The following is a 60,948-nucleotide window of genomic DNA, read 5'->3' on the forward strand; positions in this document are numbered from 1 at the left end:
GGATCATGTCATAAATCATGGTTTTACAATGGAAGAGGCTGGTCGAAGAGTACAGCCTAATGTAAACAGGTCCACAGTGTCATCAATTGTGCAAACCTTTCGTAGGGAAAACAGGTAAATATGTATTTTTTTTGTTTTACAGTATGTAAAGTATTTTACAGTATAAACAACAATATTGTAAAGGTAAATGCAAGTCTATTTGTTTATTCTATAGAACTGCACGACAACCTCGCGCTGGTGGAACAGCAGCAGTATTTAACCAACTGCAAGAACAAGAAATTTGCAACATGGTCATAGCCAACAATTCCATCAGGCTAAGAGAGATCCAAAGTGCAATCATAAATGACAATAATATCTTTGCAAATATAAATTCTGTCAGCATTTCCACCATAGACAGAGTTTTAAAAAGACATCAGATGACTATGAAACAGCTCTATAAGGTGCCATTTGAGAGGAACAGTGAAAGAGTCAAGGCGTTGCGGTACCAGTATGTCCAGGTAAACCATTGGTGTGCACTTAGTGAGTTTTCCTGTATTTCTAAGATGCCTGTATTACTTTACTGTAAGTTTCAGAAACCCATAAGAAAATGCATTTACTGTTACATTTTTTTTTCTGTTTCTTCATAGAGAATCATGGAGTTAGAAGTACATGAAATGACCCACATTCTTGTTATTGTGAACTTAGGCTGGGTTTAATCTGTCCAAAGGCCAGAGACGTGGTCGCAATCTCATTGGACACCGAGCCACAATTGACACACCAGGCCAACGTGGGGCCAATATTACAATGTGTGCTGCCATTTCAGAGAATGGTGTGAGCACACATATTCCACGCATTGGGCCCTATAATACCCAACTTCTCCTGGCCTTCCTAAATGCACTTTACAGACACCTGATTCCAGAACAAGAAAGAGGTTTAGTTAGACCACATTTGCCTAATTATGTTGTTGTGTGGGATAATGTCATCTTCCACCGAACCAACAGTGTTAGGGACTGGTTTGCTGCACATGAAAGGATAACAGTGGAATTCCTTCCACCGTACTCTCCATTCCTAAATCCAATAGAAGAGTTTTTTTCAGCATGGAGGTGGAAAGTGTATGATCATAGACCACAAAATCAGATGTCTTTGTTGGATGCCATGAATGCTGCATGTGAGGACATCACAGCTGACCATTGCAGGGGATGGGTGCGGCATTCAAGGAGATTTTTTCCACGGTGTGTGGCAATGGAAAACATCAGATGTGATGTTGATGAAAATCTTTGGCCTGACCAACGTGAGCGACAAGATGTCCACCAAGATTAATTTTTATTTTTTTCCCATGAATGTTATTTGTTTGTTTTTTTGTATTTGTGTAATACACAAATATGAAATGTAAAGTGAAATCTTGTTACTCTTGTCAGTTACTTTACATGTACAGTAATACACTTGTATTGTGTATATACACATGAAGTACAAAAATAAACACTGTACAAATACAAATGTTCATAGACTTTTTTCTTCTACATACTATTGACTTTTCTCAACAAATATGAGATTTTAGTTTAAACCCTTAATTTTCATGGTTGACTGTTGTGGTGAAAAAACAACTAAACATTTTGACCAGTGTGGCTCACACAATGACAAAAATACTTTAGATTTTGGTGGCCTTGGCCAAATTATTGACACAATGACTAGGTTTTGAAGCATGAATTAAATGTTTTGGGTGAGTAACTACTTTTTGCAGACATGCTATAACGTTTTGAAGTTCCTGCAAACAGTTGTGACATTTGCACTCACAGTTTAGAGAATGTTAAGACTGTTTCGAAAAACGTGCCAAAGCAATTGAGAAAAACTGTAACAAGTGGAGAACAAATAAATGATAACACTAAGGAAAACAAAGTAATATTGTGCATTAAAGGGTTAGTTCACCCAAAAATGCTAATTCTGCCATTAATAATTAATGACAGAATTTTCATTTTTGGGTGAACAATCCTTTTAAGTGCCACATCTGTCCCACCCAGCACCAGACATCAAATTTAGCACAAAAATCGACGTTGACAATTGGTCTTTGTTTGGTCCTTCTAAATTTGGCCCAAAAATCACGTTTAATATTGGGTTTTGTTTGGGCCACCTGATTTGATCCTAATTTAGTCCAAAAATAGATGTTGAAAACTGGGCTTTATTTGTTCTGTCTAATTCACCCCAAATTTAGCCTAAGCAGGTTTATTTCGGACCACATATACCCCTATATGGCCATTAGCCTAACGTAAATGTAGCACGTATAGAAATAGTTTCAAGTTCTGTGTCACCGCACATCCCATAATTTTTTTTGTTATTAAGCATCTACGTTCGCAAACCATAGTGTATATTTGGCGTGGCAGAAATCCAGCAAAAAGTGCCCCCTAGTGGCTTATATCTATGATGATAAAACAGTAGCAAAATTCGAGAGCTTGTTGATTGGAATGTGAGAATTTATATTATTATGAAATTTGCACTCACAGCTCTGACGTGGAAAGCTGAATCTTTCGATTTGCACACACACAACTAAACTACAACAACAAGTATGAACTCAAGTTCAACATTTACCTCAGTTTTTACCTGTGTCATCAAAGGGTGCGCAAACAGAACGCCAAGTTACAAACATATCAAACAGAAAAGTATTAAATGTTTTAAACACATTACAGCTATAAAAACTGAGACTCAACATTAAATGCGCACAGCTCTGACTTCTCCCATTAGAATTTTAAAACGGAATAAGCATTATGAATATGATTTGGACCAAATGTTTAACCTTACACCATGTCTACACTGGACGCAATAGTCAATAACAATTATGATCAGATTAAACAAAATCTACAAACTTCCCAACTCGACTTTCCAATTACATATGAGGAATTGACAAAAAAAAAAAAAACCTCAAACCTAAAAAGGTCAAAATTCTTGTGGTCCTGACAGCATTCAAGGTGAAATGCTGAAACACAGCACACCTGAGCTTCAGACAGATGTGCTCAAATTATTCAACCTTGTAGTCAGTTCCGGCTGTTTTCCTGACATTTGGATCCAAGAACTTATTACCCCAATTAACAAGAGTGGACATAAATTGGACCCTAATCATTTCAGAGGCATTTGTGTGAGCAGTAATCTGGGGAAGTTATTTAGCAGCATTTTAAACAATAGAACAGTAAACATACTTAAACACATTGTCCTGAGCCATAGTCAAATTGTCTTTCTTCCAAATTACAGAACTACTGAACACATTTACACCCTACACACCCTAATCAATATGCTTTGTTGATTTCAAAAAAGCATTTGATTCTATTTGGCATGACAGATTATAATACAAACTTTTACAAAGGGGTGTAGGGGGTAACGTTTATGACATTAAAGGCACAATATGTAAGAACTTTGTAATAAAAGATCCAAAAACCACTCGCACAGTGTTAGATATTTCATGTAGTTGAGTACTTTGGTTATCTCAGAAGTTCTCAAGGATTTGTAAATCCAGAGAAATTCCAGTTTTAAAAAATGACTCGTCCCTGGTCATTGTGCCTATCAATGACGCAATATCCGCGCTATCCTCGTTTCCGCTTAGAATACTATGGCAACACATGTGGACAAATGCGAAAGTAGTTATACCGCATGCAGCACGCCACTGTTGTGCATTATCATGGATCACGATTAAGTATGGAAAATAATAATAATAAAAATACAGACATACACCAACTGAGGCAAGAAGGCATTGGTACAAACACAGAAATACAACTAGAATAAATATCGGCGTGGCATTTTTGAAATGGAGAGAGCTTTGCAACAACCTAGGACAGAGGCTCTCGCCTGTCTTTTAATAGACAGCTAAGCATATATATATAATTTATTGTGCAAGTAATAGTCATGTACAGGTGATTTAGGGTGTACTCACACTAGGCAGTTTGAACCGTGCCCGAGTGCGTTTGACCACCAAAGTTGTTTGAAACGGCTTTGGCCGCTACAATGAATGAGTTAGACTTGGCTTTCCATATAAAAGAGGAACAGAAAACCGAAAACTCGAATCGTTCCTTTGCAAGAAGGACGTTTTTGCTGTTTTGCTGACTGGATACGGCAAGAGTTTAATCTATCAGTTCACGAGTTCACGCTTACATATAATTAGCCGGAGAATAGTAGTGCATGTTTGGCGTGCTGTCCGGTGAAGGGCTCCGAGCTCAGGAGTGGCCCGAACCCAGAGTACGTTACCCCCCAATAGGAGTAGCGAGAACTCGGAGTGATGAGATGGGGTGGTGGAGGTTTACTGATAAACCATCGAGTGAATTGAGGTGAGTCAGCTGTATTTAAACCTATGGCGCTGATTGACTTGTGATGTTTACGCTAAGCATCTGACGCGCTTCTCCCAAACTTTGTTAATGAAACATCATTTAGCTCTGCTGGTAGCTAAGCGTGTATTGTTGTGATTGGTCGTGGCGTTATCCAATTGCGTGCAGTTAGAGTTTCAAATGCATGCTTGGTGCCGCCCCTCGAGTTAGGCAGTTTTCATTGCTCGATCCCAGACCCTTAATCTTAATAGATTAGGGTCTGGATTTTTCCAGGCTACCTGAGTCCAACACTGTTCAACATTTACATTCATGAACTAGAGGTGCAGCTGGAACAGTCTACAGCCCCTGGACTGAAAGCCTGATCATCACTGCATCTGGGAGTTTCAGTATAGCAATGAATGCTCTCAAAGATAAAGCTCTATATGCCATTAAGAGAAAGCTCCAAAATATTGAATTACCAATTCCAATTTGGTCTAAAATACTTGATAGTGTAATTCAGCCGATAGCGCTATATGGAAGTGAGGCATGGGGTCCACTTAGTGATCAGAGCTACACTAGATGGGACAGACATTCAACAGAAGCCCAACACAGAATTCTGCTAAATTATTCTAAAATTACAAAGGAGAACACCCAATAACACATGTAGGGCAGAATTAGGCCAATTTCCATTGATCATTAATATACAGAAAAGTCCTACAGAATCGCTACAAACCCGAAAACTGAACACCGAAAAAAGTCCCTTAAGTCAGCAAGTTTTGAGACTTACTAACCTGACTAACTCTACTAACACTAACCAGTCTCAGACCAGCACTGCTTCTCACTCAAACATCAAAATAAATCAAATTAGCAAACAATCTAAAAATATATATCCGGAACTTTGGGATGAAAAAAAAAATCTAAACAAATTAAATTACAACTATATCGAACTATAAAATCAAATTATGAAATGGAAGAAAATCAGGGAGCTCAGTCTAGCCATTGAAACCAGCAGACTCAAAAAGAGCTGGTTACCCATAGAGGAAAGAGTGTGTGCTCACTGCAAGACAGGAGAGATGGAGACAGACTTGCACTTCCTCCTTCACTGCCACAAATTTAAATCAATAAGAGACTGATATTTAAACAAATTTACAAACATCATAAAGAACTTTACAGCAACGACTGAAGCAGAACAAATAAAAAGAATACTAGGAGAGGGACAGACAGCAGCATTGGCTGCAATATATATATATATATATATATATATATTTTTTTTTTTTGCATTTTTCTATCTTTTTTTTTTTTCAAAATTGTCAAAAGTATTCATTCATTTAACATTTACATTTATTATGTATTACACATATATTGTCTTTAGTTTGTTGTACTAATATTTTTCAGATTCTTCTATCTTCTGTGGTATTAAATTATATCAAGGATGGATCATCTTTTGTACCCTTACTGGTAGTCGCCGCATCGCTTTGCTGCGTATTTGCAAATATATTCATGTTTTTGTAGTCAATAATCTTGTGAGAAGCTGTCTTTGACACCATCCGTCACCCACCGAGCGATGCCTCACTATTGGTCTGTCACTGTCAGTGCCAGAATCTAAAGCAGCGTCTCGCTATGGTAAGAGTGCTTTCAGGTGAGAGTTGGGTGAGTGAGAGAGTCACACCACCTGACGCACTGGTCATTCCCATAGATATGGTGTGATGGGACAGCACTCATCACCCAACTCTATACATCGCCATCCAAGACAGCAATCCCACGAGAAGTTGACTACAGAGGCCAATCCATCACCCACTGAGCTCTGTGATAAGAGGAGCTGCGATGCAAAGACTACCAAGTCTGAGTTGTTGGCCAGTAGGCAGTTTATTATTTGTTATTACTTACATTTATTTTTATTTTCTATATTCAAACAAATTCTAATGTTTTGTTTTTTTGTTGTTGGTTTTCTTTTGTGTGTTTTTTTTTTTTTTTTTGAGTTTAAAATTATTTATTGTATAATATTATAAAGTTATTTTCATGTTATTATTATATATTCTATTATTATTACTTGTTATTTCACATTACATTATTGTTATTATTTAATGGATCATCTTAACTAAGTATTTTATAGTGTTTCCATCTGCACCGTAACAGCTAAAGTCCGTCTACATCAGATGCTACATGGTATCAACCTCTTGAATGGATGTTTAATTTTCTGGTCATTTTTTTTTCAGACATTACTGGCGTCAGGAGTCATTGGAGGAGAGGAAATTACGTCATAACCATACTCGCAAATTCTTTATTCACATGTCTATTGTCTAAAACTCTTTTTATATAAGGCTTTCTGTAACAAATTATTTTGCTTTTTAATTTTATTTAAGTCCTTTAAATGTTGTGAAAAATGTTAAAGGTGCATCTACTGTAAAATATTATGCATCTCTATTTTGCATCTTGTGATTATTATTAGTCTGAGTAGTAGTAGTAATAATAATAATAATAATAATGATGATAAGAATAATAATAAGAATAATTTATTATATTATTGTAATATTAATCTTAATTATATGATTTTTGTAATGTTCTTTTGATCCACATGTTAAAACTGATTAGAACACCTGGAAATTTTGGTGTGGTACAAAGAAGATCTGACCAAACTAATTTATACTATTACACTTGGTAAATTGCTGGACTAAACTAAAACTAAACAATCAAATTGGCATTTCAACCACTGACAAATACTTCTGTGTCATTTACATTCTTCCGGCAGAATCCCCTTAACATGACGAGGAATATCTAAATAACATCCACACAAGCCATCTGAGTCTCACAAAGAAAACTCCCACCAACAAACAATGATGACTAAACTAGAAACAAAAACAGAATTAGTGCAGCTCTGCTGAGCCTCAGGCCTGTACATACTTAATGGCAGTATCAGAGGGGATTTGTAGGGTTCACCTGTTGTTCAGGTCTTGAAGCTAGTATAGTGGACTATGCCAACACTTACATGGACCCCTACCTCCTTCAGTGCATTCGCTGTCATACAACAAACTCCATAAAAAATTAACATTTATATTAAGACATACCACACACGAACACAAAACATACTCAAAACCTGTAAAATGTATCAAATCCAGCCAGGATACAGACAGCATAGACAAAAATAAACTAGCTCTCAATACTGAAGAACTGACAAATCTCATCACTACAATTATTAAAGATGGTGTTATTTTGGCTATTAATGAAATTAATTACATATATAACAAAGCAGCATGTAAAACTGTTTTGAAAAAGGCAAAAAATATAGTAAAAAAAAAAACTGCAAAACATGAAAAATTTTTGACTGAGACTAGGGCTGGGCGATTTGGCCTAAAATCAAAATCTCGATTAATTGAACATTTTAACCCGATTACGATTAATGAACGATTATTTTATTCATTAATAAAATTATATTTAATTATATTTAAATAATATTTATTTATTTTGCCCTCATAGTTCACTGTCAAATTTTGTATAGTAAATATGCTCACATATTACAAGTGAGAGATTTTTGAATGAAGGGTGCACACACTATCTACTATCTATGATTATTTATTGAACATCAGTGTTGAACAACTGAAATTAAAGCACACATTGCTTAAAACGAAAAGTCAAATTTTTCTTAAATTAGTGAAAATAAATAACTTGCACTTTTGGAAACAAAATACATTTATAAAATAATAATAAATATTAAAAGTAGAAAATAAGCAGTATCTCTTCTAAATAAAATTACTCTTGTATATCCTGTAAATACTTTTTACTGTATAAATACTGCTTAAGCTCTCCATCGACATGTCGGAGGAATAACGTAACGTAACGGAGCGGGGTCACCTGACTCCACACGCAGTAATGTTTTTAAAGGGAAAGTAATTGAAATAATTGACCTGGAAAAATTTGATCGATTATAGGTTCTGAATGTCGATTTCGATTACTTTTCGATTAATCGCCCAGCCCTAACTGAGACTGCAAAACATTAAGAACTGAAATCTGAAATAGAAAGAACCAAACAATGCTGACATAAGAATTGAATAATGCAAGATACTGTATGTATTGCTTTTTTGCATATTGCTAGTTTGTTTTTAATTGTCAAATGTATTTATCATTTACATTTATTATGCAATAAACATATACACACATTGTTTTTATTATTATTTTGTGTTCATTTATATTGTATTTATTGCATAATATCATAGTTATTTTCATGTCATTCTTATATATTCTATTATTATTATTATTTGTTATTTTATATTACATTGTTGTTAGGTAACACTTTACAATAAGGTTCATTAGTTAAACATTAGTTAATGTATTAACTAACATGAACTAACCATGAGCAATACATTTGTTACTGTATTTACTAATCTTTATTAACATTAGTTAACGCAAATAGTTGTTCATTGTTTGTTCATGTTAGTTCACACTGCATTAACTAATGTTAACAAAATTTTAATAATGTATTAGTAAATGTTGAAATTATCATTAACAAAGATTAATAAATGCTGTATAAGTCCAGTTCATTATTAGCTCATGTTAACTAATGTGGTTAACTAATGTTAACTAATGAACCTTATTGTAAAGTGTTACCGTTGTTATTTATTTGGATCAACTTAACTATTGCAAATTGTAAAAAGTACCGTTTCCTGCACGTTGTTATTCTTTTAATGAACCGGAAGATCATTGAAGACAGGAACAAAGCTAGATATTCAACACAAGAACATTTTATTTTGAGAAATGCAGAACATGAACGTTGGTGTGCTGCTGTGGGCTATGAATGCAACATTTTTTTTTAAAAAACATACTTTTTGGCCAGGCAACATGTTTGATTACGTCGCTTATCACAGGCTGATATTTACACATCACTTTTTATGAATCACGCATCACATTGTATGATTTATCATTCACATTTCAATTTCAGGTTCGGACTGTGGAAATGTTATTCAGTGTCAAGTATGAATAGCTTATAAAGAACAAAACAGGCCGTTTTAACAAGCACCAGATGAGTTTAAAACAAAATCCTTTACGTAAAACAAGGCCATACCTGCACACTTGGTAACTGTGAATATGTTTATCAATGCCTGCCCAATACATTTTTTTGAGAATTCAGAACAACACTTTGAAACTAAAATTAAACAGCATAATACTGATTTGCACCTTAGTCTCATTAAGAAAGTAAAAGTCAATATTTTCTCACAAACATGTACCAGTCACAGAACAGAATCAACTGGTCAGTTTAGGTCGACTGTGACAAAGTTTAGCACCCACTTGAACTAAAGGACTGTATTTTTGACTTGATTGTCATCTCCGTATCAAATCCAAATACTCCTCTCAAGAACATTTCATGCAGAAGGCAGTTCAACTGCTGAACTTTCATAACATTTTGTTCTTTTAGAAAAATGTTTGAAATATTAAAAAAATAATAATAAAACTGAAAAATGCCTGAAAATCGAGCCAACAGTCTCTGCGAGATCCCAACTGGTGGGCGTACGTGGATATTCAGCGAAGCTGGGAGATCATGGTAATGTGGTGTGTTGATCAGCGAGCGTCTGGTTGTGTTGGGAAACTCATATGCAGGTAATTGAATGCCTTGTGAGAAAAAAAAGCATTTTGGTTTATGTTAAAATAGCAGAAATACTGTGATTTCTCTAATGGAAAATGAGGTTGAAAACCCATTAAAGATTTATGTTATTTAAAAAATGTACTTTGTTTTATGCATATTTTGGACTGTGGGGGCACCATTATTTCTGTGACGTAAAACAGTTGCACTTGGTGAGCTACTTGCACTATCTGTTGCTTTTTTTTACTGCAACACAACTGATACAATGACCACAGCTCCTGAAAGCGCCTATAAGGCTTAAACCACAAGCCATACAATCGATTTTCCCTACAAGGAGTCTAAACTCCCCGGATATCAGCTTCAGTGGTTATGGCGTCATAACAAGCATCGCATGTTTACATCCTGAGAGGCTTAGCATCTAGCATTTCTTGTCTCTGCTGTTTGTAAGCTCTTTCAGTAGCTGTGGTCTACTAAAAGCCTCAAAGGCATCAGGGCTAAAGTAGAGAGAACAAAGACGCAGGTCTTTAGGAAGTTTTATTCAATGTTTTCTCCTCTTCTTAGTGCTAGGAAAAGCAGTGAAGACATACATCACTTCTCTTATTGCACAATGTGGCATCATATCAGTATTTTAGTTTCCGAATTTCCGGTAAAATAAAATTCCAGGACTTTTCAAGCACTATTTTTTTTATTTTTAAGGACTTTGATCAAAGGTCTCACTTATGGTTTGATGTTTCCTACTGTGTAACAAAAAAAAAGTCAGCGAAACCGCTCTGAAGTCCCTTTCTGAATCAATTTATGAAATGATTAACGATTCATGCTCTTAGGTTCCAATCTAAAGCAAAAGATTTGCAAACCCGCTCCGAAGTTCCAATCTCAAACTAATAATTCATAATCCATGCTTCCAAGTTCCGATCTGAACCATCATTTCTGATCAGGACTCGAATAATTTAATTTGCAGAATGATTCAAGAACCTGCTCTAAAGCTCGGATCTAAATCAAATGATTTGCGATACGCGCTCCAAAGTCCCAATCTGAATCAAGAACCTGCTCTGAAGCGCAGATCTAAATCACATGATTCGCAATATGCACTTTGAAGTCCCAACCTGAATTAAATGTTTTACGATACGCAAAGTTCCGATCTAAATCAAATGATTCGCGATCCACCTTCCAAAGTTCCGATCTGAATAATGATTCGCGAACCATCCTTTCAGATCAGGACTTGGAGCGTGGTTTGCGAATCGTGAATCATTTTATTTGCGGAATGACTCAAAAACCGACTCAGAAGTTCCGATCTAAATCAAATGATTTGCGAACCCACTCCGAAGTCCTGATCTAAATCAAGTGATTCGCGATACACAGAGTTCCAATCTAGGTCAAAATAGTTTGCGAACCCACTCTGAAGTCCTGATCTAAATCAAATGATTCGCAATATGCACTCTGAAGTCCCAATCTGAATCGAATGATTTACGATACGCAAAGTTCCAATCTAAATCAAATAATTCTCAATCCACCCTCTGAAATCCCTATCTGAATAATGATTTGAGAACCATCCTTTCAGATCAGGACTTGGAGCGTGGTTTGTGAATCGTGAATCATTTTATTTGCGGAATGACTCAAAAACCGACTCAGAAGTTCCGATCTAAATCAAATGATTTGCGAACCCACTCCGAAGTCCTGATCTAAATCAAATGATTCGCAATCCACCCTCCGAAATCCTGATCTGAATAATGATTCGAGAACCATCCTTTCAGATCAGGACTCAGAGCATGGTTTGCAAATTGTGAATCATTTTATTTTTGCGGAATGATTCAAGAACCGACTCTGAAGTTCCGATCTGAATCAAATGATTCGTGAACCCACTCCGAAGTCCTGATCTAAATCAAATGATTCGCAAATGATTCGCTGATCTAAATCAAATGATTCGCAATTTGAAGGCCCTATCTGAATCAATTGATTCACGATACACAATCCAATCAGAGCACTTCTAAACAGTGAATCATGTTGCAATGAAATAGTTTTTAAATGGTTTTTAAAATCATTACAAATGATGTTAAAATTCGAAAATGAATGGCTTGAAAATGAAAGTTACAAGTTTGAATCAATCAGGGCGGTTCCAACTTAAATGACTGGACTGATTCATCTGTACCTCTTCTTGTGTCTTCAGCCATGTTTATACGACACTGTCAGTACTACTACTGGTTTAGCTCCAAAATCTTTTTTTTTTTTATTCCATGAATATTGCATGAAAAGATATGTGCTTATTGAAAAAAAGAACACTTATTTCATAGATACATTATCTTTCAATAATTCAAGCACTTTTCAAGTACCTTGTCAGGATTATTGCTATTTTTTTAAGTTTTCCAGTCCTTAAATTTCAAAAAGTAAAATTCAAGCACTTTAAGCACCTTGTACGAACCCTGGAGTTGTTTTGTGGTAAAAATAGCAACAGGTAGCGGCAGTAGCTCACGAGTGCAACCATTTCACAACATTAAAATAATGTTACCCCCCATAGTCTAAAATATGTATAAAACGATGTGAATTTTTCATGGGTTTTCTACTACATATTTCAGTAAAATACATAATTTATGTTATATTAACACATACAAGTCCTATTACCTGGACTTCCATTTAACCATTTGCTTACCTTTGCTATACTTCCTGTTTTTCATCATTGCAATTCCCCTCTTGTTTGAGTGTGTCGCCCTCATTAGATGTTTCCTCCACGTGAGCCAACATGTCGGCCATCAAGGCTTCCTCCAACCGCTTCCGCACACTGTACACCAGCTCCTCTTGCTTTCTGTGAACATCAAATTCAAGTCTTACATAAATATCCCACACACATGATACTGTGCATCAATCAAAGGGCTAAAATACCTGATGTCCTCGTCTGTGACGATGAAGGCCTTGCAGAGAGGCTGAGCCGTGTTGAGCCACACGCCGGGGTTCTTCTCCACAGCGGCGGACAGCTGGCCCGTGATGGGAGCCGCACTGGTGTGAAGAGCGCTGGCGATAGCTGACAACAAGGTCTTATCTGTGCAGCCAGGGCCCACTCCTTTAGTGATGTGAAATATTATAAACTTAATTAATTTTATCTGTATTTGACATATTTTAGATATCATATTACGATGCTACAAGAAATTAATATGACAAATTAAGCAAGGACACAATAAATTGACAAAAGTAAGAGAAAAGACATTTAAAATGTTACAAAAGATTCCTTTTTCAAATAAATACCATTCGCAGCAAATCAGAATATTAGAATGATTTCTGAAGGATCACATGACTGGAGTAATGACACTAAAAATTCAGCTTTGAAATCAGGAATGAATTACATTTTAAAATATATTAAAATAGAAAACCATTTTTTAAACAGTAAAAATATTTCAGAATTTTACTGTTTTTGCTGTACTTTGTATCAAATAAAACCATGCTTGGTGAGCAAAAGAGACTGCCTTAAAAAAACATTAAAAATCTTACAGTTCAAAAACTTTTGACTGATAGTTTAGATTACCACATTGACTTCTACTTTGAAATTGTCAACAGTTGTTCTTATATACCCTGACCTTCAGTCTGTTTACCTGTTTCACATTAGCGTGCTAATTCCTATGTATAAATATCCCTCTGTTTGGGCCTGGTCTGCTGTTGTTTATGTACTCTGGCTTACTTCTGATTAGTTTTTGTTTGCTTATCTCGTTTTCGTCAGATTTCACAAAGTAATGGAATATTGACTCTCATTTATTCTTGATTAAAATCAACACTTAGATTACGTTCCTCATCTCGCCCAGACGTACCTTGTAAGCCTTTGGGGAGATCCATTGTTTTCACTAACTCCTCTGCTATGTCAAAGGCATTGAGGCCACTCAACTTCTTCTCCCAGAAGAGCTGTAGATAGATTAAATATATTAAAAATATATTAGCATTGTGTCACTATGACAAACTATTATCGATGAGTAAAACCTAGATTAGATGAGTATTACCTGTCTGGGCTGGTCAATAGCCTTCTGTGGGTCTGTTTTAACCTTATTGCTGGGGTGGTTGGTAACTTTTGTGACAGGCTGTTTGAAGATGGAGGCTGTCTGTCGTACTGGGAGGGATGTGTTCAGGTCAGGTTTACCCTATTAAAGACATAACATCCTTTATTTCCCTGACAAAAAACTGAGACAAAGAAAAAATAACTTTTTTTCATCAATCAGTCATATTGGCGGCACTGAACGTAAACAGTGCAACTGAATCGAACAAAACTCGCATATTTTGCTGATTATTACTGCTGAAAATGGTCAATTATTGTCATGTTTTGGGCTGTACTAATCGGTCAGACTGAGAAAAACATTTGGAGTACTAAAGACTGACAAAAGTTATAACAAATCAAGCAGAAAAGTGCAAAAAACTGAGCAACAAAGGTATTTGTGGTTGGCCAAACTGAACCAGGATTTCCAGGGCAAACATCTTGACAACATTCGTGTTTTCTCTTATCATTTCCAGTCAGGTAGGTGAATTATTAGGCTAATATCTTAATTAATACTGCTCATACGTATCTTTAACCACCTATTAACTTTAGTTTGTCAAAATATTGCACCCTTTCCTGCTTACTAAGTCCTTCTCTATACGATTTAGTCGCTTCCACACGTTTTTCCATGGTTTAGACAGCATAAATTAGCAGAACAACGTCTTCAGTACATTTACGATGCAGTCCATGCTGTTGTTTACATCCGAGTATCGCCAATATGGACACGCATCCAGGTAACTGACTAAATTGTGACATAAGTGCAAACCCTCTATTGTTGCAAGCCAACCAGCTTGACCAGTAAAACTGGCTTGAAATAGCCTTAAAGAAATAGTTTTTGCTGCTCATGTACTCACCCTAAGGCTATCCAAGATGTAGAGCGACATGTTTAGCATTGGATGTGAGTGGGTGCTATCAGAATGAGAGTCCAAACAGCTGATAAAAACATCACAATAATCCACAACACGAATCCAGTCCATTATTGAACATCTTGTGAAGTGAAAAGCTGCATGTTTGTGAGAAACAAATCCATAATTAAGGCATTTTAATTAGAAACCGTTGCTTTTGGACAAAATTTCTGTATTCCACAATAACGTGTCCTCCAGTGAAAAACTGTCCTCTGTTGTCCACTCACATCAAAATTGACCAACATATTTGTTTAGAACTCCTTTTTAGACTGTTTTTGCTTGTAAACAGTCCATATTTCTCTCTCGATTCAGACAGAAAAACTGACACAGCTTTTGCTTCACAAGATGTTAACTGATGGACTGGAGTCGTTTAGATTATTGGTGTATTATTGTGATGTTTTTATCTATTTGAGAGCTATTTGGACTCTCAGTCACAGCACCCATTCACTGTAGATAGATCCACTGGTGAGAAAGTTTTCTAATGCTAAATTTCTCCAAACCTGTTCCAGAAACAAACTCATGTACAGCTTGGATGTCCTGTAGGGTGTGAAAACTTTTGCCAACTTAAATTTTTGAGTGAACTATTCCTTTAATTGGTTTTAAATGTCATCCAGAGATCATTTCTTTGTCAGTTCATATTTTCATATTCAGAAAATGGACTCAAGTCTCTCACCTTAGTCTGGCTATTGTTGTCGTATCGGGGTCGCTGTCTGGTCTTGTTCAGTTTGCTCATGAGCATCTTGCCTGTGCGGAAATCAAAGGAGCTGAGATCCATAGAGTTGCCAAGGTAACGGGCCAATTGAGGCTTACTCCGGAACTTCTTCCCAGTGGGGCTGGCGAGGGGGGAGCAAAATAGGACACATCTTAGAGATCTGATAAACCAGTAAGGATGCACATTTGGAAAGAGAATGGGTTATGGTGACGGCAGTTGCATACGGATATTAACACACAATATATACGCAAACAATGACATGCAATGCCTAACTTGGAACGAATTCTGATAAATCCCAAGCCTGTGATGACAAAATGACAATGTTATTAGACCATGAATACTGTGAGGACTAGACGCGTTCTGCCTCTTAACACTGACAATTATGACGGCATTAAAATCACATTAAAAATGCCATTTTAATGCTTGAAACACACATGAATTGATAGGATTTTGAATGCAAATACCTGTTTAATTAATATATAGTATATACAGTTAAAGTCAAAAATTTACATACACCTTGCAGAATCTGCAAAATGTTAATTATTTTACCAAAATAAGAGGGATCATACAAAATGCATGTTATTTTGTTATTTAGTACTGACCTGAATAAGATATTTCACATAAAAGATGTTTACATATAGTCCACCAGAGCAAATAATAGTTGAATTTATAAAAATGACCCCGTTCAAAAGTTTACATACACTTGATTCTTAATACTGTGTTGTTACCTGAATGATCCACGGATGGTTTTTGTTGTTGTTTAGTGGTGGTTGTTCATGAGTCCCTTGTTTGTCCTGAACAGTTAAACTGCCCGCTGTTCTTCAGAAAAATCCTTCAGCTCCCACAAATTTTTTGGTTTTTCAACATTTTTATGTATTTAAACCCTTTCCAACAATGGCTGTATGATTTTGAGATCCATATTTTCACACTGAGGACAACAAACTTTTTGAATTTGAGGATCAGGGTAAATTTAACTTATTGTGTCTTCTGGGGAACATGCAAGTATATTCTGTAGCTTCTGAAGGGTAATACTAAATGGAAAAAAAATATGATATTCAGGCAAAATACGAAACATTTACAAATCTTCATTCAGTTCAAAAGTTTTCACCCCCTGCTTCTTAATGCATTGGTTTTCCTTCTGAAGCATCAGTGAGTGTTTGAACCTTCTGTAATAGTTGTGTATGAGTCCCTCAGCTGTCCTCAGTGTGAAAAGATGGATCTCAAAATTATACAGTCGTTGCTGAAAAAGGGTTCAAATACACAAGATGAAAAACCAAAGAATTTGTGGGACCTGAAGGATTTTTCTGAAGAACAGCGGGCAGTTTAACTGTTCAGGACAAACAAGGGACTCATAAACAACTACCACTAAACCTAAAAACACACAGCTGTGGATCATTCAGGTAAGAATCAAGTGTATGTAAACTTTCGAACATGGTTATTTTTATAAATTCAACTATTATTTCATTTTGTGGACTATATGTAAACATCTTTTATGTGAAATATCTCATTCAGGTCAGTACTAAATAAAAAAAACAACATGCATTTTGTATAATCCCTCTTATTTTGGTAAAATAATTAACATTTTGCATGTTCTGCGAGGTGTATGTAAACTTTTGACCTTAACTGTATACATATATTGCATTTAAAATAACTGTAACCTAGTCTAAAGTAATAATAATAATAAATATATTCTTACTTGTAAACACAATTAACTTTCTTATAAATGTAGTACGAATACAATCCTGTAGTGTCTAGGGTTTTCAAACACTTGCACTAGACATCTTCCTTTTAAGTGCCCTACCAAGCTTTGTAAGCTGTTCTTGTCAATCTAATCCACCAAATGTTTACATTTGTTTCGCATAGTTTAAGATAATAGTAACACTGTTTGTCTAGATCTCAGCGTGCAATTGACGTTCTTCGCTGAGCAGTTGCACTTGTTTTGTCAAACAAACCCAGTCCTTTCAATCACAATCACGATCTGTTAATTTTAGTTGTTAGTTGACACAAGTGTGATGCAAAGATGAGTTGACTGAATACTCTGCATGATGGTACCATGAAGATTTCGTGCTTGTTTCGAGTTCATGCACAACTCTGGACAGACGTATTTGGGTTTTAGTCAATGGCTCTTCAAGCTTGTCAAGGCGTGCAGACATGTAACAACAGAGATGTTTTTTTTTAATTGATTAAATAATACGATACCACAAACTATACAAACGACCTGCCTCCCCCCTCTCTCGCCTCTGTTCTTCCTCTTCTTCCTCACCTCTGCTAAAAAAAGAACAGTCATGTCTATTTATGACATGTTGTTGATTGGGAATCCTTGGAAATCCTTGGAAATAGGGTTATTCAGACCAGAACAGTTAATAATTCCAATGGAATAGAAAAATGTAAAAGAGATCCAAAAGAATCACCATTTTTAACTGCCCGTAAAATTTTTTGCATAAAAACTCAAGTCAATTGTGAATGTAAACAAATGCATTATTAGACATATTGACATTCACAGAATGAGACATAATTTGTTCACTTTACCATGATAAAAACCAATGGAATTACCTGGTTCTTTTGAATGGTTCTGCTGAAACAACTCTTTTAGGCTCATTCACACCAAGAAGGATAACTATAAAGACAACTAGCAGACAATATTGTCTGTTTTTTTTTAAGTGCATGGTGGTCTGCCGCTTTAAATTTTCAAGCTTGTTACATAAGGATTGATTCTTGAATGTTTTTATCGTTCATCAGCTCCAAATATCGTTCTGAAAGTAATTTTAACGATAACGTTTCTCGTAAAGATGACGATAAAGATAATAGTTAAAAAAAACTGTGCTCAGTATTTAAAAAAAAATAGCATAATGATATAGTCACAGAGAAACAATGCCATTGGAATCACTTTTAGAAAGTTTTTTTTCCAGCGGATGAACGCTAAAAACATGGACAGCCAATCAGAATCAATCCAGCTATAACAAGCTCAAGAATTTAAAGCAAGTGTGCGCTTAGAATGAACAGACGAGATCCGTTGGTGTGGACACTAATAGTGATCTTTATCGTTATCTGTATAGTTATCGTATTACTATAAAGATAACGATAAAGATTAGGAATGTTAGTTTCTGTTATTTTTCCTAACTGAATTAAATGACCAACATTTGTTTTCCAGGGATTGATTTTACATGCACAAAAAGCGGCAAACAACAATGATTCACATGGTCACATCACACACCTTCAGCGCTTCTGCGAGCAGATCAATAAAAACAAATCTTTGTGCTCTTGTAAAATAAAGAAAAATAGGATGCCGCTTTTAGCCGGCTTGGTTTCCTTTTGCACACCACATAAATCAACTGTACTTCATACTAGCTACTTGTTGCAGTTTTTTGTAAAAAAAAAATAAAAATAAAAATACACCATATTGCCAAAAGTATTGGGACACCCCCTTCTAATGAACAGGTTTGACTACTTTAGTAATTTCCATGAGTACAAATCTTTCTGTTTAAGCATATAATTATATTCTACGGTATTGTGTGCTTCCAATTTTTTAGCAACAGTTTGGACAGGACAGGTGTTTGGTGAAGAGTTCACTTTCAGAACAAAAATTTACAGATAATGTACTCACCCCCTTGTCATCCAAGATGTTCATGTCTTTCTTTCTTCAGTTGTAAGGAATTTTTTTTTTTTGAGTAAATCATTTCAGGATTTCTCTCCATATAGTGGACTTCTATGGTGCCCCCGAGTTTGAACTTCCAAAATGCAGCTTCAAAGGGCTCTACATGATCACAGCCGAGGAAAAAAGGGTCTTATCTAGCAAAATGATGGGCTATTTTCTAAAAAAAAAAAAAATACAATTTATATACTTTTTAACCTCAAAGAGCGTTAGAGATTAAAAAGTATATAAATTGTAAATGTTTTTAGAAAATAACCAATCATTTCACTAGATAAGACCCTTCTTCCTCGGCTGTGATCATGTAGAGCCCTTTGAAGCTGCATTTAAACTGCATTTTGGAAGTTCAAACTCGGGGGCACCACAGAAGTCCATTATCTGGAGAGAAATCCTGAAATGTTTTCCTCAAAAAACACCATTTCTTTACGACTGAAGAAAGAAAGACATGAACATCTTGGATGACAAGGGGGTGAGTACATTATCTGTATATTCTTGTTCTGAAAGTGAACTACTCCTTTAAGGTCTGCATTTAAAGACACACCAGAGGTGTTCAGCTGGGATTAGGACTTGGCTTTATGCAGACCAGTCAAGTTCTTTCACATTGTCTGAATCAATAATTTCTTTTTTAACCTTGCTTTATTCACAGATGCATTGTCATGACAGGAAAAAAAGGGTCATGTCCAAACTTTAAATTCTCTTGATTCTGATTGGGTATTAATGTTTTTATCATTATTTTATCAGCTGGGAAAAAAACGTGATTCCAACAATATGGTTTCTCCGTCTTTATCGTTATAGCTGTGGTGTGGACTTTGGTTTTCTCTAATTTTGTGAATGATTTTTAGGACTATACTTTCTCGTTATTTTATAGTCATCTTCCTTCGTCCTATAGTCCTTCATCAGAAACTGTACAAATTTCACACATTTCTGCAAACCTAATTAAGCAAAAAGAGTTTTATTCAGAGCAACAGCTTTAAACGTAAAGTTTTTCAAACAAATTGATGAAACGTTTAACAGTCAGTGTCTAAACTAACTTTGTTAAAACGAATCTGACTTGTCAACACTACTGTTATGATGTCTGACTCCTTTCACAAACCCTCTTCTGAACAGCTTGTTTCAAAGAAAAAAATCAGCTGTTGCCATGGTTACCACTACAGACAAAGGTTATTTGTCTGTTTTTCAGTATGTATTCATTTACATGCATTTAGTGCACTTTGACTCTCTCTCTCTCTCTCGTTCAGCTGATATTTAGTGCACTTTGACACCACCTCTTTAACAAACCTGTAAAATAACTTTGCAATCTAAACCAGTCTAGCCGAATGCTTAGACAAAAAAAGAGGCAATTCAATTTGGATTCGATTCACAAGCTCAATTGACATGCACCCCCACCCCCTTCTGAAATAAAGCACACAAAATCCTCTCCACAGCTGGGCCTACTTTTACATGACAATCCCCCCTCTGTACTCAGTACCTAACATAACCCACATGGCTTTGCTATGCTCCCATAGCATTACACTCCCACTTTTTTACTCCATGATGTTCAGGGAATTTCTGACATGCAAAAACTACAAAAGACATACGTATCAGTGTCTACATTAAATAATGTTGCTTTGTCACTTGGCAAAACGTTCCGCCGAAACAAATGGTCACTTTGGCTTCTTCAGCTCAATGAAAGATTCCTCCGCTTGGAAAATAGGCTACACTTATGCCTCATGCATCATACAGATGCCATAAACCTGTAGTGGCACTCGTGGAATAATAAATGTATGCGTATTTTCGTTGCAGACATTGCTGCAATTCCGGCATGTCTTTGTAATGTCACCTCAGTGTCATATTTCGCGTAACCTCGACCAATTGTGAATGTAAACAAATGCATTACCAGCAAAACCGGAGACATTTTAGGTCACATCTTTTATCCAGAAACTGAATGAAAGGCTATGTGTTAGTAAAAGGAACATCGTGTGCTAAAATGACATTCGCGGAACGTAAACAGATGCTGCACCTGGTCCAGCGCGACGTTAAAAAAAGGTTAAATAAACAGTTTATTTAGCAAAAAACATTCATGTTTAAACAAAACACGCTTCTAAATGCTAATTTTATATGTTCGTAAGTGTAGCCGTGCAGGTCGCTTTGTTACTCCATTACATTAACGTAATTAGTTATCATAGGCTATTCGCGTTTTCTTTCTTAGTAAGATCGCCGATTGAAAGCACTGCGCAAACTAGTAGCCCCGGCAAAACGGAGACTAGTCCAACGATACTCAAATTAACAAAAGCGTTCGCTTTGCTTGTAACGTTAAACCACCGTGAAGATAAATGCAGATGCGAGTCGCGTTTTAAAACGGTTGCGATATTAAATCGGTTATACTTACTCGTTTTTCTCCATCGCGCATTCTCTGTTGGTGTCGCCTTTTTTGTGAATGTTAAATCCCCCTCTCTTCCTCTATACTTTCACTCCCCTCCCCCTTCAATGAGACAAATGAAAGACATTATGCCCGATTAGGGTAGACTTAACGAGACAAAGCCCTGTGGTAGTCGGGTAACCATAAACCACATGATGGCAATACAATACAATGCACTGTTTTGTTTTCATCTCTCGTTATTTAATCGAAGATTGTATGTTTTCATATTATACAGGTCGGTTTACTTTACAGTATGTTGTAGGATGCATTTAGCGGCTTAGCTTTGTTACATCATTTCAAACCATGTAAGATATTATCTTGTTATTACTATTTTTTACTTATTTGAACTGCAGTTCACTACTTGTTCTGGAGGTTTCTGTTTAAGAAGTTGCACAGTACGTTTCCTGCGTAAGTCTGGTGGGATTTTAAAACGTCCTACAGGAAATCCCAGACGAAAATCCTGTGGGATTGTACTGGAATACGGTGTGCAGGTTGCAGGGTTTTTCCTTTGAGGATTTCGGGAGGGTGGCTTTTTTGTGAGAGGCATTTTGGCGGAAACCATGGTTTCCATGGTAACATTTTGTATGGGGAAGAAAGCAAGATGCCTCCTCGAAGAGGCGCTGATTTCCATCCGCATGAATTTATTAAGAAGTACAAGGAACATGTTCAAAAACTATCAAAACTATGGAAGCCCGTTTCTACCACTGAATTAAAAAAAAGGTAATTGCGACTATTCTCACCATTCAGACTTTTTTTCTCAGAAATCTGAATTTTTTCCTCAGAATTGATTAAAAACTCGCAATTCTAAGAAATAAAGTCGCAATTCTGAAATTAAGTCAGAACTGCCTAATTTAATTTCACAATTTCGAGAAATAAAGTCAGAATTGAGATTAAAAAATTAAAATTCTGACTTTTTTTATTGCCATTGAGCATTTGTATCTCGCAATTCAGACCTTTCCCTCAGAATCGTGATACTGCAAGTCACAATTCTCAGAAATAAAGTCAGAATCCTGTTTTTTTTTAGATTATAAACACAATTGTAAAAAAAAAATAAGGTCAGAATTGAAATAAAAACATCGACCTTTTCTTGCCATTGCGCATTTGTGTCTCGCAATTTTGACTTTTTCCCCTCAGAATTGTGATATAAACTCGCAACTGCATGTCAGATATACCCACAACTCTGAGAAATAGTCACAATTCTCAGAATAGTCAGCATTGCGAGATATAGTCACAATTCTGACTTTTTTAAGATTATAAACTCACAATTATGAGAAATAAATTCAAAATTAACACAAAAAACTTTTTTCTGACTTGACTTTTTTCCTGCACTTGTGAGTTTGTATCTCACAATTCTAACTTTTTTTCTCAGAATTGCATGATATAAATTCACAATTGTGAGAAAGTCCGAAAAACGTGCAATTCTGACCTTTTTTCTTAAAATTCCAAGTTTGTATCTCGCAATTCTGACTTTTTTCCTCAGAAGCTTGCAGTTCTGAGAAATAGTCGCAATTCTCAGAAATAGTCAGAAATAGATATAAGATATAAACAATTGCTAGTTAAGTCACAATTGCGAGATATAGTCACAATTCTAACTTTTTTTTTTACTTTTTTTATATCACTGCGTGATATATACACACAATTGTAAGAAATAGTCAGAACTGAAATAAAAACTTGCAATTCTGACTTTTTTCTTGCAATTGCATCTTTGTATCTCACAATTCTGACTTTTTTTGTCAGAATTCAGACATTTTATCTCAGAATTGTGATATAAACTCACAATTGCGTGTCATATATACTCAACTGAGAAAGAAAGTCACAATTCTCAGAAATAAAGTCAGAATTGTGAGATAAAAACGTGCAATTTTGACCTTTTTTCTTAAAATTCCAAGTTTGTATCTCGCAATTCTGACTTTTTCCTCAGAATTCTGACTTTTTCCTCAGAACTGATATAAGCTTGCAATTCTGAGAAAGTTACAATTCTCAGAAATAGTCAGAAATGCGAAATATAAACAATTGCTAGTTATAAAGTCAGAATTGCGAGACCGTCACAATTTCTCTCAAAAGTGCGTGATATAAACTCACAATTGCAAGAAATAGTCAGAATTGAATTTATGACTTTTTTCTTGCAATTGCAAGTGTGTATCTGACTTTTCTTCTTAGAATTTAGACATTTTTCCTCAGAATTGGGATATAAACTTGCAATTGCATGTCAGATATTCGCACCACCTACAACAAAGAAATAAAGTCACAATTCTTAGAAATAAAGTCAGAATTGTAAGATATAGTCACAATTCTGACTTTTTTTCAGATTATAAACACACAATTGTGAGAAATAATCAGAATTGAAATAAAAAACTTGCAATTCTGACTTTTTTCTTGCAATTGCAAGTTTGTATCTTGCAGTAAAACAAACTCACAATAAAGTCGCAATTCTCAAAAATAGTCAGAATTGCAAGATATAAACTCATAATTGCGAGTTATAAAGTCAGAATTGCAAGATATAGTCAGAATTGAGATAAAAAAAATCTGCAATTCTGACTTTTTTTTCTCAAATGTCAGACTTTTCCCCTCAGAATTATGATATGAACTCACAATTGGCTGTCTCACAATATATATACTCACAACTCTGAGAAATAGTCACAATTCTCAGAAATAAAGTCAGAATTGCGACATATAGTGACAATTCTGACTTTTTTCAGATTATAAACTTACAATTGTGAGAAATTGTCAGAATTGAAATAAAATCTTGCAATTCTGGCTTTTTTCTTGCAATTGTGAGTTTTTATCTTGCAGTTCTGACTTTTTTCCTCAATTGCAAGTTTGTATTTCACAATTCTGTTTTTTTTCCCTCAGAATTGCGTGATATAAACTCGCAATTGCAAGAAATAAAGTCAGAATTGTGAGATTTTTTCTTGCAATTGTGGGTTTGTGTCTCGCAATTCTGACTTTTTTCAGAATTCTTTATTTCCTCAAAATTGTGATACACACTCACAATTCTGAGAAATAAAGTCGCAATTCTCAGAAATAGTCAGAATTGCAAAATATAGCCACAATTCAGACTTTTTTCTCAGAACTGCGTGATATAAACTCAAAATTGCAATAAATGATCAAATAAATGATATAATTGATTTCTTGCAATTGCCAGTTTGTATCTCAAAATTGTCTTTTTTTCTGAATTCAGACTTTTTTCCTCAGAATTGTGAAATAACCTCACAATTGCATGTCAGATATACTCACAACTCTGAGAAATAGTCCCAATTCTCAGAAATAAAGTCAGAATTGTGGTTGTCACAATTAACACTCAGAACTGTGTGACATAAACTCACAGTTGAGAAATAGAATTGAGATAAAAACTTGCAATTCTGAGTTTGTATCTCAGAGAATCCTTAGAAATAGTCACAATTCTCAGAAATAAAGTAAACACAAAATAAACTCACAATTGCAAGTTATAAAGTGAGATAAAAACGTGCAATTCTGACCTTTTTCCTTAGAATTGCGTGATATAAACTCACAAATGTGAGAAATAAAGTCAGAATTGCGAGATAAAAACGTGACCTTTCTGACCTATCTTAAAAAAAGCGAGTTTGTATCTCGCAATTCTGACTTTTTTTTGGAGAATTTTGACTTTTATCCACAGAATTGATATAAGTTTGCAATTCTGAAAAATAATCACAATTCTCAGAAATAGTCAGAAATGCGAGATATCAACAATTGCTAGTTACAAAGTCAGAATTGTGAGATGTAGTCACAATTCTAAATTTTGTTCTCAGAACTGCATGATATAAACTTACGATCGCAAGAAATAAAGTCAGAACTGAAATAAAAACGTGCAGTTCTGGCTTTTTTTCACAACTGTGAGTTTTTTGTGATATAAACTCGCAATTGCAAGTCAAATATAAACTTACAATTCTGAGAAATAAAACCACAGTTCTCAGAAATAAAGTCAGACTGAGATATAAACTTACACTTGCGAGAAATAAATTCAGAATAGTGAAATATAAACTCACAATTGTGAAAAAATAAAGATGCGAGATATAGTCAATTCGGACTTTTTTTCTCAGAATTGGACAATATAAACAGTTGCAAGAAATAAAGTCAGAATTGCAATTCAGACTTTTTTTCTCGCAATTCTGAGTTTATATTTCGCAGTTTGACTTTGTAATGTGAACTTGCAATTGCGAGTAAAAAAAAAGTAAAATTTTGAGGGGAAAAAATACTGATAGGTTCTCAGAATTGCGAGTTTATACCATACAATTCTGACCTAATAACTCGCAATTGCATGTTATAAAGTCTGAATTGTGAGATAAAAAGTCGCAATTACCTTGTTAAATTTTTATTTAGTCGTGGAATCGGGCTTACATACATTTAGCATAATTCACTATCCTAAATAAATAAATAAAATGTTACGACACATACACATAGATACGTTACTATTTATTCACGAAAGTAACACAATATAACACTTTTAGGTAGATACATCTTTTATGCTCAATGTGCATAAAGCAAAACCATTTCCAGCTCCCTGTAACTTTTTAGCAAGACATGCTTTTATGTAGACTCACCATTTAACACCCATTAGGACAATATGAAATATCACTTAACAATCAGTACATAAAATTAAGTCTTAAAGTGACAGATAATCCTCTTCGGTCGTTATGGCTGAATGTCGCATCACCAGCGCCGCCTAGTGGCTAACATAGTCAAAGCATCAGCTATTTGTTCCCTGTAAAATGCACAGCAATCGCTTTCCACAGATCCGTACAGAGTTAGACAACTAGTCATCCTTCTTGAATTTTCCTCTAATGTAGGGAACATAATCCAGAATCACCCGCCAGTCTGTAAAATAGACAACAGCCAGGCCACCAACTGTCCCCCATCCGACCAGCGTGGGAACCCTGAATTGCATAAGAAACAAAAGTATGTCAAAAATCTACTTTTACTAATTAATAATTATTACTATGCTATTCTAGAAATGCAACAGTAGAAACACATACTAAAAGTCAAACGAGCTGCTTGACTTAAGTTAACATCGTATTTAACCGTTTATTAAATCAAGCATGAACTTAACTTACCACGCTCTGGCAATGGAGACATATTTGGGTCCGATGCGCTTTATTATTTTTTGCATCTTGTATGACTTTCTTCTTTCTTCAGAAAGTAAACAAGTTCAAATGGCTGTTTAAGGACCCCGGGCTGCCCGTTATTAGCCTGATAGAAAATTCTGGAATTGAGGACACTGTTGCATAAAAGATTTGTAGAGTGTGAATAAAACATTTGAGTCAACATTTTAAAATAAGGGTTTGTGTTGAAAGTGGCATAAAAGGCTGGCTGGTGATGTGTAATTAATTGGCGTGTGTGTGTGTGTGTGTGTGTGTGTGTGTGTGTGTGTGTGTGTGTGTGTGTGTGTGTGTGTGTGTGTGTATGTGTATGTACCCGGGCCCTACTGTTTTAAAGCAAACTGTTGTTGGTATTTTGTTTGTATTTGATAAAATTTTCAATAAAAAAGAGACCAAAAATAGCAAAATCTGGTTAAAATAGTAACTTCCAGTCTAAATGGATAGCACTATTTGAAGGTAATGTGTAAATTTTTTTATCAGTCCGTCTAGAGACAAACCTTACGAAGAAGAAATGGTTTTATTACAGTAAAATTTAAGTGGTCATGGTTTTTGGTGTATTGACTACCATTTATATAACCAGTTTTACATTTACATTTATTCATTTAGCAGACGCTTTTATCCAAAGCGACTTACAATTGGGACTACAAATATGGTACAAATATTTTACTACAAATATGGTAAAACCATGGCTTAGTGTAGCAAAACCATGGCTAATTTGTAGTTACCATGGTTTTTAGGTGTAGTATTTGTAGTAAAACCATGGTTATTTTTCGTAAGGGGAATTTGATAACTTACCTGAGGAAGTTCTTCTGAGGAAGTAGGAAGCAGTCTCTGGAACAAATAAGCAGTTTGTGAGGTATGTGGCATCAAAACTTTGTAAGATATTCATAGTTTTTTGTCTCTTTTAGATACTATAACGGCTATAACTTATACATTTATAAACAATCAGTTTTATGTGACTATAACGCCGCTGAGGTAAATACAGGTGGAATCACTCGATGAACGACAAAAACATTGACAGCCAATCAGAAGCCCCTCACACCAGAGCGCGAACTTTTTAAGCAGGAGATGACGACCGCGGCTTTTAACAAAAGTAAGCAGTTTGTGAGGTATGTGGCATCAAATGTTTAAAAGATATTCAGTTTTTTGTCTCTTTTAGATACTATAACGGCTGTAACTCTTAAATTTATAAACAGTCAGTTTTTTATGATGATAACGACGCTGAGGTAAATACAGCTGATGAACGATAAAAACATTGACAGCCAATCAGAATCCCTTAACACACGAGCGCGAACATTTTAGGCGGGAGATGACGTAACCGCACCGGCCTGCTTTTAACAAAGAGTAGGCTATCTAGGGCTGTTCATTCCGAAATTTTTGGAATCGATTCGGATTCCTGGTTCTGGAATCGATTGGATTCGATTCCAGAATCGATTCCTCACTGTTTCTTCCGATTCTTTTCCGATTCTTGTTTTTAAGATCGGAGGAAGCTAATTTTACGATGAATGCAGGATGTAAAGGTCGTAGAAAGTTGTCTTCTCACAATATTAAGCTTCATTTGTTAAAAAAAAAATACGATTTTTTTGTAGCTCTGACTGATTTTAAATTTGTGTCTGCATTGCCCATGAAATTAGTCATAACCCACAGCTCAGCAGTGGGTATGCATTTATTGCATGAATAAAACAAGACATGACATGTCTAAAATGACAAAATTAGCAAACTATTCACTGAAACAAAATAAACTGAACTTTAACAACAACACTGATATAAGAGCTCGTGGCGTAGCTGTCAATCAGATGCGCTCTCTGCGTTTTCTTTCATTTGCTAATAGAACGGTTAAAAACATGATTTAAAATGTAAATAATATCAAGACCACTGATCTATATAATCTATTATAGATCAGTGATCAAGACCCTCGATCACGTCATGATTTATTATTGCTGAACTGAAAACGGCTCTGAGGAGTCGATTCCCCTTAATGGGATCGATTCCAAATCGACTCTCGATTCCCAATGCCTCGGAATCGATTCTTTTTAAAGTCGATTCCCAGCCCTAAGGCTATCGTCAGTTGGTGTGTGGACGCTAAAATAGCAATCGTCATTTCTTTTTTCTCGGAAAAGACACGCAACGGTAATACTTTTATTACAATGCTTTCTTTTATTTAACTCATTTGAAGGTATACAAGATCCAAAGCAAGACATTGAAAAAAATGTATAATTCTGTTATTAAAAATGGCACATTTATTGCTACATTACTGTTATATACAGGACAGTTCTCAATACCTACTTTATATATATATTTATAAAAACAAAGACAAAAAAATAATAATAATGACAAAAACCGGAGGCACTCTGAAGACACAACAGCAGTATTGTTCATGTCCCTACTGCAACTGCAAGACACCAGGTTCTGTAAAATTCACACACTTCTTAATTCCGATGGAAATCATACTTCGGCACACGATGATTCATTCAAAATGTTCTCTTAGTTGGACATTCAAGATGGACAGAAGATGCTTTAGGGATAAAAAGAAAGTGATTTCAGTCAGGAGAATCTTTGATGACACGACAACCCTCCTTCAGCATCTACAGCGATAGGCAGGAGGCAAAAGTCCAGCACTCATATTTTATGGATTTTTTTTCCCCCCAAAATGAACACATTTGAGATGGTATCAGCTGGATATATTGAGATCTACTCATAACAGTCTAGTGACGAATCGAAAAAAGATCCTTCAGTTTTCTCGTGTGCTTCACAGATCACAAAACACTAGCGTCTTGAAAGCAAAAAACAAATTCCAACCTAATCGAGCCAAAGATGACAGGGAATCCTAAAATTGCCAAAAGGTGCACACACACAGCATAATAATGAGGATGAAAGACTACGATGTTTCTAAATTGCAGATTAAATACTACACAGATGCTTCCAGAAAGAAAAAACCAAACGAAACCAAGATGAAGGAGACATTTTTGCATTTTGAAATAAAAAACAAATGGTCAAGTTTACAACGAAAGTAAGTTTAGGCACTGACAAGGCATCACTCTCAAAAATGACAGTCTTGAGAATAAGAAGGCCACGATATATAAATGTTCAACAACTTTTTTTTATCTTTATCAAGAATTGATATTATGTTTCCGTTATACTTTAGGACAACCTAAGTTCAGTATCCCCCTTACGGTGAAATGTTATTACTCAGAAATCAGATCCATTGTGGACATAGTGACAATTACACAGGTTATAACACCATTTTTTTTTTCCTACATACATAATTCAAACCAAAGGGGAACATCTCACGCACATGACGAAAAATGGGACGTACACCTTGAAATGACAATATGAAGTAACTAAACTCACAGTAAGCCAGTCTGATGGAGACGTGAGAGTGTTTACATTTGAATATTACATTCAAACAGTTGCATTATGTGCATTGGCGAGACTGAAATGATGGTGAACGTTCACCATTGCCTAAGAACACTTCTAGTGACGTACAGTTCCCTGAAATCAGGAAACCATCGCAAGGTTTTCTAAACCTCGATGCGCCCTCAAACATCACTATCAACTCTGCGTCTGGGATAAAATTATCGATGGGTCGCCTCGCCCAAACCTTGTGAAAATATACGCAGGGATCGTGGGCGCGTCTCTGAGCGTTCACTTGCGCTATAGACTCTACACTTCAAACTAATATGTTTTTGTTATTTAGAAATCTACAATGTATAGACTAACAAAAATATATATATTTATATATATTCTTACATTTTTTTTTTCTCAAATCGAAATAATATCCGTTACATATGTGTGAGGTGGACATGTGTACGCTTTCAGACTTTTGGCAACGATGAGTCGAGCAAGTGATGATTGAACGTATCCTGGCGAAAAAAATGAAAGGAAAGAAGTGAAAAGGTCAACTTGGCAATTTTCTGCTTGGGAACACAATGGAATCCAATCGCTTTTGTCATAGTAGCAGAAGCTTACGCTTCTTTATTCTTTCTTCCGATTGGCTGAACTAGTCAATGGCATCGTGAGAGCTGATGATACGTGATGTTTCCAAAAATATGAAACAGTCTGGAGAGCTGCGATGGCCCCGTGTGCTTTTTTTTTTTTTTCTTCCTCCCGTTCCAAAAGAGCCCTGGCCTATAAAGCAGAGGCATGCTGGGATACGCCGTCCTCAAAAAGCACCACAGGTTCGCCCCATTCTCATGGGGTTTGGTTACACAACGCACGTAAGACTGTACCTTTCAGTAGGGAATGACAAACCACGTTTAAAAATAAAAAGAAAATTTTTTTGCTCATATACAAGCAACTCCCAAACTTGTTTGTTTTGTTCCACACAAGTAAGCAGTTTGCGTCTTATATAAAACGTAACAATTAGGCACAAATCCATGATTAAATTGACGTCTGTCTCGTCTCTCGATCAGAACTCTCTTTCCGCAGTGGAAAAATGAAAACAAAAACAAACAAAAAAATCATCAGTTGTGGTCAGAATGGGTCTTTTTCCTTATGATCCATTGTTGTAAGGAAGCTGAAGAATACAAAACGACTTGAGAAAGAGTTCTTCACATTTGTGCTGGTAATTGCGGTCTGGAGTGATCACGGACAAAATCTGCTGGGTCAGTTTTGGCGGGTCGGTTCGTGTGTCCGAAAAAAGGTTTGGAGGGTGCATCTCTGATTTCGTGGATGATATGCTTTCCGAGTCATTTTATGCACACGGAGAGGATGAGAACGGTGGAAGAGATTCAAGGTCACTTCTTCCAGGAGCCCCAAGAAATATCACTGGATCTAAAGATAGAAAACATGTCAATCAGAGACTTCAATCTCTTGTTATTGTAAACTAAATTAGTAATTGTAATAAAGTTACTTTAAAATAAAACTAACACGTTACAGTAACTGTTCGTGGTTTATGTCAGCTTAAAGGATTAGTTCAAATCCAGAAATTCAAGGCAAGGCAAGTTTATTTATATAGCACATTTCATACACAATGGTAATTCAAAGTGCTGTACATAAAAAGGAATTAAAAACACAATAGCATAAAAATCATAAAAATTTTAAATAATAATCACAACATTAAAAACAAAATTAAGAACATTTAAGATGATTTTAAAAAAGAAGATTTCAAATTAATACAGTAAAATGATTATACATAAAATAATGCAATCTGTTCGGACATAGCACAGTGCTCATTTAATAAATGCACAACTGAACAGATGAGTTGAGTCTGCATTTAATTGTGGCTAATGTATTAGCACATCTGATCTCTTCTGGAAGCTGATTCCAACTGCGGGCGGCATAATAGCTAAAAGCGGATTCCCCTTGTTTTGTGTGAACCCTTGATATTACTAACTGACTCGATCCTAGTGATCTGAGTTGTCTGTTAGGTTTATATTCAGTTAGCATATCTGCAATGTATGTAGGTCCTAGGTCATTGAGTGCTTTATAAACAAGTAAAAGTACTTTAAAATCTATCCTAAACATAACTGGAAGCCAGTGTAAGGACCTGAGGACTGGTGTAATATGCTCTGATTTTTTGGTTCTAGTCAGAATCCTGGCAGCAGCGTTCTGTATGAGCTGCAGCTGTCTAATGGTCTTCTTGCGAAGGCCGGTGAGGAGACAATTACAATAGTCCACCCTGCTGCTGATAAAGGCATGAACAAGTTTCTCCAAATCTTGACGGGAAACAAAACATCTAATTCTTGCAATGTTTTTGAGATGATAGTATGCTGATTTAGTTACTGCTTTGACATGGCTACTGAAACTGAGGTCTGACTCCAGAATCACACCCAGATTCTTGACTTGATTTTTTGTTTTTTGACCCCTAGCGTCAAGGTACGCATTTACCTTATGGACTTCATCTTTGTTTCCAAATCCAATGACTTCTGTTTTCTCCTTGTTTAACTGTAAAAAGTTTTGGCACATCCAACTGTTAATTTCATCAATGCATTGGCAGAGGGAGTCAATGGGGCTGTAGTCATTTGGCGATAAGGCTAGGTAAATCTGGGTATCATCTGCATAGCTGTGATATGCTATTTGGTTCTTTCTCATTATTTGACTTAGTGGGAGCATATACAGGCTGAACAACAGCGGCGCTAGAATTGAGCCTTGTGGGACTCCGCATGTCATGGACGTCCACTTAGACTTATGCTCTCCTATACTTACGTAATAACCTCTCCCTTCTAAGTATGACCTGAACCATTTGAGAACCATTCAGATAATTTACTCTTCCCAATGTCATGAAAGATGTTCATGTCTTTCTTTCTTCAGTCACCAAGAAATCAGGTTTTTTGAGGAAAACATTCTAGATTTTTTCCATATAGTGGACTTCAATATGGATCAGTTGAAGGTCCAAATTGCAGTTTCAATGCAGCTTCAAAAGGACTCTACACGATCCTTATTAAAATAAGAGTCTTATCTAGTAAAAAGATTGACCATTTTCTAAAAATAAAATACAATTTATATACTTTTTAACCACAAATGCTCATCTTGCACTAGCTTGACCTCAAGCATTACGTAGTCTCATTGGAAAGATCAGGAGTGACGGAGGCAAAAGTACAAAAAAAAAAAAAAAAGGTAAAACAATGATGTAGGATGATTTTGAAACTGGAGGAGGAAATGAGACGGAGTTTTTAGCCCTACCCTATCTTTTTGAACTGGAGTACACAGTCTATGGTGCCCCCGAGTTTGAACTTCCAAAATGCAGCTTCAAAAGGCTCTAATCAATCACAGCCAAGGAAAAAAGGATCTTACCTAGCAAAACGATGATTTCTTTAAAAAAAAAAATTAAAAACAATTTATATACTTTTTAACCTCAAATGCTTGTCTTGTCTAGCTCTGCTTGTACTTTGTGTAGAGACCCTTCTTATTCATCGGCTGGGATCATTTAGAGCCCTATGAAGCTGCATTTAAACTGCATTTTGGAAGTTCAAACTCTGGGGCACCACGGAAGTCCATTATATGGAGAGAAATCCTGAAATGTTTTCCTCAAAAAACATCATTTCTTTAAGACTGAAGAAAGAAAGACATGAACATCTTGGATGACAAGGGGGTGAGTACATTATCTGTAAATTTTTGTTCTAAAAGTGAACTACTCCTTTAACTAAAAATTAGTAAGTCTAATGCTAATAGAGTTGACCAATGTTAAATGTTACCAAAATAAAATATAATTATTAGATAAATTCAAATGAATTGAAGCTACATAGAAGTATAACAAAACTACCAAAATGACAAAAGCGCATAACACAATTACTAAAATGAAGCTAAAAATAGAACTGAAAATACAAAGAAAAAGCTAATTTAAAATATTAAATACCATAAATACTACTAAAATAACACTGATTTAAGTTATGACTGATAAATGGCAGATATTGAATTCTATACCATTTTGTCAAAATAAATGACAAAAGTAAACTGAAAGTTTTGAACATTTAAAAAAAAAAAAAAAAAAAAAAACTTAAGTTAAAAAAAAGAAAAGTCAGTGATTAAAGAAGAAACTAATTACAAGCAACAGGACCAAAAAAAAACCTATAGTATAACAAATAAATAAGAAATGCTGCAAACATTGTATAAAGTCATCAAATGTATACAAACACGGCATATTCTTCACTGTGTACATTAAATACATATTTCTTCTCATCAAATTTACAAAACTGATTTAGTCAAAAGTAGTGAGAAATTTTCTCTTTTGTTGTTTGATTAACATGAATGACAGACAGAAGGAATATTAGACTGCTGTCACTCTAAGACCTACCCGGATGCAATATAATGTTACACGTTTTCTTTCTCAGGTGTTTGCTTTCACTTGCAAAGATGGGCATTTTGACACATACAAGTGTGAGTATTTAACCGTTCAAGGGCTATATATAAAGTGGCAAAAACAACTTCAATACTCCACGCTTTATGAGCACCGTCTTCACATGTAGCCAAATGAGTTGTCTTTCGCCGCTGATTGCATTTCAAAGGCTTAAAAAGTGACTTGTTCTTAAATTTAAATGCTTAAAAACACATGCAAATGATACATTGTGACCTTGAAGCACATAGATAGTACAAAAACTGTAGCGGTTGACAAATTTCTACCGGTTAATCATGCCTACCAGTATATCGCTCACCCCTACTATTAACTCTATTAATGTTAGAAAAAAAAAAAAAAAAAACTAGTGACTAAAAAGTGCTTGCATAACCTGGGTTACACAAAGTGAGGCAATGGTTAAATTAACATTAACGTACCACATGATCACATGTGACTGACAGAGTTGCGTCCATCTCCTCCCAGTCCTGGATGCGATCCGGACAGTTGCATCTGAGTGTCTCCAACCACCCCGGACACTTTCTCCTCTTCACGTCGCTTCAGACATGCCGCTTTTGGGTTTAGGTTGCGTTCTGGATGAGAATGAAAGCAAAAATACAAAATTACTGATTCATTCACTTAAAGGAAAATCCGATACTAAATTTCAGAAAAATAAAGCATTTATTTGATAAAATAAGCCGCTTTCTAAACGTAATTCCTTTTAAAATAATAAAATTTCTGGTAATATATTTCAGTAAGTCCCGACTTACATTATTTAATTATTATTATTATTATTATTTCAAAATTCAGTATTACTCAGATAATGTCTGAAAATGATACAAGTTAATGCTGTTTTATGTCAGTTTTAAGGATGAAAATGCTTACCGCGGACTTGTTGCTCCAGGTTTAGTATCACGTTGACGGCCTGGTGCAGGATGAGCAGTTTGGTCTGGGGTTTGTCGTTGCTCAGGTGCAGCTGGCACATGCGGCCCAGCTCTTTGAAGGCCTCGTTGATGTCACGTACGCGAAGTCGCTCTCGTGCGTTGTTGGCCACTCGCCGCTCTTTCTCCCGCTCGATCTTTACCTCCGCCGGCAAATCCTCATCATCTTCATTGTCTAGACTGTGAAGAGACAAAAATATATACAACATTTAACTTCCATTTTTTTTAACTGTACAGTGAAAAAAATATATTTTATTTAAATAAAAAATAAAAAAAAAATTAAATATTGATTTTTTTTTTTAATTAATTGTATTTAAAATAGTAAAATGTAAGCTTTGTGGTCCAGGTGCCTGCTTAAGTATATTAGGAGAAAGTTGTGTACTTTATTACGTACTATAACTCTCAAATACAGTACTAGTTAAAGTGTCGACACACCTGACAAATTTAATTTATTTATTATTTACAGTAAGATTTTTAATGTTAAAAAAAAGTCTCTTCTGCTCACCAAGCCTGCATTTATTTGATTCAAAGTACAGCAAAAACAGTAAAATTGAAATATTTTTACCATTTAAAACAACCGTTTTCTTTTTGAATATAAAATGTAATTTATTCCTGTGATTTCAAAGCTGAATTTTTAGCATCATTACTCCAGTCTTCAGTGTCACATGATCCTTTAGAAATCATTCTAATATCCTGATTTGCTCAAAAAACATTGTTGAAAACAGCTCAGTAATTTTTTTTCAAGTTTCCTTGATGAATAGAAAGTTCAGAAGAACAGCATTTATCTGAAATAGAATTTTTTGTAACATTATAAATGTCTTATCATTTTTTGATCAATTTTAAGCATCCTGGCTAAATTAAATGTATTAATAAAATTAATTAAATGTGATTTTTGGATCTTTCTATTCAAAGAATCCAGAAAAAAAAGTATTGAATTGTTCCTTGAACAGCAAACCAGCATATTAAAATGATTTCTGAAAGTTAATGTGACACTGAAAACTGGAGTAATGATGCTGAAAATGTAGCTGTGATCGCAGAAATAAATTACATTTTAATATATATTTAAATCGAAAACAGTTCCTTTAAATAGTAAAATATTTTACAATAATACTGCTTTTGCTCTATTTTGGATCAAATAAATAGAGGCTTGGTGAGCAGAAGAGAAAAAACAACGACAAATCTTACCGTTCAAAAACTTTTGACTGGTAGTGTTTGTGTTATTTGATAGTTTTGCTGACTTCATTCATCATTTTATGATAAAGAATGAGAATGTGTCCAAACCTTTTACTTGTAGTATAGAAACATCAGTAACTCATTTTAGATTGGGAGATGAATGTTGAATTAAAAAAATAAAATAAAATAAATACATATATATTTATATACAAAAAGAGCTTTATATGCTGATTTTGCAGCATATTGCGCATTGAAAAACAGACGATTCTAGTTTACTCTTTTGAAAACATCCTGTATAGCAGAGAGTCCCACCTGTGTCAAAATCATCATAGTGTTTCAATGGCTTTAAATTCATTTTGTGCACAATAACACAGACATTTAACAATTTAAAGCGATCAAGTGAGTATCCGGAGTCTTTCACAAACATGCACTCTTTGGTGGGAGATAGACTTACTCTTCTCCCTGGTCTGATAAACCTGAAAGGACTTGCTGGGTAAACACCTCCTTTCTGAAAACAATGTGAGAGTTTGGGAAAGGGGGGAAGGAGAACACTATAAAACATGATATTTTGGGTGTTGGGGAAGCCCAAACACTTTGAAATCAGGCTTTGCCTGATGTGAAGAAACATTTGAACAAACAGAAACTTATAAATAAATTTACAGACGTCAAACCGTCATGTGGATGAACATTTACGGTTTAAAAATCATTCAGCTGTTATTTATGGAAAATGCTAAAAAAAACAATCTTGTACCTTGTTCTGGTGCGAGACGGTTTGCTTTCCTTCTTCTCTTCATCAGACTTGTCAGCCACAGAGGAGTTCTCATCTTCTTCCTTGTCTTCCCTCTTAATGTCGGACTTGTTTGACGAATGTGTGGCGTGGGCCAAGCCTCCGGGCAAACCTGAAGCCAGAGACAGGAAATCGTTAAACGCATCCCGCTGAAACTCGCACGCAACGCTCAACGTTTGCATCTGTTGTTTACATGTTCGCTTGGTTCAAAAAGAGAAATTGAAACTGCTGCTCACTGTTAAAACCCTCTGGTGCTCCTCCAGGCTGTGGGGTGCCTGAAGCATGAGCGGACTGTAACAGGGTGCTGCTGGGAGGAAGGCAGGCATGGTCGTCATGATGGCTTCCAGCCTGCAGACAAGTGCAACAAGGGAGAGTAATTAGCACATATCAATACCCACTGGTGCATTTTTATTGTTTTGTGTTAGATTATACCACATACAGCTCTAAACTAGAGGCCTGTTATCAGTGTTTGTGAAGCTAGTTTGAAACTGTAGTTGGCTATAGTAGTTGAAGAAATAGTTTAGCCAAAAATGATAATTTTGTCAGAATTATTCACCCTCATGTCGTTCCAAATCCGTAAGACATTCATTCATCTTCAGAACACAAATTAAGATATTTGAGATGAAATCCGAGAGTTCTGACCCTGCATAGACAGCAACACAACTACCACGTTCAAGGCCCAGAAAGGTAGTAAGGACAACGTTAAAATAGTCCACGGGAGATCCGTGGTTCAACTGGAATTTCATAAAACTACGAAAACACTTTGTGCGCAATAAAAGTCATAAAATTAAGGTTGGAACACTGATATCACATGGACTATTTTAATGCCGTCTTTACTACTTTTCTGGGTCTTGAACGTGTCAGTTGTGTTGCTGTCTATGCAGGGTCAGAAAGCTCTTGGAATTCATCAAAAATATCTTAATTTGCATTGTGAAGCTAAACGAAGATCTTACGAGTTTGGAATGACATGAGGGTGCGTAATTAATGACAAAATTTTCATTTTTGGTGAACTATGGTAAGCTTGGATCTGTTCGGATTACACTATTAAGTGGCCATACTAACCATGGCAGGGTGTCTGTTGCTCAGGGGTAGTCCTGGGTTGGAGTAGGTCTGAGGGAGACCCCCCATAGTTGCACCGGATGTGGAGACGGCACCCAGTAGGCCGTGCATGTCAGGATGGGCTCCAGGAATTCCCGGGGGCTGACCCACCGCGTGACTTCGCAGGACATGAATGGCCTCCTCCAGCCGGTCTTCCATTTTGTTCTGCTGTAAAAAATGATTGACATTTACCTTAAAAAATCCATGAAATGGTATATTTTTAATAAAGGCCCAGAAAGGTAGTAAGGACATCGCTAAAGTAGTCTGTCGCATCAGTGGTTCAACCTTCAACTTACTCTCGTGAACATGTGCCGAAGACTTGTATGGAAGAGAAGAAATTGTTGAATCAAGTCATTATTTTTGTTTTCTTCGCACACAAAAAGTATTCTCATAGCTTCAAAAAATTAAGGTTGAACCACTAATGTCACATGGACTATTTTAACAATGTCCTTACTACCTTTCTAAGCCTCAAAAGTGAGTTGTGTTACTGTCTATGCAGGGTCAGAAAGTCAGAAGGTCAAAAATATCTTCAATTTGGGTTCTGAAGATGAACAAAGGTCTTACAGGTTTGGAACGACATGAGGGTGAGTAATTGAATTTCTTTTCCTCTACAGAATAAAAGGCACAGATAATTTGTGCAAAATGAGACCAAGAACAAGTCAATGTTTTAAACAAAGATTATAATATTAAAACTAATATTTATTTAATGTGTTTAAGTAGAGCTTTTTTTTTTTAAATGTCACTGCTAAATGTGGTTATACATCAGCATTATTACATAAAAATCAAACTATTATTGTCATAGTTTAGTTAAAATGTAATTTAGTTAAAATATTTCTGAAATAAAATATCAATAGTAGATGAAAAACTTGAGCTTAAATGAAAATTAGAACTGAAATAAAAGCAGCATTAAGGGTGTGTTCACACTTGTAGTTCGGTTCGTTTGGTTCATTTGGTCCAGACCAAAAAGGAAAATTATACATTTGGTCCTGGTCTGCTTAGTGTTCACACTGCCATTTTTGACAGCGGACCTAAAGATATCAAACCTGATTGGTTGGGTTGAATGACGTATATTTCGTGACGGAACTTACCAAACATTTCAAACAAAAGGAAAAGTGTGTTCGACTTTAAGTCAGATACACCTAATTCTGTCTGCTGGACTAAGCGCGCTCATTGTTGCGTGCATATGATTTTATTTTCACCACCTGCAAACTCACAAAGAGCTCATAAAAAGGCACTTTACCTCCTCGTTGCTCCACATTTACCCTCTGCTCATTTTGTTTTCGATACACCGCTTGTTCCCTTTGTGAAATCATGTCGCATAGCGTCACATATTGTCATTACTTCCTGTTTTTGGTTCGTTTATGAGTATTTGGTCCATGTTATGTTCATATTTCATTCAAACCACACCAGAGTTCGTTTGGAAGCACACTGAGACCCATCTTTTTAGCGGTCTCGGCCCGCTTGTTTGGTGCGCACCAGGGTTCAGATGGCAGCGTTCACACTTACTCAAATGAACTGTTCTAAAAGAGCAATCGCACCAGAGTTCGTTTTAATTGAACCAAACCTGACAAGTGTGAACACAGCCTTAGTGAAACTTGAATTCATGCCATTTTAAGGGTAATGGAAATGCAGCTACTGTCTGTACATTTGTCTACTCAAAAAGTAAAGCGGTATTCATATTGTGCAAATGTTTTTTATAAACCTACCAGTGCATGTAGTCCACCCTCATAATTAGGAGACAGAGCAGTCTGGCCAGAAGCTCTCGACCACTGTGCTGCACCTGCTGAGGAGAACATGATATATAGCCTGAGTGTGAAACATCTGAATGCTGCTATGCCACTATGCCAGCAGATGGCGCTCTAGAGCTTCTCATTCACACCTTGACCTAACACAAAGCCCATCAATCTAAAGGGAATGATTTATGATTCTTCAGGCTTCTTCCTCTGCGTACACGGTTTTGTCTTGGTACTTTTCAACACAAACTGATCTAATGAAGCAGACTGAGCTTTGACGGAATAAGACAGTTTATCTGACTTACTTGTAATGCCCTGAGGGGAGCCCACAGGAGTGGAAGGAGTGGAGGAGAAGTTGTTGCTGTTGTGGTCCGAAGGATAGATCTGTCCATCAAAAACACACGGAATATGACTAAATGTGAAGCTCTGCAGTATGGCTAATAATAATCCATCTTTGACTTCACATGGCCAAATGCTCTTTCACCGTGATTAATGAAAGCTCACTCACCGAAGCAAGAGCTTTTCCGATCTCATCACCTGAGCTGCTTGCGACCGTGCCTCTGCTTGCTGTGGGAGAGAAGGGGAGTACTTATTAACTTCATTCATTACTTCAATGTCACGACTATTCAAGTGATCCATAATTTGCTATCTGCTAAAAATGTCCATTCAAACTCTCAATGAAAGATTGAAGGCCATTTCCTCTAAATTACACTTCGAGTTCAGCCTAGTCCAAGGCCAAAAATTCTGAACTGATTTTACAAGAAGAATCAACCTCAAGATCCAATCGCAACCCAATTACGAGCTCATTTCACAAGCTAGAGGACATTAAATTAAAACGACGAAGGTAATTTACCCAAAATGCTGTCTGATCCATTCATGGAGGATGTGTGGCTATAAGCTGTGGAGCCTGAATGGAAACCATTGACGTCCGCTCCATGCAAGGGGTAGTTCTGTGAAGATAAACACAGTTATTGAAGCTGAAAATTTAAGGCATTCTCCACAACCTTCAAAATGTTCAGAAGACCTACCATTCTGTCTTGTGGGTTTATCGCAGAGAAGGAGCCTGGTTGATTGATGTGTGGCGAATTCCCCAGCATAGCCGAGTATCCCGACTGGCCTATGGATCCAGAAGGGGCCCAGGGGTCCGAAGAGGAGTGCAGGCCCTCTGCGAACACAAATGCAGTGGGGATGGATCAATAACAATCAGCAGCACAAGAACTTAAGTGGACGTATTTCAAATCAAACATACAAAACTACAAGATAATTGCTTAGTCGTTACTAATCTGTTAGTAACTAAAACAGTTACAGTCGAGGTCAAAAGTTTACATACACCTTGCAAAATGTTAATTATTTTAGCAAAATAAGAGGGATCATACAAAATGCATGTTATTTTTTTATTTGGTACTGACCTGAATAAGATATTTCACATAATAGATGTTCAAAAGTTTACATACACTTTGTTCTTAATACTCTGTTGTTACCTGAGCTGTGTTTTTCTTGTTTAGTGATAGTCCCTTGTTTGTCCTGAACAGATTTTTCTTCAGAAAAATCCTTCAGGTCCCACCAATTCTGTAGTTTTCCAGCATTTGTGTGTATTTGAACCCTTTCCAACAATGACTTTATGGTTTTGAGATCCATCTTTTCTCACTGAGGACAACTGAGGGACTCGTATACAACTATTACAGAAGGTTCAAACACTCACTGATGCTTCAGAAGGAAACACGACGCATTAAGAGCTGGGGGTGAAAACTTTTTCAATTTGATCAGGGTAAATGTAACTTATTTTATCATCTGGGAAACATGTATGTTTTGTAGCTTCTGAAGGGCAGTACTAAAAAAAAAAAAAAAAAAAAAAGGCAAAATAAGAAAAATGCACATTTGGTTCAAAAGTTTTCACCCCCAGCTCTTAATGCAACGCGTTTCCTTCTGAAGCATCAGTAAGCATTTGAACCTTCTGTAATAGTTGCATATGAGTCCCTCAGTTGTCCTCAGTGTGAAAAGATGGATCTCAAAATCATACAGTCATTGTTGCTAAGCGTTCAAATACACAAAAATGCTGAAAAACCAAAGAATTTGTGGACCTAAAGGATTTTTTATTCAGGACTCACAGCTGTGGATCATTCAGGTAATAACACAGTATTAAGAATCAAGTGTATCTTATTCAGGTCAGTACTAAAAAAAATGCATTTTGTATGATCCCTCTTATTTTGGTAAAATAATTAACATTTTGCAGATTCTGCAAAGTGTATGTAAACTTTCGACCTCAACTGCACATACACATTATCATCCACAGCTTGGGAAGGTTGGACGATTTTGTACACACCTTGCATGTAAAAAGATCCTGGGTAAACGGAGCCAGGTTTGGAACCTGGGTAGGCAGCACTGTCGCGGATATAGTCGTCACCAGAGGTGGCAGCATAAACCTGCGTTTACAAACAAGGTGCATAAAGAAACATGACTTTCATAGTAACAGGCAAAATAGCCCTAGCGAATCGCTTGCACATGAATGCACAGCCCATGAAGCTGGCAAGCGCATAGTGGTTTTCGGTACAAATGACGTGGACGCGTGTTTCCATAGTGCCCCCTCAGATAAAGTGGCAGGGACAGAGAACAGAGCATGCTGGGAAATGCGCCACGGCCATCTCATGGCACAGTCGGCGCTTCCTCTCGCACTCCCATGAGCCAAAAAAGGAGAGGGAGGACAGCTACAGGGAGCACCATCACTGAGAGTGAGTCCAAATCAAGCTAAGCACACTGGGTAATGACATATTTGATATTTCATAATAGTAATAATGAAATCTCAAACCCTGAATCTGAATTCAGAAGCTGCTAGGCATACCTCCATACTGCGTATTCCTGTCTTAACATGTATGATTTGTATGTTTGTCTGTATGTGCGCATACAAGAGCTAGTGTTTGGGAGGGAGGGGGACGCCGGCGGGCGGGTGGGTCTCGGGCCAGCGGAGAATACAAATCCAGCAAAGCGATATTTCTCTTTTGCCTGTAATTTGATTTAACAGGGAGAAGTGGGATGGGAATGGAGAGATGCACTTCTAATTACAGAGCCATCTGCCTACTCCTGGAGCCCGTCCAACTCCACAGGCAGCTGGGCTGAAGAGGGGAGGGGTGAGAACAGTGGGGGGAGAGGTCTTGCTGAAGAAGTGGTAGGAGTGGAGCAAAATAGACTGGTCGATTATGTAGAAACCACATAAAAAGAACAAATGAGGGAGGGAGGGGGGAGAAAAAAAAACCTGCGAATGGCCCTCTTCTCTGAAGTTCACCAGGAAACACATCCTCACAATGATTTGTTGATGCACTCGAGAAGATCAAGGCGAGCCCAGACAAGTTAAGGATCAATATCCTTTAGTGTTTAGCCAAAGGTGGATTTGAACTTCAAAAAAAAGTGTTTTTAAATATCTGAAAAGCATGCTAAGCGTAGCAGGTGAGCATTGGCGCAATCATTAGGGGTATTATAATGCTGTGGCGGCACAAGAGGAAGTTATACTGAGCCGTAGAGTGGGATTCAGCAGGAGCTAGAACCCTAGCTCATCAGAAGCCATTAATCTGAGCTAAGACAAGCACAAGCGAGAGAGAGAGAGAGAGAGAGAGAGAGAGAGAGAGAGAGAGAGAGAGGTGCAAGGGGACTCACAACTGGGTCACTTTGGAAGAGGGGGAGGATAAGGGCTAGCATGGGCAAATCTGAAGGATCGTGTTTGGGGAGGGGGTTTAGAGGGCAAAGTGTTGAGCTTATGTGGATTTAGATTGAGAAACAACAGTTACTCTTCCCAGGACTCAAAAATGGGGTATGGCTACTTGCATGTTTGTTCAAGTTAAAGGGATAGTTCACCCAAAAATGAAAGTTGTGTTATTAGTTACTCACCCTCATGTCGTTCCAAACCCGTAAAACCATCGTTTATCTTCGGATGATTATGAAATATTTAATCTGAAGATATTTTTGATGACATTCAAGAGCTTTTTGACCCTGCAACGGTACTATCACGTTAAAGGTCTAGAAATGTAGTAAGGACACTGTTAAAGTACTCCATGTGACTCCATCAGTGGTTCAACCATAATAAATGAAGCTAAAAGAATACCTTTTGTATGCAAAGAAAACAAAAATCGTCAAAGACTGACACGGAAGACAATACATAGTTGAATGAAGCTGTTGTTTTTGTTTTCTTTGTGCACAAAAAGTATTCTTGTAGCTTCAAAACATTACGGTTGAAATGTCACATGGACTGTTCTAACAGTGTCTTCACTACCTTTCTGTCTAAGCAGGGTCAGAAAGCTCTTATGTCTCAGCAAAAATATTCAAATTGTGTTCTGAAGATGAACAGAATTCTTACAGGTTTGGAACGAAACGAGGGTGAGAAATTAATGACAGAATTTTCATTTTTGGGTGAACTCTTTTAACACCGATTTGCAATGGTCAAATGTTCAGAAACATTATGGACGTTAGTTGTCTTTTTATTTTGTCAACTGGAATGTTTTAGAAAGGGTGTTCACTTAAATTCTTCGATAAAGCCCAAAGCACACTAAAAATCTTACTGTTCAAAAACTTTTGACTGGTAATGTTTTTTTTTTAAAGAAGTCTCTTCCGCTTACCAAGCCTGCATTCATTTGATCCGAAGTACAGCAAAATGTTTAAATATTTTTACTATTAAAAATAACTGTTTTCTATTTGAATATATTTAAAAATGTAATTTATTCCTGTGAGTTCACAGCTGAATGTTTAGCATCATTACTGCAGTCACATGATCCTCCAGAAATCATTCTAATATTCTGATTTGATGCTCAAAAAACATTTATTATTATTAATATTATGTTTGATTTTGAATGGTAAAGTGTATAAGGTTACAAAAGCTCTTATTTTTAGATAAATGTTAATATTTGGATCTTTCTACTCAAAGAATCCTGGGACAAAAAAGTACTTAATATAATATAATATAATAAATGTTTCTTGAAAAGCAATTCAGCATATTAGAATTATTTCTGAAGGATCATGTGACACTGAAGACTGGAGTAACGATGCTGAAAATTCAGCTTTGATCACAGGAATAAGTAAAATATATTTAAATATCAAAAATATTTAAAAAAAAAAAATGACTTTTTGCTGTACTTTGGATCAAATAAAGAACAGACTTATTTAAAAAAAAAAAAAAAAAACATTTAAAAATCTTACTGTTCAAAAACTTCTGACTGGTAGTGTATACTACGTTATGACCGATAACATTTTTCAGTCTTTCTAAACCAAAGCTGAGCTCTCATATACCCTCGCTCAAAAGCTCGTCAATGCGAGCAAAGTTCGGGTGGTGCGCATACTATTCTGATGACAAAATTTGCATATACTTTGTGCTTAATTGTCTGACACGAGGGTAAAATATCTGATGACTCTTCACATCTACCCCTCACAACCATGTTCTTGTTTATTCACGTCATGTTAAAAACATTTCTACTCTACATAAGGTCTATTAGGGGTGTCCAATCCTACTTCAAGAGCTTCCTGCAGAATTTATTACTAAAAACTTCCCTGCAGATGTGTTGGAGCTAAACCTTTGGACTAATGTCAAACCATTTCAGATGCTATGAATGCTTGAAGCCAATTCTAAAAGTTCCTGTAATGGCCACTACATCATGTTTATGTGATTATGATCTTCTAAAGGGCAGGACTTTGCTTACTTAACATCTGTGTAGTTCCTCACAATTAAATTGAGGTTGTAATAAAAGTCTTTTAATGGGAAACATGGGTAAGTAAGAATACTTCAGAAAGGTCACTCACTGAAGATGGCAGTCCTGGCGGCTTCCTGATCTTTTTGGGTTGGGGATCTGTGAAAGAGATCAAAGCACACGTGGTACTCTTTCCTTCCTTCCATACGGACTGATCTGATGCAAGTCTAGTGAATGAGAGTTATTTACCCATGCTTGCATCTGAGGGGCGTCTCCGGGGGTTATTGGGGTACGACTGGTAAAACTGTGAGCCAGACTTCAGTCCGGATGGAGACATGGCATCTGCAGAAGGCATGGCGATGTCTGAGGGAAGGAACCCAGGCTATAGGAAACAACAAGATGGTGGATTTGAGTCTGATTTGCGAGTCAAGAGTTGCTTGATTTGAGTTGCAAGACTTGATTCAACTTACCTGGCCCCCAAAGGAAGAGTACGGACCTCTTTCGTTCTTGCCTAGAAGTAAAAATAGTTGGTATTGTGAGCAAATTCAGGTGAAATGAGTCCAAATAAAGTCAAAACTAGTGTTGCACGATGTACCGGTACTAAAAAGATATCACGATACCCTGCTTTAAAGGGTTACTCCACATAACAACACAAGCTTCTTCGCAATACAATATAAGACAGTTTGGATGAAAACCAGGAGCTTTGTGACTGTCCCATTGACTGCCAAGTAAATAACACTGTCAAGGCCCAGAAAGGTATGAAAGATGTCATCAAAATAGTCCATCTGCCATCAGTGGTTCAACCGTAATTTTACGAAGCTACGAGAATATCTTTTGTACACAAAGAAAACAAAAATAGCGAGTCAATGGGACAGCCACAAAGCTCTTGTTTTTCATCCAAAATATCTTAAATTGTGTTCCGAAGAGGAACAAAGCTTTTACAGGTTGGGAACGACAAAGGGGTAAGTGAATAATGACAGCATTTTCATTTTGGGGTGGAGTAACAGTTTAAAAAAAACAGTATGATTTCACATTTTACTAGTACGGTACTTTAAGAATCCATTTTGATAAGAGTCGTATTAACACTGTTTATTAAGGGTCCTGTGATTAAAGCGTAGCAGAAAACGTGGAGGGAATCACGGAATCCAGACACAAAAACAGAATTTACTGTATAACACAGAATATCATGTTTAACTATGAATCCTGCAAATTCGGCGCAATCTTTTGTTTTCCCTATGCCTCCTTAATATACGAGTACATGAATACATAAACCTAATTTCTAGAACTCTGTGAGAGTCACGTCATCAGCATTTTACTGTTACTTTTATGAAACAATCTTATATCATACACAAACAGAAACATAAAGGCAGCAACCGATCAAAATTAAAGTTTGGTTTAACTTGACAGAAATATTAATGTAATGTAATGATAGTACTACAACTACTACTACTAATAAAATATTATTAAAACAATTAAGGAATATTTAGAAGGGGAAAAAAAGTAGCAGAATGTACAAGAAAACTGCAAATACAAAACAGTAGCGTATTTCTGAAAAATAAAAATAATGCTTTAGGAAATCTAATGAATCTTTCTAAATTAATTAGACATGCTTTTGATTATTAAAATTTAATGAAACTATTCAAATGGAATGCAGAAAATGAATAGATCCACAGAATTTGATCAAAATAAAACTATATTTGAGAAAAATAAAACGGTTTTATAGGGCCTTAAAATTTGCTTTTTGATTAATATTCATTAAAATGGAGTCTAGAAAAATTAAAAACTGAAAAAACGGAATCCAGAAAAATTCTGAAAAAACTGAATACATTTTTTATATTAAACTCATTTTTGTCTTTGTTTTATTATATTTGTCCTTTAGTTTGTTACTTGCATCTATGTTCTTATTATTAACAACAAAGATATAATAAAAACAACTATATAATTATATAAATTGTTATTGCTAAAAAAAAATTACCACGTTATGAAATAAGATTTGGCTTTATCCTTTTAGATAACTTACCAAAGTTACAGATCTCTATAGGTTTGGTGGTTACTCACCATGGATCATCTATTATTCATTTACTTTATTGTCGTTTTATGTTTTTGTTGTAGTATCGGTTCAGTAGCAGCATTGAGATATTTTAGTCAGGTACCGTAGTCAAAATTTTAGTATCGTGACAACACAAGTCCAAATGTCACAATTGTTGGAGAAAGTCAATGCCACAATATCAGGATTGCCCAAACTTGGTCCTGGAGGGCTGGTGTCCTGCAGAGTTTAGCTTCAACTTGCCTCAACACATCTGCAGGGACGTTTCTAGTATGCCTAGTAAGAGCTTGATTCACCATTGCAGGTGTCTAATTGTGGTCTTAACTCAACACCAGCCCTCCAAGATCGAGGTTCAAACTACTTTCTACATTGGCGGCTTTGAGATCAACCAACCAAACATTGGTAAAACTCACCACTAATTCCAGTGCCAAGGAATGGCGAAGATAGTCCATCATGTTCGTTGTAGTGTGAGCCCTCTCCATAGTTCTACAAGAAAACCAAGACAGAAGCAGGTCAAGCCTATAAAAGATGTCCCAGCAACACTTTTAGACGGCAAACAAGGCATTGGGTCTGCGTGTACCTGGTTAAAAGAAGGACTGTTCTGCTCTCCGGCAGTCCAAGGACTACTGCGTTCTTCCATACCTACAAAGCAAGTGATCACAAACTGTCAGCCCAAAGATCCTTTTTAATTCTCCTGTCATGCATTAAGGCCATTGGACGTTTGGTGGCTGGTTTTGTGCTTGTCAGACAGCTCTGGATCTCATCCAAAACCATCACACCACACTAATATCCATGTCATTCAGCAAGCCTCGACATCACTGACCATAAAGGGAGCATTCATTCAGTTACTGGATCTCATTAAGACAAGTTGGGGGAGGAATATCACGGCAAGCCGAACAAAAACAGGCTGATCAAAGAATTGCGAAATTAGCATCATTGTACATTTGGGAGCGGAGACCCACAGGGACGACACAGGTCTCAGTACAAGACAGAGGATACGAAGTGTTAAAAGGTTGCTTTACATGTCGAAAAAAGAATATTGGAAAACATTGCGGCAACATTTCAGAGTGTACTGGAGCAGAAATTCCTCATAAAGCATTCCCCTCTGCCTCCTGTCTTATGCCTTAATGCAAAGCTCTCCAAAGACACATGGCTTAATTGCATGCTGATTTGCATAATTGTGCATATTAATGCAGTTGGTTTATGAATATTCATATTCTCCTTTTGATTTTTTTTTTGTGAGGTCTAATTAAAAATGTGTGAGAGAAGAGGGGGTCTCAGCCAGAGCGGCCACTGAAGGCTGAGCATGAGTGATGAAGCTAACAAAGCAGAGCAAATAGCGACATCCACGCTGACAGCCGTGATCTATGGAGCCCACGCAGGCAGCATGGGAAATGAAGTGGGCACTGACTGAGTGAGTGAAAGAATCTCCCTGGCAGAATCATCTTATGTGGGGAAAATGAAGTGGCAGAGATACAGATTTAGATGCAGGAGGACTGTAGAAGATGTCTAACATGGTTTTCGATTGGATTCGTTTTTATGAATTACCGTATTAGCAAACTAAACTGGTGCTTTTTCTCTTCTGTTCACCAAGACTGCATTTATTTGAGCCAAAATACAGCAAAAGCATTTACAATAACGGTTTTCTGTTTGAATATATTTTAAAATGTAACTTATTCCAGTGATCAAAGCTACATTTTCAGCATACATTACTGTCTTGAGTGTCACATTATCTTTCTGAAATCATTGTAAAATGCTGATTTGCTGTTCATTCATCACATTTAAAACAGTTGAGTGCATTTTTTTCAGGATTCTTTGATGAATATAAAGATACAAAGATGAGCATTTATCTCAAATAAAAAGCTTTTGTAACATTTTTTGGGAAAGAAATTATTTTTTAATTTAGCTACTATGCTTTAAATTAATTAAAGGTGATGATAAAGATATTTATAATCTTACAAAAGATTTCCATTTCAGATAACATAATAATATTACAACATAATATTAATAATAAATGTTTTTTGAGCAGCAAATCAGAATATTAGAATTTCTGAACGGTCATATGTTACTGGCGTAACGATGCTAAAAATTCAGCTTTGAAATCAAATAAATTATATTTTAAAATATATTCAAATAGAAAACTGTTTTTTATAATGGTAAAAATATTTCACACTTTTACAATTTTTGCTGTGCTTTGAATCAAATAAAAGCAGGCTTGGTGAGCAGAAGAGACTTCTTTAAAAAGCATTAAAAATCTTACAGTGCAAAAGTTTGTTCTCGATTACCTCAGAAAATAACATTTAATATTATCATTAACATTTAAAAAAGTTGAGTACATTTTTTCAGGATTCATTGATGAATAAGAAGATCCAAAGATCAGCGTTTATCTGAAATAAAAAGCTTTTGTAACATTATACACTATATTGTTTTTTGGGAAAGAAATTACAGAAATTAATACTTTTCATTTAGCAAGGATGCTTTCAATTGATCAGAAGTGATGATAAAGACATATGTTACAAAAGACTTCTATTTCAGATAAATGCTGTTCTTCTGAACTTCTGAAGATACCAGAAAAAAAAAAAAATCTACTTAGCTGTTTTTAACATAAATGTTTTTTGAGCATCAAATCAGAATATTAGAATGATTTCTAAAGGATCATGTGACTGGAGTAATGATGCTAAAAATTCAGCTTCGAAATCACAGGAATAGATTACATTTTAAAATATATTCAGTTATTTTAAACAGCAAACACATCAAAAATTTCAATAAATTAAATGAAATTAAATTAAATAAATGCAGGCTTGGTGTACAGAAGAGACTTCTTTATAAAAAAAAAAAAAAAATCTTTTGGAAGTGTACAAGGAGGATAAAGTCTGATTCATATTTTGAATTATTGGCCAGTTATTTTCTGGAAGCATCAAAGACAAATCTGACATTCAGTCCATTTCCTGCATTGAGGAAAGATCATTTCCTTCATACACTCCTCCAAGCTTGCACAGCATGCCATTATTTAAGTTCGGATCGCAGCTGATATCAAAAGCGAAGAAGTGTGTGTGTGTGTGTGTGTGTGTGTGTGTGTAAATGTGCTCGCATCTAGGGGTGTGACCAGGGGGGGAAATGGGCTCTGTCCTGTCCTAACGCTGTCCTCAGTGGGTGACGTGTCAGGCAGCTGTGGAGGTGAGCGAGAGGACGCCTGGTGAAGTCCTCCCATGCAAAAAAAAAAAAAAAATCCAGCAAACACCACGGCTATGCCCAAGGAGGGGGAGGAGATGGCTTAATGCAATTAGCACCCTTCCGAGCACTTTTGTCTTAGGGAACAGATGCACTTCTAAACATGTCCTTACTTTGGGGATATTCGGCTTGAACAGTAGAGGACAGTCAGAAGTTTAACTCCTGAGCAGTCCAGTCCATCCAAGGAAGTCAAGATTGCAGCTTTTGTTAACATACTTTTAACAATTTTTTCTAGGTTCAATAAATGTGACCCTGAACCACAAAGCCAATCATAAGGGTAATTGTTTGTATTAAGATTAAAAAAAAGAAAAAAAGAAATTAGGACAATATTTGGCCGAGATACAATTATTTTGAACTCCGAGTGTGCCAAAAAAAAAACCTAAATATTGAGAAAATCGCCTTTAAAGTTGTTCAAATGAAGTTCTCAGCAATGCATATTACTAATCAAAAATTAAGTTTTGATATATTTATGGTAGGAAATGTACAAAATATCTTCATGGAACATGATCTTCACTTAATATCCTAATGATTTTTGGCATAAAACACAAATTGATCATTTTGACCCGTACAATGTATTTTTGGTTATTGCTACAAAAATACCAGTGCTACTTAAGAATGGTTTTGTGGTCCAGGGCCACAAATGTCAAGCTCAATCACCAATAAAATGTTAAAAAACAAGGTTTTTAATGTACATCTACAAGACTGCAATAGGTCTGCAATTCATGTCATGACCATGTAATGTCAAAATTCTTGTAATTCTGGGACAATTTGCCAGAAAAGAAGGACTTTTACACAGAGAAGATTTCAACCACATGATTTATATTGATAACTAAGACTTTATCTGGTTGGAACAGTGTTCTCAACACAAACTTGAGACTTTATAGCTGAAATAATACAGTTTAAGGAGAAACACTAGTGTAAAAAGTACTTCTTTTAAAAAAGAAGAGGGTCAATTGATTTCGAAAAGATTTTTTTTGCGATAATCGAGAACATGTTCACAAACTACACTACCAGTCAAAAGTTTTTGAACAGTAAGATTTTTTGTTTCTAAAGAAGTCTCTTCTGCTCACAAAGCCTGAATTTATTTGATCCAAAGCACAGCAAAAACTGTCAAATTTGAAATATTTTTACTATTTAAAATAACTGGTTTCTATTTGAATATATTTTAAAATGTAATTTATTCCTGATATCAAAGCTGAATTTTCAACATCATTACCATTAACATAATCCTTCAGAAAGTATTCTAATATTCTGATTTGATGCTCAAAAACATTATCATCATCAAGGTGAAACCAGCAGAGTACAATTTTTTCAGGTTTCTTCTATTCTTAATGAATAGAAAGTTCAGAAGAACAGCATTTATCTGAAATAGAAATCTTTTGTAACATTATAAATGTCTTTATCCTCACTTTTGATCAATCTAAAGCATCCTTGCTAAGTAAAACTATTAATCTCTATAATTTCTTTTCCAAAAAAGAAAAATTACACTGACTCCAAGCTTTTGAATGGTATAGTGTATAATGTTACAAAAGCTTTTCAGATGAATGCTGATCTTTGGATCTTTCCATTTATCAGAATCCTAAAAAAAAAAAAAAGTACTCAACGGTTTTAAATATTGATGATAATAATTTTAAAAAGCTTTTCCTGTATTTTGAATAAAATAAAATGCATACTTCTTTAAAAAAACATAAATCATACTGTTCAAAAACTTTAAGATGTACTGAACCCAAAATTCCCAAATAACGCTGAGGAACTGTCTCTCGGACCTTTGTTTCTCAATCAAGAACATGTCATATCCCGTTATACCGAGTTCACAGAGTGAGGCTTATGTTGAATGATGTGGAGACCTTCTCGAAGCATCTCACAAGTGACAGATTTAAGAGTCGGGGTCACTTCGGTGTCAGGTAGCTCTCGCAATAAAAATCTCAAACTGAGACATTAGCTTGGCCCCGCTATGTAATTGGCACTTTAGGCCGCCACAGACCGAGAGTGAAGCTGGTGATCTTTCACAGTGTTTCTTTTGCTGTTTTCATGCGGGCCTCCTGCGGGGTGGTGGGAGGTATGAGAGAGCTTTGTTTCAGAGAGGGTCCATTTCCTGTCAGTTGGCAGGGGGAGAAAGTGTTTTCTTGTGTGGGGGGAGGAGTGTTTTACGCGGCGGGGTGGGGGGAATCGTTTGGAGACCGTAAGGCCTTTATTTAAGTCTTTGTTCTCAGATTGTTCTTATTCAAGGGTAATGTTTGGAGTGTCGATTGGGAGACAGACAGACTGAGAAACGCATGCCTTTGACAGCTTCTAAACTGGAGGCAACTTGTCAAAGCAAAAGAAACGTTAAAAAGTTCTGGACGCAAACGTGATGACAAACAGCAAAGCAACCAATCACTCACTCCTTGACCTAACAAAGTTTTTACGACGTACAAGTTTGTGCAATAGGTACTTCAACTGAACAACCAGTTCAAAGGGAGCCAAACTGCCCCGAGCTTTGACTTTGGATATACTACGGTGAATTCATAAAAGAGGGGGTTTAGGAAAACAAGAAGAAGCATGTCCTCTTCTTCTGTTGAGAGGAACGAGCACTTAGCAACTGGGCCAAACATCTCTATTGCTACAGAAAACACCATGAAATGCACAAATATAGCAAATTCAAGTCATATGGAGGGATGTAACAATACGATGACATCGTGATATGAAGTCCACAATGTGATATTTAAAAACAAAAACAAATGAAGAATTGGGGGAAAATTTTATTTTTACATTTTAATGCTCAATTCTTCTATCTAATGCACTTTGAGAGTTCAAAATTAAGAGCTCCAACCCATGTTCTAACTAAGAAAACTTAAAAGGAGTAGTTCACTATTAGAACAAAAATTTACAGATAATGTACTCACCCCCTTGTCATCCAAGATGTTCACGTCTGTCTTTCTTCAGTCGTAAGGAAATTATGTTTTTTGAGGAAAACATTTCAGGATTTCTCTCCATATAATGGACTTCTATGGTGCCCCCGAGTTTGAACTTCCAAAATGCAGCTTCAAAAGGCTCTAAACGATCACAGCCGAGGAAAAAAGGATCTTGTCTAGCAAAACGATCGGTTATTTTCTAAAAAATTACAATTTATATACTTTTTAACCTCAAATGCTCATCTCGTCTAGCTCTGTGTGCACTCTTTGTAGAGATTAAAAAGTATATAAATTGTAAATGTTTTAAGAAAATAACCGATTGTTTTACTAGATAAGACCCTTCTTCCTCGGCTGGGATCATTTAGAGCCCTTTGAAGCTCCGCATTTTGGAAGTTCAAACTCAGGGGCACCATAGAAGTCCATTATATGGAGAGAAATCCTGAAATGTTTTCCTCAAAAAACGTCCTATCTTTACGACTGAAGAACGAAAGACATGAACATCTTGGTTGACAAGGGGGTAAATTTTTGTTCTGAAAGTGAACTACTCCTTTAAGTCAGAAAAAAAAAAGAGAATTGACTTGTACCTGAACTTTAAAGGAGACTCAACCCTTTTTTTTATTTGTGGTATACGGTCTGTCTAAATTACATTCACACTGGTGTTTTAGGAAGCCTAGCAAATTACGATATAATATTTCTAACAACAATGACAGTAATAGACATATTCTGTAAAACAACTGGACTGTAAAATAAATGAAAATTAATATTTCATAGGTATATTATTATTGCTTTACACTACATTAGAGAGATTACAACGCTTCTTGTCTAATTTCTACACTTGAAAGAGATATTTTGAATTTGGACTGCAGTAACATCACCCATTTAAACCACTAGCTATCAGCAATTCATACTGCACTTTTAAGCTTTAATTTTGATGGAAAACTCCAGCTTAGGTGAAAACTTGTCTCACTACAAATCTAGTAAGCAAAAAGCAGCAAAAATAAAGCATAAAGAGAGGCTGTTGCATTCCCAAATGTGCACTAAACTCAGCACATGCAATAAACAAGTTCACTGTATTCACTTTCAACTGAACCGTTCTGAGGTGCGGAAAACACCGGATCACAAGCTGATCACCTGAACAAAATGCGCGTTTCACTTCGAAACAGACTTGATGAAGGGATTATGCTGCTAGGGATATTGTGCTTTTGGTTTTAGTTTGACAAACACTGCCCTAAAGCATTACAGCCCAAAACACAACTTTAAAGACCTTTTGTATTTAAAAAAAAAAACTACACTGAAAAACCTATAGTTTCATATCATCAGTTGACCACGATAATATCAAGAAGGTTTTGCCATCGCGATACCACGATAGATAACTGATGAATCGTTATATCCCTCTAAATATGAAAAAGCATGCGTTTAGACTTACCTGAACCACTGAATTGACTGCTAGCAAGTGTGGTGGGCCTGTTCTTCCCATTAGCCACAGGGGGTGCAAACATCTATGGCAGAAAAATAAGAAAAATAGGAAGTTTATTAGGTACTCACGTCAACAGGTGCCCAACAGACATGCTGATTTTCCAGCATTATTGGGGATTCACACTATGTGACGTCAAGCTCAGCTTGTTCAGAAGTTTAGTGCTAAAGGTCAGGTCAACCTTGCCAGATTTAACCTACTGAAATAGTTCAATCTGAAAGAAACCCTTTCTCACGAAGCAGCATGGCTCTTTGAAGCAGCAACAATGCTGCACAAGAGGGACTTTCTGGCTAGTAGACATTTCTCACAACGTGAAACACCTTTCGCACCAAGAGAAAAAAAAAGACATCCTTTGGTTTCAAGGTTTGAGGCTGGAAAATGAGGGAGTAGCTGAACCATCAACAATTTGCAATTAGACATGAGATCGTAAGGCATTCGGTCTGGCACGTCTGATTATCAATGTATCGTCTTAATTGATTCGCTGCTTCAGTAGATGGCAATTTTCCAATGCAATAAATTAAGCATGGTCGAGGCGTTCAGTGAATCAAGCGATTAACATTTTTTATATTTGCTGTTTTTAATGCTATTTAGGATAACCATGACCGCCAAGAATAATCACATTTTAACAACAGGTGATATGAGAATAATAAATGGAGGGATAGGAGAGGATTGGAGATGCTTTCAACTATGCTTTCAAATGGCAAATGCACTTCTCAGGACCCAGTCAGAAGCTCGCACATGATTTAAAGATAATGTTTATAGCCACCAACACGCAATGTGACATGAGATTTGATCAGTTCGAAATGGAATGAAGGTCAGATTTTGTTAAGGAATCATAAAGCGAATGTTTACGAGAGAATTTTTGTCCAGATCGGTAACAAAGACTCAGTGTCTTCCTTACCGCACTGAAATCCAACAGGTCACTGAGTTCCTTATCTGTTCCCACTGTAGCCATTCTCTGGTGCGGCTCGTTCATACCCCTCGGTCTTTAAAGCACCCTACAGGAGAAAACCAGAGAGAGAGACATAGCTAGGGTGAGCTATCTAAAGAAAAGCAGTGATGAAGTGCAAGTCGGAATAGTAGCGATGAATGAAAACGTATTTATAATTCTATTTATTTCAGCATTCCATGTCCCAATTGAAAAGCAAGCCTAAATTTAATTAACTATGTATCGCTTCGGGAGGTTTCACAAAAAACGTGCCAAGTTATTATCTTTGTCCAAGATTTTAATCTTAAGTCGAAAACTTGCCCGATAATTAATTTGGCCGAGGAAATCCTGTGTTTTACACACTGCAATTAGTCTTGTGTTACAACAAAACAGCCAAATAAAGCATCACAAGACTTGTTTTCAAAGAGCCAGTCAATCTTATTATTAATATTGCTGTGTTATGCAACATCAGCACGGCAATGAAACTAAATGCAATCACCAGTCAATAAGTTTCCATGAAACCATGATATCAGCACATGGAACATGCAAATCAATGTCCTTAACTTATTGTACATCTCTATCCCGTGTATGATTTAGAGTTATCTGGCCAGTCGATTTGCATAAAAGGGGACCATCAAACAAGAAGGTCAAATTTTAGAACCCGGTCAAATAAAGAAACTTTCTCCGAAACATCTTAAGGGGTCCTGTGTGCTGTTGCATGCCAACAGGTGGTGTGCTTTAGCAGTCCATCCTGCTTATTAACCATTAGTTTCTCTTCAGCAGTCTTGATTATAACACTATACAAGCCAAAAGCTAAAATAAAAAGTGTTTTTACACCTTGCCAGTACATTTTATTCACACTGCTTTCTCGACTCCCAAACAAAAACAGCTAGGCCTAAATGATAACATGCAGAAAGCGGGCCCTCAGTAAAAGACGGGACAGATAGTAACAGAGGGCCCATTTTCCCCTCAAGCCTTTGGCAACCAAAACAAAGCCAAACCACAAGTAAACAAAATTTTACTCTAGTATATAAACGCACCAAACGTCTTAGACAGGAAAGAGAAGCGTTTTAAATGATATGAACAGCCTTGTTTGTCGAATGAAGGCCATATTATTAGGGTTGAGAATCGAGAGCCGGTTCGAGAACCGAATTATTCCTGACGTTAGCAGGTTTCGTTTACGTAAATCAGGAAGATGTGACAGTATTTTCTGTTATTATTTTAATCTAGAGGACTGAACATACAGCGCGACCTTTCCAATCCGATTCCTGAACGTGTGACTCTAAGAGTCGATTCTTTCAAGTGATTCAAAAACACAGCGCCGCCAATGCAATTCGATTTGCGAACCAATGATCCATATGAATCGATTCTGTGTAGTAGCTCAAAAAACACTTGTGAATCAGAAGGGGCTGTTATAATGAATTAATCCAGCTCACTTATTGACACCAAGTTATTCATTTCGTTTTGTTTTTATTCATTTGAAATGCACCAAGAACTTTACAAACCATAATAATGCTAGGCTATAATAATAATAATGACAGAATGGTTGTTCGTATGACAAGGTGCATAAAACAGGCCTGTAGGTAGCTAGCTATAAACGGTGAAGGAAACAGGTTACCACCTTTTTGTTTGTTTGTTTGCCATTTGCGTTAAAATAGTGCCAGCTTTATGATTCATTTGATAGCTCTGAAGGGAGATGTAGGCTAACATTTGTTTATGATTTGTTAGGTCTGTTCTGCTGAAATTTGAAATGCTTGCCAACAAACTGGGCTGTAAATGCAGTAATATTTTTTTTCCCAGATATTATTTAATCAAATTCATACACCAAGACACCATTATGAGAAAACTGGAGCAGGATCGTTAAATTCCTAACGGTATGGGAACACTATAAAAATGCGTTTAAAACGTATTTCGTAGTTAAAAGGTAGGGTAAATTGTATCTTAGTCGGTATCACTGCAGCTATTGGTGGTTGTAAGAAAGCGCAACAGTGTTACCACTAACCACCAATTTAATGAACCCAAACTAAACCCACGGTATTACGAATAAAAACGCGTAAGATGCACCGCGAAAACGTCTGTTTTAAAACCCACCTCCATGACTGAATATGCAGACACGTTTAAACTAGAGTTTAGTCACGTCCTTTCTTTGTGTAAGTAGGGCTAAGCTTCACCCAAACATGAACAATGTCAATATTTATTCTCAGTTGTAAACTTATTGTATTCCGATAGCTAACCATTACGAAAACCGATAGGTCACCATCGATCGCGGGCACGTACTTTTGATAAGGACGGCGTTATTATCAATATTAACCAGGCGTCGAGCCGATCATTCTCAATTATTCATGTGTTGTGAGATAAATGCACAAGCTTGGCTGGGGATTAAGTAAAAGTTAATAAAAGTACAGCGACAAAATGTCAACTTTTCCTCAAGAGACTCGCGATTTGATGAAGGCGAGTGGGGGTGGGGGGCGAGGAATTTCCTGCCAAAAAATATTCAGCGAAGTAACTGAATTAACCCGAGGTTTTGCGAAAAGCTACCTTGGATACAAAAAGCTGGTTTAAGCTTTTAAGCTCATTCGGAAGTTATACATTTTAATAAGTATATCCAATTAAAGTAACTTTCAGCTATTAGTAATTTGCAAATTAAATTTGCACTGACAGCTCGCTCCTAACTAGTCAGCTAAACTCATACGCGCCGGACAAACTAATCCTTACTTTGATAAAAGGACAAAGGAGTCATTTCTGTTAGGATAGAACTGGGTTAAAGACCACCAGCACAAAACTGGGCAGGACTTCCCACCACCACCACAGCCACTAAGCAAGAAAAAAAACTCTGCATCCCCCCCCACTTCCATAAGCACACATCCCAAAAACTTGCTAAATGGAACTTCAATATGCAATAATGTGACTTCTCGGATGTAAATGTGAAACTAAAACGATCCAACTTTAACCCAGTAAAAACCGCAAAAGGCATTACCTCAGTTTATCAGTTGTTTTACATCCAGCAGTAAAAAAGAAAGGTTGAATCTCGTAGGAAAAAACCATAAAACTTGAAAGAATCTGAAGCACGGCGCATTAAAGGCTGGTAGGCGCAACAATGTGTGTTAGTCCTCCTTTGACATCCTCCTACAAAACGCCAACGTCATAAACACAATGTTGCAGGTCTGTATCCAAACAATCCCGCGCCACGACTTCCTTTATGTTGTTACAATTGAGGTGAATTCATTCTTCTAGTAGACATCTTGACCACCTCCATCCACATTGTGAGCAGCAACAATGTATTCCTCCGCATGGAAAGAGGGGCCTCAAACGCTCGGGTGTCCAGTTTCATGTGCCCAGGGAGTCAGGAGTTTTTTCGACAAGATCTACCGATTAAAAAGCGCGGATTGGTCGCGACGCGCGGGATGGTTGTTAATCATTTATCGGACGAGATTTAATAGGTGTAGCTTAACGATAAAAGAATTGATAATAGGAACTATAATATCCGGCGGAGGTTGATGGTAGAAAAGTAAGCGGCATTTATACAAGAGCAGCGAGAGATGGAGAGATAAACCCGCATGCTAACAGCCAATAGGAAGGCGACAGAAAGTGATAGGCAGTTCGAATATCCAATAGCCACGCGAATATTCACTCCAGACCCGCCCCTTTCGTGACGAACACTGTGTGTTCAGTGAGGCTGACTGAAGGGGCTAGAGCACAGCCTGCGTGACATCATTTTAGTAGTCTGGTTAACGTTGACGCCCGCGCGTTAAAGCCTTTCGCTCGTAAACGCAGAAATGTTAGAAATATTACTTTTTTATTTGTTTACTTGTTTGCAGACTATAACTGCTAGATAGTTGTAACGTAATCTAGTTGATTTAGACACACCATTTGTTCCCATGGTAAGACTTTTGCTAAGGTAAGTTGTAAACATTAAATGTGACCCTGGTCCACAAAACCAGTCATAAGGGTATGATATTGAGATTTATACATCACCTTGTTATGATTGGACAATATTTGGCAGAGATACAACTATTTGAAAATCTGGAATATGGGGTGCAAAAAAATCAAAATACTGAGAAAATCGCCTTTAACGTGGTCCAAATGACGTTCTTAGCAATGCTTTACTAAGCATAAAATTAAGTTTTGATATATTTACGGTAGGAAATTTACAAAATATCTTAATAGAACATGATCTATACTTAATATCCTAATGATTTTTGGCATAAAAGAAAAATCAATCATTTTGACCCATACAGTGTGTTTTTGGCTAGCGCTACAAATATTGGTTTTGTGGTCCAGGGTCACATATGTTCTAATAAGAAGCCTTCAAATGAAGTAGTGTTTACAAGCTTTGCATTTTATTATTCAGCTAAACATTGATATTCGAATTAGAAGTTCACTCCTAAATTCAAATTTCCTGATAATTTACTCTTCCTAATGTCATCCAAGATGTTCATGCCTTTTTTCCTTAGTCACAAAGAAGGTTTTTGAGGAAAACATTCCAGGATTTTTCTTTATATAGTGGACTTCAATGGTGGACAATGGTTTGAAGGTCCAAAATGCAGCTTCAAAGTCTTGTCTAGTGAAACAATTTGGACCTTC

At 36.3% G+C, this 60,948-nt stretch overlaps 2 protein-coding genes across 4 annotated transcripts; both read right to left on the reverse strand.

Moving 5' to 3' along the window:
- Window positions 1-8,976: 8,976 nt before the first annotated feature.
- Window positions 8,977-21,617, reverse strand: mbd3b (methyl-CpG binding domain protein 3b). Of its 3 annotated transcripts, none has more exons than XM_073844054.1 (8): window positions 21,475-21,565; window positions 17,657-17,725; window positions 15,419-15,578; window positions 13,812-13,949; window positions 13,626-13,716; window positions 12,709-12,886; window positions 12,479-12,631; window positions 8,977-9,863 (listed from the first exon to the last, which is right to left on the reverse strand). In XM_073844054.1, exons 1-7 carry the CDS (start codon window positions 21,486-21,488, stop codon window positions 12,484-12,486), a joined length of 798 nt encoding a protein of 265 aa, XP_073700155.1. In that variant the 5' UTR covers window positions 21,489-21,565; the 3' UTR covers window positions 8,977-9,863; window positions 12,479-12,483. The 3 variants fall into 3 exon arrangements, with proteins under 3 accessions (XP_073700155.1, XP_073700156.1, XP_073700157.1); XM_073844055.1 differs by having other exon boundaries at window positions 17,657-17,722; window positions 21,475-21,541; XM_073844056.1 differs by lacking the exon at window positions 17,657-17,725 and having other exon boundaries at window positions 21,475-21,617.
- A 7,141-nt stretch (window positions 21,618-28,758) lies between these two features.
- On the reverse strand, window positions 28,759-59,852 carry tcf3b (transcription factor 3b). The gene is made up of 21 exons (XM_073843886.1): window positions 59,342-59,852; window positions 56,338-56,434; window positions 55,389-55,461; window positions 48,418-48,479; window positions 48,251-48,323; window positions 46,261-46,301; window positions 46,040-46,172; window positions 45,903-45,949; window positions 42,448-42,547; window positions 41,153-41,289; window positions 40,978-41,074; window positions 40,633-40,691; window positions 40,430-40,508; window positions 40,098-40,174; window positions 38,356-38,559; window positions 37,530-37,641; window positions 37,258-37,405; window positions 36,961-37,014; window positions 35,278-35,513; window positions 34,833-34,985; window positions 28,759-31,394 (listed from the first exon to the last, which is right to left on the reverse strand). The coding sequence occupies exons 2-20, from the start codon at window positions 56,410-56,412 to the stop codon at window positions 34,840-34,842; spliced, it is 1,953 nt and encodes a 650-aa protein (XP_073699987.1). The 5' UTR covers window positions 56,413-56,434; window positions 59,342-59,852; the 3' UTR covers window positions 28,759-31,394; window positions 34,833-34,839.
- Window positions 59,853-60,948: the final 1,096 nt, after the last annotated feature.

The sequence above is a fragment of the Garra rufa genome, chromosome 7 (genome assembly GCF_049309525.1).
Source record: "Garra rufa chromosome 7, GarRuf1.0, whole genome shotgun sequence".
In the NCBI taxonomy this organism is placed as follows: domain Eukaryota; kingdom Metazoa; phylum Chordata; class Actinopteri; order Cypriniformes; family Cyprinidae; genus Garra; species Garra rufa.

Coding starts and splice junctions, on each gene's coding strand:
- mbd3b (XM_073844054.1), bottom strand. Junction 15,579..17,656: donor GGTCGTTTGTATAGTTTGTG/GTATCGTATTAT, acceptor CCCCCTCGCCAG/CCCCACTGGGAAGAAGTTCC. Junction 13,950..15,418: donor ACAACAATAGCCAGACTAAG/GTGAGAGACTTG, acceptor TGTCTTTAATAG/GGTAAACCTGACCTGAACAC.
- tcf3b (XM_073843886.1), bottom strand. CDS start 56,412: ATGAACGAGCCGCACCAGAGAATGGCTACAGTGGGAACAGATAAGGAA. Junction 48,480..55,388: donor CAGTCAATTCAGTGGTTCAG/GTAAGTCTAAAC, acceptor CTTGCTTTGTAG/GTATGGAAGAACGCAGTAGT. Junction 37,642..38,355: donor GCAACAGACACCCTGCCATG/GTTAGTATGGCC, acceptor ACTTGTCTGCAG/GCTGGAAGCCATCATGACGA.